The sequence below is a fragment of the Mus musculus genome, chromosome 9, assembly GCF_000001635.26.
Source record: "Mus musculus strain C57BL/6J chromosome 9, GRCm38.p6 C57BL/6J".
Taxonomy (NCBI): Eukaryota; Metazoa; Chordata; class Mammalia; order Rodentia; family Muridae; genus Mus; species Mus musculus.
Genome location: NC_000075.6, coordinates 30,926,471 through 30,997,854, shown reverse-complemented (window position 1 = coordinate 30,997,854; position 71,384 = coordinate 30,926,471). Strand labels below are relative to the sequence as shown.

At 45.8% G+C, this 71,384-nt stretch overlaps 1 protein-coding gene and 1 long non-coding RNA gene across 4 annotated transcripts in view; one reads left to right on the top strand and one right to left on the bottom strand.

Moving 5' to 3' along the window:
* The window catches only part of Gm29724, an 18,298-nt gene extending 5,866 nt beyond the window's left edge, over positions 1 to 12,432 (top strand). Inside the window, exons 1-3 of one of the 2 annotated variants that reach the window (XR_003948115.1) lie at positions 6,756 to 6,864; positions 11,123 to 11,232; positions 11,394 to 12,432. This is a non-coding gene — a long non-coding RNA (predicted gene, 29724). Of the gene's footprint in view, positions 1 to 6,755; positions 6,865 to 11,122; positions 11,233 to 11,393 lie in introns of those variants that run through there. The other variant, XR_003948114.1, reaches the window with a different exon arrangement.
* Positions 12,433 to 34,016: 21,584 nt separating this feature from the next.
* Positions 34,017 to 55,293, bottom strand: Adamts8 (a disintegrin-like and metallopeptidase (reprolysin type) with thrombospondin type 1 motif, 8). 2 transcript variants are annotated; one of them, NM_013906.3, is made up of 9 exons: positions 54,254 to 55,293; positions 46,350 to 46,589; positions 45,125 to 45,260; positions 44,332 to 44,499; positions 43,084 to 43,388; positions 41,176 to 41,359; positions 38,769 to 38,941; positions 38,478 to 38,653; positions 34,017 to 36,207 (listed from the first exon to the last, which is right to left on the bottom strand). In NM_013906.3, exons 1-9 carry the CDS (start codon positions 55,016 to 55,018, stop codon positions 35,637 to 35,639), a joined length of 2,718 nt encoding a protein of 905 aa, NP_038934.2. In that variant the 5' UTR covers positions 55,019 to 55,293; the 3' UTR covers positions 34,017 to 35,636. The 2 variants fall into 2 exon arrangements, with proteins under 2 accessions (NP_038934.2, NP_001313221.1); NM_001326292.1 differs by lacking the exon at positions 45,125 to 45,260.
* Positions 55,294 to 71,384: the final 16,091 nt, after the last annotated feature.

Here is a 71,384-nt window from a genome sequence, read left to right as displayed (position 1 = left end):
TTCATCCCGTACTGCACTCTCCTCTTTGTAATTGTTAAGTAGAGGGTCACTTCTCCAGGGGAAATACTTCCATAACTCCCTTCCTAGCATAGCTGATGACATTTGGAAGGCTCTTAGTATTTATGGAGGGACTAGTAGAGCCTTATGGAGTGAGAAACTGGATAACATAGTTATCGCTTGGGTTTAGGGGATTCGGAGTCAAATAGCATGCATTGTCTTCCAATCTGTAGAGCCAGTGTATCTCTGGGTGGTTTTGGTAACTGTTAAGACCGCTCCCTGCTCAGTTAACCTGTACTCTGTATACGAAGGGCAGCTGGCTCACTATAGTGGGCTGTGACAGCTCTTAGTTCTCTGCCAGACTCTTAGAGTCTTCAGCAAGTCTGACCCACAGTCTCTCTCCCACACAGTCTAGTTTGACAGTAACTTAATCCCCTCCCTTGGATCTCTCTGATCATCTGCCCTATGCTTTCGTCTCCGCCGTGCACTGCTGTCGGAGCTACTCATGCTTCAGCAACCACGTGGGACTAAAGCAAAAGTGAGTTCATCCACAGAGCATGTGCTTGGGCAGCCAAGTTCTCCAGGTTTGAATAAAATGACCCAAGCCATTTGGTATCCACTGGGAAGTCACACAGGGACATGTCCATTCTAGGATGTCCCTCACAAGGGCCAGGTGCTGCTTCAGCGAGATTTGCTTAAGGTCCTTGACTGGTACTCTGAGTGGGAGGCACTAGAGGTCACACTCCACCTTGCATCTCTCACCATCCAGCCCCTCCTCCTCTTAGCCACTGGCTTTGATTTGATGATGGCTTTCAACTAGAGGTCCCATTCCTAACCCCATTTGGCCTCTTCCCAAGTTAGAATTCTCACCTAGACTCGAGCTGCAAATTTGAAAGACTCAAAATAGGCAGTGGACAATTTCATGTCAAAGGGGTAATAGAACACACTGGCTAATGAGTTCTATTCCAATGTACAATGTCCTATGACTGTATATTATGTGTCAGCTCTCTAAAGTTGAAAGAGACAGTTGTGTAATGTCTGCTCTTCAGTGGAGAATAATCCCAGTGACGCAGTACTACATACCAGCCAAGCCTGTCGTTCCTGTATCCAACAGCTTGGGACTGCTGTGCTGCCCTTGCGAGGCAACCTTTCTCACAGCTTGAGGATCAGAAGCAGACACTTAACCTTGATATCAACAGCTTCCCATTCTGAGAGAAAAGGGCCCATTTAGACAGAGCAGATTTGCGTTTCTTTTCTTCTCCACAGAGACTGATGATGTTTCAGCAATTTCCATTGTCCATTGGCCAATATTAGGTCATGGGGCTGTTTCTTCCTGATAATCTTGGGGAATGTATCAGACCAAAAAAAGGAAAGAGAGAGAGAGAGAGAGAGAGAGAGAGAGAGAGAGAGAGAGAGAGAGAGAGAAGAAAAAGAAAGGAAAGAAAAAAGTGCTTTAAAAAATGGACTTATTTATTTACTTTATATTATACGAGTTCTCTATTTGCATGCTAGAAGAGGGCATCAAATCCCATTATAGAGAGCCGTGAGCCACCGTGTGGCTTCTGGAAATTGAACTCAGGACCTCTGGAGCAGCAGTGAGTGCTCTTAATCACTGAGCCATCTCTCCAGCCCTGAATACTTGAAGTATTAATAAAATCCAAGTACAAGTTATTGAAAATCTGACTTAAACTATTTTAGGAAAAATGTTCAATAGCTTATACAGCTGCAAAGTCCTGAAATAGAATGTCTTTAGCACATCTAGATTCCAAGGCTCAAAATCAATCAATCAATCAATCAATCAATCAATCAAGATTTGGGGTTAGGGATTTAGCTCAGTGGTAGAGCGCTTGCCTAGCAAGGGCAAGGCCCTGGGTTTGGTTCTCAGGTCTGGGAAAAAAAAAAAAAAGCTTTGGCCTTCTGCACCCCACACCTCCAGAGGCTCTTTCATGTCCTGTGGCTGAAGATGCTTCAGATTGTGCGAGCTTTATTCCCCTCCATTCCTTCTTGGCAGTAGCTCCAGAGACACAGCCATAATAGAGACTCCAAAGCTGAATCTCACTTGTGCAGTTTGTGTCATGGTCCTTGTTATGAGCTGACGACGATCGCTAGAGAAAATGCAGCTTGCTGATTGGCTAGGCCCAAGCCTTTCTTGTCTTTCTCTGGAGTGGGAAGGCATGATTGAATTTGCCACCAGAATCATGTGAACGAGGCATGGAAGCTGCTGCTGCTTCTCCAAGAAAACCCAGATGCTGTGGTTGTAAAATTAGGGAGCAGATTCTGAGCTCGTAGGAAAGAGCTGAGGTACTGTTCTTCCCTCGGCTTCAGGGATGTCTTGGTAGCCTGGTACTTTTAAGTTCATGATTTCTCCTAGACGCTGTCCATAATAAAGATGACTCTTCATTGGATGTCAGCCTTATGTTATATGCCACACTCTCTCATTGAGTTGGGTTTTGTTATTGTTGTTTTCTGAGACAGGGTTTCTCTGTGTAGTCCTGGCTGTTCTGGAACTCACTTTGTATAGCAGGCTGTCCTTGAACTCACAGAGCATCCCCTGCCTCTACTCCCCAGGTGCTGAGATTAAAGGATGTACCACTATGCCTTTAATCTCCCTCCCTCCCTCCCTCCCTCCCTCCCTCCCTCCCTCCCTCCCTCCCTCCCAGTGAGTCTCCGTGATTGACTATCTTATCTGACAGGAATGGTTAGTCTCTTTTCTTAGTAAGAAAAGGAGGTATAGGAGGGTAAGTGACATGGTCAAAGACATGAGGACTAAAAGTGGGTTATTATACAGCCCCAGCCTGCCTCCACAGCGTGAGTTTATTTTCCTGTGTGTCTAGATCAAATTTGCTCATGGGCAAGATTCTTTTGTGTATTTATTAAAAATATAGATTTTCAGGTACTTCTCCCAGCAGACTTTGATTCAGTAATCTAGGTTAACCTTGAGAATCCTTTTTTTTTTTGGTTTTTTGAGACAGGGTTTCTCTGTGTAGCCCTGGCTGTCCTGGAACTCACTCTGTAGACCAGGCTGGCCTCACACTCAGAAATCCGCCTGCCTCTGCCTCCCAAGTGCTGGGATTAAAGGCGTGTGCCACCACGCCCGGCTCTTTTTTTTTTTTTTTTTAAAGTGTGTGCAGTAGTGATTTTACTAGTGAACAAAGAGGGTATGTATAATCCCAGACTGCCTCTCACAAGTTAAAACTTCCAGAAATGGCACCAAATCTAACCCTTGTTTTCTCTTTTCTTTTCCATGGAGAGGATTGCTGTAGCTTCAAAATATGCTTAGTCTATAAGGACAGCCCTCTAATCCTACTCTTAAAAAAGGAATGAAACTGGCTGAAGGGTTGGGTCTGTGGGTAAAAGAACTTGCAGCAAAATCACAAGATCCAGAGTTTGGATCCCAACACCTGTGCAAAAAGCCACACATCTGAAAGACACCTGGCAACCTGTCTCTGAGAGGAGAGAGTCAGGAGTGTTGCTGGGCTTGCTGGCTTCTCAGCCTGTCTGAAAACCCCAAAGCACCGAGTATAGATGTAGACACTCCTAAGTAAAATACTAGGACTAAACTCTGTGGCTAGGGAGGCCATGGGCCCCAGTGGGGAACAACTTTGATTATTTTGCTAAATAGATATCATTTTTAATTGTGTGCTAAAAATTATACATACCATATTAAAATGAACAGGGTATATGAGATCTGATCGATCATGAGTTACCATACTTTTCTCTTGCTATTGATCTGGGAAACTAAATTGTAGAGCTCTTTGATGCCCTTTAATGAAATCTCTGGCAAATGTCATTGATTTTTCTGGCTACTCTGACCACGAAAAGGCATTCTAGTTTATGAATTAAAATATGTAATTCCAGGGCAGGTGAGATGGCTCAGTGGTTAAGAGCACTGACTGCTCTTCCAGAGGTCCTGAGTTCAATTCCCAGCAACCACATGGTGGCTCACAATCACCTGTAATGAGATCTGATGCCCTCTTCTGATGTGTCTGAAGACAGCTGCGGTGTACTCACATATATAAATATAAAAAAAATGTAATTAAAAAAGATTCTAGTTCCATGTAATAGTCAAAGCTTCCAGCTTCACTGTGCTGGCTAGTCTAATGTCAACCTGACAGAAGCTATAGTTATCTGAAAGGAGGGAACCTCATGTGAGAAATATGTGGTCATCTGTAGGGCATTCTCTTAATTAGTGATTGATGGGGGAGGGCCCAGTCCATTGTAGGTGGTGCCTTCCCCCAGGCTGGTGTTCCTGGGTTCTAGAAGGGAAAGCGGGCTGACCAAGCCATAGAGAGTGCCGTCCTCCATGCCCCTCTCATCAGCTTCTGCCCTCAAGATACTGCTCACTTTGAGTTCCAGTCCTAGCTTCTTTTTCCTTCAGCAATGAACCCTGTTGTACAAGTGTAAGCTGAATAAACTCGTTGATGCCCTGGTTTCTTTGGTCATGGTGTTTCATCACAGCAATAGTGACCCAATTAAGTCACTCACAAGCTTAGAGCTCCTTCTGCCCACACTGAGCCTGTAGCAGGTGGAAGGCAGAATGGGACTTAGGGTGGGTGCAGCATGTGTCTTACCCACTTTCCCTGACTGAGCTCCTGGTGTGACCTCTGACTCCTGCAGAGGAAGCTGAAACAGCGGATGGCAGAGGAGCAATGGGAGGTTCTGAAGGTCCCGCACTGTTACCGCCTGGTATCTAAACGCCCTGTGTTAAGGTGTTTTAAAATGGAATTGTTCTAGCATTGGGCCCTTTTGCAGGCTTCTTATTTTCATTGCTGAGATTCTTCACCTGCTATTTCATTCAAAGCAGGATAGTACATTTCCCCTCTCTGGTTACTTGGGGTCCCCCTTTAAAAATCAGTACTTCATGCATGTTCCTAGTTTTTGTTTTGTTTGTTTATTTTTTAAGTAAGCCCTGTTGGCTAGATTTAAGATAACTCCACAGTGACAATATTCTAGTATGGCCCTCAATTGGCTTTTGAAAAAGCCTCTGCCTACTTCAATACACATGCATTTTGGGTATGTGAGATTTCCCCAGTTCCTTCCTATAGGTAGTCTCTCACTCAGTATACTCCTCAGATGTTCACACGTTCTATACACACTCCAGGAGATGCTATGGAAGAGGGGCTTAAGGAGTGCCTTGGTCACTTTTCTTTTGTTGTGAGAAAATACCCTGGCCAAAGCAACTCAAGGAAGGGTTTGCTTTGGCCCACAACTTGAGGTATCTTCAATCATTGCAGGTAAGTCAGGGCAGGGGGACCTTGAAGCAGCTGCTCACATTGTAGCAAAATAAAGACACAGGGAGAAAGGGCCCACTTACACTGTCCAGGATCTAGCCAGGGTGTATTCCCACAATTAAGATGTGTATTCCCACACCAATTAACTTCATCCCTCATAGGGATGCCCAAAGGCCCACTTCCCAGCTCCTTCTAGCTTCTGTGGAATTTACTAGCATTGCCCATCACAAGGAGATACCAAGACTGACTTTAAAGCTACAGACATTAAGACACAGTGGACTAATAGTACAAGGATAAAAATAAGCAATGGAACAGAATATGAAGCCCACAAGCAAACTCATAATACATATTTGGGCACTCAATATATTACAAAACTAGAACTACACATCACTGGGAAAATAACAAGTTATTAAAACATAGTGCTGGAGCCCGGCATGGTGGTGCATGCCTTTAATCCCAGCACTCAGGAGGCAGAGGAAGGTGGATTTCTGAGTTCCAGGCCAGCCAGGGCTATACAGAGAAACCCTGTCTCGAAAAACCAAAAACCAACCAACCAAACAAACAAACATCCAAAAACAAGCAAAAACCATAGTGCTAGGAAAATTGGTTATGCTTTTAAAAATTCTATTCCTATCTTATATCACAGGTAGACTAAAAGTCCTACAAATGAAAGAGAAGAGCTGAATGTCAGAGGAAGATATATCACCAGCAGTGTTCATAGGACATATGTGACATTAGAGAAATAGAGGCAGACTGAGAGTGGAAGGAAGGGCTCAAGCAGGGAACGGTGGAAGAGAAGGACCAACAGAAACAAATCTGAAACGCCGTAATAAAACACATTGCTTTGTATGCTAATTATACATATTTAATTTGTTTAAAATTCAAATTAGTCACAAAAAAATCTTGGGCTATAAAAATATCTCAGACCATATGCCAAAAACTTGAACATTAAAGAAAAAAAGATTAAGATTGTATTACATTAGGCTAGGCACGGTAGTGGTGAATGCCTTTAATCTCAGCACAGCAAGTCAGGAGGCAGAGGCAGGCAGATCTCTGAATTGGTCTACAGAGCAAATTCTAGGACAGCCAGGGCTACACAGAGAAACCCTGTTGGAGGAGGGGAAGAAGACAACAAAGATTGTATTACATTAAATTAAGCTTCCCCCCCACCCCCCGAGACAGGATTTCTCTGTATAGCCCTGGCTCTCCTGGAACTCACTCTGTAGACCAGGCTAGCCTCAAACTCAGAAATCCACCTGCCTCTGCCTCCCAAGTACTGGAATTAAAGGTGTGCGTCACTAGGCGGAATTTATTTATTTATTTGGTTTTTCAAGACGGAGTTTCCTCTGTGTAACAGCTCTAGCTGTCCTGGAACTCACTTTATAGACCAGGCTGGCCTCAAACTCACAGAGATTCATCACCCCCGACCTCCCAAGTGCTAGGATTAAAGGTGTGTGCCACCACCCAGCTTTTTTTTTTTTCTGTTTAGAAGTAATTTAACGTTTCATAAACAGGGCTGGGAAGCTCCCTTGGTGAAGAAAATGCTTGCCTTGAAAATAGAAGAATCCGAGTTCCAGCTGGAACCCAAGTACAAAACTTGGGAATGGTGGCACATGCTTGTAACGCTGTGACCAAGGTAACTTATAGAAGGAAGGAAGGCTTTATTTTGGTTTATGGTTCCAAAAGGATAAATCCATCATGAAGAAGGCATGGCAGCAGGTAGGCATATTGGTAGAGTAGGAAGCTGATACATCCAGCAAGACTGTACCACCAAAACCCTCCCCAAACTGTGCTAGCAACTGGGGACCAAGTGTTCTAGCATTGGGCCCTTTTGCAGGCTTTTTATTTTTCCATTTCTGAGATTCTTCTGCTATTTCATTCAAAGCAGGATAGTACATTTCCCCTCTCTGGTTACTTGGGGTCCCCCTTTAAAAAATCAGTATTTCATGCATGTTCCTAGTTTTGTTATGTTTTGTTTGTTTATTTTTTAAGTAAGCCCCGTTGGCTAGATTTAAGATAACTCCACAGTGGCAATATTCTTGTATGGCCCTCAATGGTGGGCATTTCTCCTTTAAGCCACTCCAGCAATCTACCATTGTGCTTTTCTAATCTGGTTAGTTAATTAATCGGAGACTTTTGAATACATACATACATACATACATACATACATACATACATATATACATACATACATAAGGACGTGAAAAAAAGAGAGATAATGTATTCACGGTAGGACTACTGCCACCCAACAAAAGGAAGGGCAATGAGATCATGGAGCTGTTTGCACAAGAAGCTTCAATTACATTTGCATTGTTCAATTTTTGAAAATTTTTGAGGAAAATCTTTTCATATCTCTTGTCTTGGTGAAGTGGCTGATTTTGGTTCTGGGGTCATTAGTGCACATGGTGAGAGTCACCGTTACAAAACTATCTGAAATAATCTACTGAGTAAGCAGGTTTATTTGGCTCACAGTTCAGTTCTCAGTCACCCGACCCTGTTGCTCTGTACTTGGGTCAGCATAGTATATCATGGTGGGAAGACGTAGCAGAGAGACCTGTGGTCTCCTAGCTGTCAGGAAACAGAGACAGAAAGAAGGACAGGGTTCCGCTATCCCTTCCAAGCCATGCCAGTGAAGACCTCACTTCTTCGATGAGGTCCCAATTCTTAGAACACCAATAGCAAAATGGGTGGTGGACCAAGCCATTAACACACGGGCTTACGTGTTATTGATTTTGATGTGTATGGGTGTTTGGCTTGTATGTATGTTTGTGCACCACATGCATCCTTGGTGTCCACAGAGACCACAAGACGGCAACAGATCCTCTGGAACTGGAGTTATCAATGATCGTGAACTGCCATATGGGCGGTGGGGTTGGAGTCTGCACAAGTGCTCTTAACTGCAGAGCATTTTTACAGCCCCAACGTAGTCTTTTGAGGGCACATTTCAAATACAGATGAAATCAGTGAGCTTTAAACAACTTCTTTGGCTAGAAGCTCTTTACGATTTCTTAGAGTCACATCAGAGGATACAGGAACCACTTAGAAGGAGCTCCCATGAATCAAAGGGTGACAAAGTGCCTCAAAAGAACAGAGATATGATGCATCCTGCCCTATCACATACATAAAGAGTGAGATCATAATATACAAAAGACCATTGGTCCTAACACTCAGCTCCAAACAACTAATGACTTGCTTCTGGAGGCTAATAGGATAATAAATTCTTCTTTTTTTTTTTTTTATCCTGGAAGTAAATAATGAATGAGAAAACACTTATTTTTATTTTTCTTTGTCATAAATGTTTCAGAATAACTGCAAAGCTGATATATAGATCCTGTCTATATAGAACACTTGTAATTGATAAATGTAAAAGAAATGATGGAATGTTTTAAATTCATAATTTTCAACTTACAACCTACAGCTCAATATCATGGGTGCATTTTCTCAATTGAAGTTTCCTCCTCTTAAATGTCTTTAGCTAGTGTCAAGTTGACATAAAACTATTGAGCACATGTACCAAATGAATAATGTGATAAAAATCTCTGTTGTCTCACCCTGCCCTGCTTGGGACAAGACCCATCTCCTTTGCCTAGGAACTCCACGCTGTATACACCATTCACCTGTTTACACTGTGTAGCCACCTCAGTTACCAGCTCACAGTGCCATCTCCTAATGCTGGGTCACAGAGTTTATAGCGCTCACCCCATTTCACCTCACCCTGCAGCACTATAGCACCTCACAGCATCACAACAAGAAGGGTGAGTGTAAAAAGCTATGCACAGCTGGGCATGATGGCACACACTTGTCATTCCATCATCTAGGTGACTGAGGCTGATTGTGAATAACAGGTTGGGATACACAGCTAAGGACCATTTGAGCAGACATATAGAAACCTACTACAGTAGAAGCTTTGTAAAGCATATACACATATATGAGAAATCCAAATGGAGTCACCAAATAATGGGGGAGACAAAGCTACAATTATATATCTATCACCAAATTTCCTAATACCTCTAGTGCTACTACGAATAGATTACATCTAATTAAGTTGTTGTCCAAAGGGGCCTCATGGAAATCCCCCAAACAACTCAGGTTATTGGAACAACCAAGGATATTGGTGGTTCTCTCCAAACTGATGGTAATGTCCTATTGCTGAAGACAATTCCTATATAACTCACTGAACATGGAAGAGTTGAGCTGGTACTTCCGTAGAACCTTCACCCCTACGGATTAGTGTTCATGGAGCTGGAAGGTACTCTGCATGCTAGCAAGGGAAAAAGGTAAACGCCAACCCAGCTACAAACCACTATATACAATGGTGTCCTGCCTGCAGGATGTGTTGGTACAATAGTGTCATAAAAGCTTTGGGAGTTGCCGATTAATATCTGACCGGTTTAAGGCCCAGTCCATGAGATGGAATCCGTGCCTGACACTGTTCTGGTGACCTGAGACTGGATGGCCCAGGGACCTGGGGAAAGCCACATACTATATTGTTCTGCGAAGGAAATGTAGTAATGAAATGTCTCATAATGGGATTCTGCTATTATGGTTGTTTGAATAGGAATGACCCCCATTGGCTGATAGATTTGAATGCTTGATCATTAGAGAGTGGCACTACTAGGAGATGTGGCCTTATTGGAGTAGGTGTGGCCCTATTGAAAGAAGTGTGTCACCGGAGGTGGGCTCTGAGGTTTCAAACGCTCAAACCAGGCCCAGCCCAGCATCACTCTCATTCCTGCTGCCTGCCAATCCCGATGTGGAACTCTCAGCTACTTCTCTAGAACCATGTCTACCTGTGTGCCTCTAGGCTTCCTGCCAGGACAATTGTGGACTCAATCTCTGAATCTGTAAGCCAGCCTCAATTAAGTGTTTTCCTTTATAATAGTTGCTGTGGTCATGGTGTCTCTTCACAGCAATAGAAACCCTAACTAAAACAGCTATACCTATCGCTCAGTGTCTTGCTCAGTCATCACCAGAGAAGCTTCCTCCTGCAGTAGACAAGAGCACATACAGAAACTAACAACTGGACAAGGCAGAAAGCAAGAGATCTTGGAGCACTCCGTCTTAAATGAGATGTCTCCAAAATACCTCCCCCTCAGTGCTCAAAGAACATTGTGGAACAGGAGCTTGAGAGACTGGGAGAGCCAGTGGGGATGGAAGAAAGCATGAAACTGGACCTCTTAGACACAAAAGGGCTAATGCACATACAAATTCACAGAGACTGTGGTGGCATGCACAGGGTACGCACAGGTCTAAGCCAGATGGCAGCTCAGGACTGGGAGGGAAAGTGGACACAAGCCCCCATTCCTAACTTAGAAGCTATCTCCAATTGGTAACTGCTCAAAAAGGAAAAACTAGTTCTTCCCAACAGAATCTCCCTGGGTGTCTTAGCATTTTATTGCTGTGAACAGACACCATGACCAAGGCAAGTCTTATAAATAACAACATTTATTGGGGCTGACTTTCAGGTTCAGAGGTTCAGTCCACAATCAAGGCAGGAAGTTTGACAGCATCCAGGCAAGCATGGTGCTTGCAGCTGAGAGTTCTACATCTTCATCTGAAGGCTGCTAGCAGAATACTGGCTTCCAGGCAGCTAGGAGTAGGGTCATAGAGCACACACCCACTGTGACACACCCTTGCCAACAAGGCCACACTCCATATACAAACCATCACACTGGGTATACAAACTACACTCATGGGCAGGCCCCATGCCTAGCTATATGACCAGCACAAAACAAACTCAATAATATTTTTGGAGGGTATTTTTTAAAACTTACTTATATATTCCTATGGGCATTTTAAAAAACTTACTTATATATTGTAGTTTAAAATTTTTGTGTTGTGTGGGATTGCCATGTGTAAGTGTCTCTGCTCTGTATTTTTTTATGCTCTTGCAGAGGACTAGAGTTTGGTTCCCGGGACCCACAAGATGGCCCATAACCTCCTGTATCTCCAGTTTCAGGGCATCTGAGACCTCTTCTGGATTCCTTGGGCACTGTACATACAGGTAAAGCATTTATGCACATAAAAATAAAAGCTAAATACAATTAAATATGCACATACTCATGGCAGGGCATAGCAGCAACAAGAGGGAGGCTGTGGTGGGGAATGAAGAGGTCTAGGAATCAGAACATTTTGCTGGTGAAAGCAGTTGTCTCTGTTGTACAGGTTCTCAAGTTCTGCCTAGGTCCTCATACAACCTGCCATGTTGCCTTCGGCAGACTGCCTTCCATTGGGTTGGGACTACATCACACTCGGGAAGGACTACTGTAAGATGTGCCTGGTGAGCTGGTAATGAAGTTGGTGCTGCCCGATGGCTTCCCAAGGATGGGATTTTGACAAGTTTGACAATGAACTCCATGCCAAGGCAGGCAGGTGGATCCCAGAGCCTTTCATGTTGCAGTCCCATCTCTCAAGACTGAAGTGGCTTGTTCCAAATCCCACCCACTGCTTTACCAAGCCCATCTCTCCACACTCTCAAGATAGATTTCTCTCTGTGGTCAGTTAGGCCGCTGTGTGGTTTCCCCTACTGGATTCCCTTTTGTGGTTGGAGGGCAAACATTTTCTTGCCTGCTGCTTCCAGGAATGTGTGTGCTGCACAGGAGGGTTTTATTTTACTCCCCTTGAATGGGATGGCAGTCATCCAGCAGGCCTGGGAGCATGTATAAATAGAGGGACACGTAAGCCTGCATTTAATATCCAGAACATAAACCAGCCACCTTGTGTAGCTACACCGTCATGTTTTGATTAAAGGCTGATGACAGCTCCACAGACCATACTGTGAGGCCCGGCAAACCAACTAATCCCACTGCTGTGGTCCAGGCACAGACGGGCACGCTCACTGCCAGGAACAGCTTTTCTCCAGCCACCAGCAACTCTGAGCTACCTTTGCCTTTTTGCTGGGATTAAAGGCGTGTGCCACCACCGCCCGGCTCTCCTTCTGCTTCTTGTTACCTCTGACCATGGTTGAAGAGGCCAGGTGAATGTGGAAGACTGAACTGTACATTGAATCCCAAGTCATTGTCTTCTTTTATTCTTGACCTTCTAGCTCCAGTTAGTCACTCCTCAGTGTCTCTTGGACTATGGAGCTATTTCAAAGGGACCCATTGAAAAGTTCACATTTTTATTTGATTTTTTTTTCTTCTTTTCTAGTTTCCACACAAGAATATCACTTTATGGCATATACAGTATAAAGCAGGAATCTTTATTTCTTCTAGTCAGAGTCTTTATCAATTATTGCAAACTTCTTTTCTTCTGCTTATAACCATTATAACTCTAGTGTCTGTGTAAAGATGGGTCTGTTTCCCCAGATCATATGTCATTACTGTACTGGTCACTTCCTCTAGTTTAACACTCTCCTCCTCTGCTAGTGAAAGCATTTCTGTCTACCTAGGCCTTCATGACTGTCCCCGTTCCTGTGAGTCTGTCTCACGATAGCATGTATTGTTTCCTAGTATTTGCTCAGTGACTAATTTATTACGTACGATATTTTCTTTATCACCTTGTCTGCTGATTGCAGCAGATAGATTTTTAGATTGGAATATAGAGAGGCAGGCAGATTTCTGAGTTCGAGGCCAGCCTGGTCTACAGAGTGAGTTCCAGGATAGCCAGGGATACACAGAGAAACTCTGGTCTCAAAAAACTCAAAAAAAAAAAAAGAGTTTAGATTGGAATATAGATTTCCTGTAGATTAGAATCTCCACAAGGAAAGGGGAGGTGGGGTGTCTATGTATCTTTGTAACACACACAGTGTTGAGCAGTATGTTGGTTGTTTGGGAACAATCCACTCTTGAAAAACCAGATTTCTGAGTACTTGCTAGTGAAGTCCAGGGAAATTCTCTGTCTAAATCCTTGGGATACACAGTAGTAATTCAAAGTCACTCTCAGGCATCCAAGGGGGCCCAGGACATCAAATCCCTGCAGCCTCGGAGCCGTCCAGAATGTCAGCGTGGAACCAAGGTTCCAGGTTGGATTGCTTTCAGTGCTTTTGGTTTCTCAGGATTTCATTTTATGAACTCAGAGGGCTTAATTATTATGATTGTTATGCTTTAATAGCCTCAATATTTACTACAAATAGATCAGAATTAAAAGGCCACAGGCTAACACTTTATTAGATATTACAGAAAATGTTTGTATAAGAGGTAAATTCTTTTTTATAGCAAATGTAAGGGTTTTGTGTGTATGATACTAATGTTTGAAATTAAGGCCTTGTACATGGCAGATAAATGCTCTATCACTGAGCCAGGCCCCTAGAGCCCCAAATTTAGCCTTTGAGTAGTGCCTTACATATCTAAACATATCATCCCTAACTGTAAACTGTTGTTTTAATTTATATATATATATATATTAAAGATTTACTATTTATTATATGTAAGTACACTGTAGCTGTCTTCAGATACACCAGAAAGGGCATCCGATCTTATTACAGATGCTTGTAGGCCACCATGTGGTTGCTGGAATTTGAACTAAGGACCTCCGAAAAAGCAGTCAGTGCTCTTAACTGCTAAGCCATCTCTCCAGCCCTATTTATATTATTTTTAAGCATGTGTGTATGTGTGTATGTCTGTTTACATGAATGAAGACACCCACAGAGGCCAGAAGCATTGGATCCCCTGGAATCTGGAGTTATAAGCAATTGAACGCTGCTTGACATGGGTGCTAAAAACCAAACTTGAGTCTCCTTTGAGAGAAATAAATGTACTTAACTACTAAGCCATTTCTCCAGTCCCTGGACTTGACTTTGGAAACATTTTAATGTAATTTTTAGCTATTTTTGACTAATAAGATGGAGATTCCCATATGGTGTTTCCATTTAGTGTGTGCATATACGTGTGACACACGCACACACACACACACACACACACACACACACTGATACAAAAAAGGATTTATGTATGCAAACAATGGCAGCCTAGCATGAATCTTGTCTAGACATATACAATGACTGCAAAGATGAACCCAAAAGAGAATTGTCAGAAATGTATTACATTTGAAAATCATTTATTGAGTGGGTGCTGGAAACCAAACTTGAGTCTCCTTTGAGAGAAATAAAGCAGATTTAATTGCTGAGCCATGTCTCCAGTCCCTGGACTCAACTTTTTGTGGGTCATTAAATACTCCAGCTTAAAAGAAATCTCACTTGAAGATAAAAACATTCCTTTGAGAGGAACTTAAAAATATAATTTTTTTTCTGAGTTCTGTTTTAGAGGCAAAAAAGCTGAAGGCTATAACAGGTTATAACCAGGACAGGAATTTGGACTTCTCAGGACTTCATGAGTCCCATCACGAAGGACAGACACCAGCTAGCTATGGAGCTGGGTACAAGTGAAAGGTAGCCCAGGGCTGATCACGCTACAGCTCCAGGGTGCCACCTGACTGCTTGTAACATCTGGTGAGTTTTATGACAGATTTCCAGAGCCAGCAGAAGCAGTTTTTAGGAAGGAGAGGGGTTCTAATTCACAGTTGCTCAAACGTTGGTCTTGGCATTCCTTTGTCACATGCATAGGGAATATCCTTAAACTGGAGGCATTAAATGTTAAGAAGCCGCCAGATGAACTATATCGGTACAGACCAATGAGAGTTCCTATTACTTAGGATGGGATGAGATTTTTTTTTTCATTTTTTGAGACAGGACTTCATTGTATATCCCTGGCTAGCCTGCAACTCACAGACATTCATCACTCTGCCTCCCGAGTGATGGAGTTAAAGGTATGTGCCAGCATGCTCAGTGGATGCCATGACTTACTTGTGCTTATGATAACCGAAGTCCTGACTCTCTGGAGTGACTATATTTACCCCTAATTTTTAGTGCAAATTTAGTTCAGCGGCATGAACAATGGATCTTATGTACAGGAGATGTGATGAGGGACCCCCAACAGGAAGAATGATCCTGAAAACAGAGGATGAAAGACGGAGGGCCACACAGACATGGATTTCAAGGAAGGATGCAAAGATGATTTCAGTTAGCAAGCCAGAGGAGATTGAATTAAAATGGCTATTTGCATTAGAGTTGTGGCATCTGGAAGATAGACTTAAAAAGCTTTGGGTACATGGGAATAGGAAGACTTCATTTTGATAGAGCTAGAGAAAACTTCAGGGAGGAGATGGCGTGAATGCTTGAAGCGTGGGCAAGACACTGACAGACGAGAAAGAAGAAGAGTAGTGGGGAAAACACGAAGTAAAAGTGGTCTAATGGTCAAGATGGAAGTGCGGCTCTTCCAGAGAATCCTGATTCAATTCTCAGCACCCACACTGTGGCTCACAACCATCTGTAACCATCCAGTTTCAGGTGATCCAAGAATATCTGAGGATTCTGGCCTCCAGTGGTGACAGTTGTCCATGCACTGCATAGACATACATATAAAACAACTAAAGAGAAGATGTTATTGTTGTTGTTGTTGTTGATGGTGGTTGTAATTATGATATATGTGTGTTTGTGTGTGTTTGTGTGTATGCTCTGTGTGAAGGCAAGAGAATCAATCGTCTTTGAGGTCATTTCTCAGATATAATCAACATTCTTCTTGAGACAGGGTCTCTCACTGGTCTTGAGTTCACCAAATAGGTTAGGCTGGCTGCTGGACCAGTGAGCCTGAGAGATCTGTGCATCTCTGCCTCCCAAGCTCTGGCTTCTGGGATTTCAAGCATACCACACCCAGCTTTAAAAAATGTGGGGTCTAGCGATCAAATTCAAGCCCCCATGCTTGAAGACAAACATTTTAGTGACTGAGCCAGCTCACTAGCCTAAGAGTTTAGATTTAGTAGGCGATGGTATTGCTGAAGGCTTTTGAGCAGGAGGTCTTTTTTTCTGGAGATGCCTCCCTTTGCATACGCAACGATAGCTGTATGACGTGGTAGGACATTGCATGTTTATTCTTTCCTGTCCAGAGTGGCTCTCACAAGGAAAATGAACTTTTGCTGTTATTCCTTTTGGTCCCGACTTCTGTTTGATACTCTGCCGTGTCTCATGCCCTTCCTTGGACATCTTTGGCAAGAGAAAAAGCGTATTGTATCATTTGTATTTTCTGCTAAGGTTTAAGTCAAGTATTTGCTTTAACAGCCACTATTAGATGTTCTTCCTGGAGAATCAGAAGGCTCACCATTGTTTATCAGATGAAAACCCAGGTGAGTTTATGAAGAGAGTTGGGAAAAGAAGCATACAGACAGAGGTGAGATAAGGGTCAAAGCATACATCTGCACACAATGGCTTGAGAGATATATCTCAAAATAGAAGGTGCTTCTCTTGGGATTGACACTCTAGGTTTTGGCGGGCAGCCCCTCCTTATCATTATTCATTTCCAGAGTTCTTATCAGGCACCACACCCTGGTGTTAAGCTGTTAACCTGCAGAGTCAAGGCCACAGACACTGGAGAGAATTCCTCTGTCTTAAACTTCGGCTTTATCAATCTTCCCTCCAGACATAACACAAAGGGTAAATGTTCCATCTAATCCCATGATTCTGGGATTCTATAAATACTTTAGTGCCTCCCACTCATTTATACCAGGACACACACACACACAACCACACACACACAACCACACACACACACAACCACACACACACACACACACACACACACACATACACACACACACACACATGAGAAAGAGAGACAGAGAGAGAGAGAGAGAGAGAGAGAGAGAGCATGAGCAGATACTTTCTTTAGTAGTGAGTAATGATGCCATTACTGTTCTCTCTCTCTCTCTCTCTCTCTCTCTCTCTCTCTCTCTCCTGTGTGCTTAGAACCTTAGGCGTCTCTTTGTAGACCTGTTTTCTTCTACTACTTGAAGGAATAAAACCTAAAATAACGTGGACATATCAAGGCATTTCTAGAGCTGGCTTTTCATAATAAAAGTCTGCTCTAGGTTTGGAGACAGATTTCAATTCTCAGAGTCAGGAGATCTTTAGAGTTCATCCAGTTTCCCCTGCTATGTGCTATGAAATTACAGTCAAGCCATCAGCAGAGGGCTCCCTCAACCATAGAAGCTGGTAGGAATGCTTAGAAGGCTAACCGATATGAGTGGGTGAAGCTCTGAATGTGAATTTTAAACTTAATGTCTCATACAAATCTTAGGAGTGTTCTTTTTATTTCTGTTAAGTACAACATTCATATTTTGATAGATGTTGCATTAAATATGGAGATCACTGTGGGTTAATATGGATATCAGCAATATTAATTCTTCTAACCCATGGGTAGAAAATACTTTTCCATTTGTTGGTATCATCTTTAATTTCTTTTGTCAATGTTTAATGGTTTTCACAGTAGAGACCTTTCACCTCCTTGCTTAAATAGAATAGGAATAATTAAATTTTACTATGTTTATTTATGATGTGTATGCATGAATATGCTGCATGTATGTGAAGGCATTTTGGGTACTGGGAATTGAACTTGAGTCCTCCTGAAGAGCAGCAAGTGCTCTTAACTATGGAACCATCTTTCTAGTCCCCTTAGTTTCTTTTCCTCCCTCCCTCCCTCCCTCCCTCCCTCCCTCCCTCCCTCCCTCCCTCCTTCCTTCCCTCTCTCCCTCCTCCTTTTCCTTCCTTCCTTCCTTCCTTCCTTCCTTCCTTCCTTCCTTCCTTCCTTCCTTCCTTCCTGTGGGGAGCGGATGTGGCAGCAGTCCCAAAGGCGCCAGGGACTGCAGCTAAGTCATATGACTTGCACCTGACTTCCTCATATAAGACACAAACATCTTGAGTGCTGCGCAGGTGTACCAGGATACAGGTGAATCCAATTTGGTGGAGATTTGCCCCTGCTGCCCTGATTAGCTGAAGCCTCGTGACTGGCGAGGGGGCGTGGCCTGCAGTGCGTGGATGAGAGAGTATAAAAGGAGTGAGAGGCCCAGGGTCCAGGGGAGATATAAACAAGAAGAATCAGGACTGAATAAACTGCTGTTAGAAGGACTGGTGGTCGCATCGTTCTTGCTGGTCGAGAGCGGGCGCGACACCTACCTTCCTTCCTTCCTTCCTTCCTTCCTTCCTTCCTTCCTTCCTTCCTTCCTTCTTCCCATTCCTTCTTTCTTAAGGCAATTTGAAATGTGAGCACATTTCTTGATTTTTGTATATTTGCTTTGTATCCTGTAACTTTATGTTTATTAGTTCTAACAGTTCTTTTACAAGAGTTGTTAGGGTGTTCTCTCTGTATGATCAAGTTATCCATAAACAAGAACTATTTGATCTCCTTCATTCCAATGTGAATACTCTCTGATTATTTTTCTTGTTTAGTTACTCTGGCTGGGGCTTTCAGTCCTATGCCAAATAGATGTGGCGAAAGCGGATATCCTTGTCTTGTTCCTGATCTTGGGATATCATAATTAGGTGAAATAAGCCTGGTACACGAAGACAAATACCACACGATCTCACTCATATGTGGAATCTAAAGAAGCCAAGCTCATAGGACTATAGACAAGTATAGTGGTTATCAGATGCTGAAGATGGGGGAAATGAGAGATGTTGCTTAAAGGTACCTGTTACAGACAGATACAAAGAATAAGTTTTGGTGTTGGATTACACAGAAGAGTAACTGTAGTCAACAATACTATGTTATGTAGCCCAAAATAGTTAAAAGGGGCTGGAAAGATGGCTTAGTGGTAAAGAGCATATACTGATCAATTCCCAGGACCAGGTTCAATTCCCAGCAACTGTATTAGGTGGCTCACATCCTCCTGTAACTCTAGCTCCAGGCCAGAGCTTCTGTGGATACCTGTATTCATGTGCATATATTTATGCTTAATTTAAAATATAATAATAAAAATATATAACAAACAAACAAACAAACACAATACCACGATATAGCTATAAGAGAGGATTTTAAATGTTCTCATTTGTCAGAGAAAAGTGACAAATGGTTGAAATGATGGGTGAATTAAATAACCTAAGCTGTCCTTACACAGTGTATAAAGTACCAAACACAACATCGCATTCTCTAAGGATGGTTGTCTTTTTTTTTTCCCCAGCCCCACTCACTCTGGCCATATTTATTTCATATATGTGGGTACACTGTCACTGTCTTCAGACACAGCAGAAGAGGACATCGAATGCCCATTACAGATGGTTGTGAGCCACCTTGTGGTTTCTGGGAATTGAACTCATGACCTCTGGAAGAGCAGTCAGTGCTCTTAACCGCTGAGCCATATCTCTAGCCACCAAGATGGCTGTCTTAATGAGGGTTTTACTGCTGGGAACAGACACTATGACCAAGGCAAGTCTTATTAAATAACAACATTTAGTTGGGGCTGGCTTACAGGTTCAGAGGTTCAGTCCCTTATCATCAAGGTGGGAGCATGGCAGCATCGAGGCAGGTATGGAGCAGGAGGAGTTGAGAGTTCTACATCTTGTTCTAAAGTAATAAAGAAGACTGGCTTCCAGATAGCTAGGAGAAGGGTCTTAAAGTCCATACTCACAGTGACACACTCAATCCAACAAAGCTACACCTACTCCATGGCCACAACTCCTAATAGTGCCACTCCCTGGGTCAAGCATATTCAAACCACCACAATAACTATTAGTTCAATTAAAAAAAAAAATCAAAGTACTTTTATAGAGAACCCATCCAGAAAACAGAGCACTTCAGCAAGAAGATATTTGTCAGCGTTTACATTAAATGACTCTGTTTAAATTCCTGGATCAAGGTCAGCACAATGTTTATGCTCAGTGTAACACACAGCCAAGTTTTCCTTCAAAGAAACCAAGAAGCAGGGCAAGGCCTTGACCAACCGTTTAAATGTTTCTGGATGGGCCATTTGGCAGCTCCTAATTATCAAATCTCAGAGCCATCAGTCACTGCCCTGGGTCTGGACCAGAGCTCTGTGGATGCCACAACTGTCACTGGCATTTGCTCATGACACCCAGCTGACTGTAGAGCTCCTGGAGGATAAGGCTCCTGTCGGTGGTTCTAATGCCCATTCTCTTCTGGGTACAGAAGGCCAACTGCCCTGAGAATGAAAACAGAGAGCCTATGTAGTAAAAATATAGGCAGGGAGAAGAAATTGGATACAGATGAAACAATATTTCTCTGAAGGTAGAGTCTCTTGGGGGAGATTCTGAATTTCCTCTCTGAAGTCCATACCAATCCAACATCCAATCTGGCTCTAAGTCCTTGGAATTTGCTAGACTGTAGGTGTCCAAATTTTCCTATCTAATTCTCCTCTACCCCATCTCTCTCCATCAACTGGAGGCTCATAATCAGTGTCCTTTGCTATGACATTATCTGTTTGCCATCAGGTATGCTTCTATGAGAAAATAGTGAGAAAAGTGTCCCAAGTTTTATGACCACGTTGAAGAGGGATCTTGGTCTTTCATTGTGGGCAGTGAGGACATGTCTGGTTAGAAGTCTCTTGACCTTTTCAAATTCTAGGGGAAAGAAGGGACCACATTATGACCAAATGCTTACTTCCATCAAACAGTATTAAACACAGCAATAAGGCCCAATAGCAGTGGGAAGACTGGCACAGGCATGTGGGAGGAAGTGGAGGGAAAGCAGGGTTTGTGAGCTCAGGGCTCATCACCATGATCTGGACAGGCTTCCAGCAAGGAACCTGTCTTCCTCGGGGTGGAAAGGTCGATGCATAGAAGCAGAAACCGGGGAAGCCAGAGCGGCCCCCAGGGCGGTGGGAAACTCCACGATTCCTGTTTGTCCTGGCTGCTTTCGTTCAGATGGTTTTCATCAAGCACGTTCAGACTGATTCCATTTGCAAAGCTCTCCTGGCAGCCTCCGTGGATGAGGCTTGGTGGCAACATTTCTGGCACTTTCTGATCCTGTCCAGGCCTTGTCTTCTTGTGTAGTTTCTTGGCACTTGGGCTGTGCAGCATAAATTGGCTAAGTGGAGGCTGCTGCTGAACAAAGCCAGATGTAAACCAGAGCCCTGGCCAGCCAAAGCAAGGGAGTTTTCTCAGTGTGGGGGAGGGAGTGCCGTGGACAGGAAAGCAAGGGCTTTCCACAGAACCCCATGGAATCAGGCTCTGGGGAAGGGTTGTCATTGTAGTACCTTATCCACATCCTTGCGAGTTATGGAAGGCCAAAGGTTCTATCGCCTGTGTGATCTGGACCACTAGTGGGCGCTGTATAAAATGTCTGGGTCCTGCTCAGTGCTACCTTCTTGTTTTCTGGCCCTCATGAAGCTCTGACCACTCTTACCCTCTTTGTGAGTCTTCAGCTCTATCCTGCTGCTTCTCCTGGCTGCTTCCCCCGCCCCCCTCCGCCACCGCCACCTTCCAGTCCACCATTTCCCATGTGTGCTCCAGGTCTATTCTTCCCCTGGAGTCTGTCTCCTGGTTCTTCACCTTGCTACTGGCAGGGAGAAATGGCAGTTCCTTCTCTTCCTGACAGACTGGGAAGGGGCCGCTGCTGCCAGGCACCGTCACCATTCTCCTGTTTCTGCAAGACAGTCAGCATGTGTTTTGTTGCTCAGATCCTGTACCTTGCTGTCTGGCGCTTATTTTATTGCCTCACATTATAGTCCCATAAACTAACTAACTAACTAACTAACTAACTCTCTCTCTCTCTCTCACTCACTCAGTTGCAAGCACACATAATTACATGCATTCAATGCAGGTTTACAGTAACATAGTTTATTATCCAAAAGGTGCAAAATGACAGGTGTGAGACATTTTCCCTGCTTTTATCTTCTGTCTTAGTTAGGGTTTCATTGATGTGAAGAGACACCGTGACTACAGCAACTCTTATAAAGGAAAGCATTTCACTGGAGTTGGCTTACAGTTCAGAGGTTTAGTCCATTGCTGTCATGGTGGGAAGCATGGCCACACACAGGCAGACACAGTTCTGGAGAAGGAGTTGGGCGTTCTATATCTGCATTGGCAGGAAGTGAACATAACACTGGCCAGGCTTGAGTTCTGAGACATCAAAGCCCACCTCCTCCAACAAAGCCATACCTAGTCCAACAAGGCTACACCTTCTAAGAGTGCCACTCCCTATGGGCCTATGGGGGCCATTTTTATTCAAACCACATCTCCCATCTTTCTAGTTTTTCTCTTCAGAGGCTGCCCATATTTAAATAAGTCTGTTTTCCTTCCCAACATACATGTACAAAGGATATATGTATATATATATATATGTATATATATATATATATATATATGTATATATATATATACACATATATACATACACACATATATATTTATTTACTACTACTAGCACACTGCTTTATTGTATTTTTAAAAACTCTCTTACTTTTGAAATTAAAATATAATAAAAAATTTCCCCCTTCATTTCCACTCCTGACCCTTCCCATGTACCCACTTGTTCTTTCTCGAATTCATAGACTCTATTTCTTTTATTGTTGTTACATATACATATGTGTATTTGTTCTTAAATGCATGAATACAATGTTCTCAGTCTATATAATTATTTGAATGTGTATGATTTCGAGGCTGACCACTTGGAATTTACCACTTGGTATTAGATAACTGTGCTGGCTAGCTAGTTTTATGTCACCTTGACATTTATCTGAGAGGAGGGTTGAAAATGCCTCTGTAAGATCAGGATAGGCAAGTCTGTAGAGCATTTTATCAATAAGTGACTGAGGAGGGAAAGTGCAGACCATTGTGGGTGGTCCTGGGTTCGATAAAAAAGCAGGCTGAGGGTTGGAGAGGTGATTCCATGGTTAAGGAGAAAGATCTTTTAAAAAAGATTTATTTTATTTATATGAGTACACTTTAGCTATCTTCAGACACACCAGAAGAGGGCATCAGAACCTATTACAGATGCCACCATGTGGTTGCTGGGAATTGAACTTAGGACCTCTGGAAGAGCAGTCAGTGCTCTTAACCACTGAGCTATCTCTCCAGCCCTCGTGTATTCTTTTTAAAGCTCACTGAGTCTACTCAGCACAGCCAGTGGATGTGTGAGCCATCTACTAGAAGTGTGGGTATCCTCTAGGGGTCAAAACCTCAAAGGCAATAGAAACCCTGTTCCACAATAGCTGTCTTAGTTACTATTCTATTGCTGTGAAGAGACACCATGATCAAGGCAGCTTATAGAGAAAAACATTTAACTGGGGGCTTGCTTATAGTTTCAGAGGTTAATCCATTTCCATCATGGAGGGAAGGATGGTGGCAGGCAGGCATGGCACTAGAGCAGTAGTGGAGAACTCATATCTGATCTGAAAAGATTGGGCCTGGTGAGGGCTTTTGAAACCCCAAACTCCCCCTCCCCCCAGTGATATACCTCCTCCTACAAGGACACACCTCCCAATCCTTCTCAAAGAGTTTCACTAACTGGGGACCAAGCACTCAAACATATGATCCTATGAGGGCCATTCTCACTCAAACCACTGCAACAGCCATGGATTGTAAATAGCTCTTGGGCTGCTGGTGTTACTTCATAAGCTCTTACTTAAGCATGGTGGGACTTGATCGACTTGATACTGTGCAGGTCTTGTGCAGTCAGTCACAGCCACTGAGAATTCACGACAAGCTGTTTATTTTGTTCAGGACCTTACTGGTTCCACCTTTTGAAATGGGTGTATAGTATTTCACTGAATGAACATCTATAAATTTATAATGTAATTAGTCATACTCATAAGGGCACCAGGTTGTTTCTAACTGATATTATTATAAAAAGTAACATCTAATGATCCCCATAACTTATGTTTATTTTCCAATCTTCCACTCTCCTAGAGGGGAGAACAGTGGTAGAATTCTATATTTCTGTTAAGCCCAACACTAAGAATTAAGGAGCCACACACATAGTCAAATGTTGTGTGTAGTTCCTACCACCCTGCTTTAAGCTCCGGGCAGACCCCACTACCAGCCTCCACCCAGAGAATATTAGATTCATTAATGAAACACACACACACACACACACACACACACACACACACCACACCATACAGCTTAATTTCAACCCACCAATTGTTGGGTGCTTCTAATTTCTCAAGTCTAGCATGCCCTTCCCAATACTCTTAGCTTAGCATCTCTTAATCTGCCCTTAACTTAGTGTTCCAGTTGCCTTCTCCTTGTTCAAGGACCCCAAACTCCCCTCAGCTTAGTTGCATTTCTAATCTCCTGCCTGGGGAAGCAACCTACGGAAGTTCCACCTGAGATCTCATATGGCTGGTCACCTTTTCTCTGAAGCATGGAGAAATCCCCCTTCCTCTTTCTGAGTCTCTTAGTCTGGCTGAGGGGACCTGGAAGTCCTGCCTCTTTCCTTCCACCCAGCAACTGGCCCCTGGCATCTTTATTTTCTTTTTTCTTTTTTTCTTTTTTTTTCAAGACAGGGTTTCTCTGTATAGCCCTGGCTGCCCTGGAACTCACTCTGTAGACTAGACTGGCCTTGAACTCAGAAATCTGCCTGCCTCTGCCTCCCAAGTGCCGGGATTAAAGGAGTGTGCCACCACTCCCGGTGGTCCTGGCATCTTTATTGATCAATTAAGAACCACCTGGGAAACAGGAACTTAGCATCAGAACCACCCCTACAGTCAGACATATGAAGCTTCTTTTGTTTGTTTTGTCCTGCCTTTTCCCCCTTTTACTAAAAACCTTATTAACACATATTAATTGTGGGCACCATTAATAATGAACCTCATTATAACATTTCCATTTATGTATATAGTAAGCATTATTAATAATTACCGTCTTCTTCCCCCTGTCTTTTATCCAACAGGCTGCGATACACAGCATTTTGCTACAGATCCAGCTGTTCACTGGGTTAAGTAATTCTACACATTGTTTCTCCTCCACATCTTACATGCAGGGATTTTGTTGTAGCTGAAATGCTGTTCCAACAAGTTACCTAACTGAATTTTACATATTAATTCTATAGTTTGCCACACATGTTCATATCCCATCCCTTTACTCATTTATTAAACTTTTTAATAAAGAATGTCAATGGAGTTTTAACTGAGTGAAGAAACCAGGGTTCACAGAAGCTGAGTTTGTCGGCTGTCCAAAGTCGCCCACTTGATAATGGCAGAGATAAAACTTGAAACCAACCAACTTGTCTTGTCTTCTTCCTCTCCTCTTTCTCTGTCTCTCTGTTTCTCTCTGTGAGCATGTCACATATCTGTGAAATATGATAGGAGACTGAAACTTTAGCAAATTCTCCCCAAGATTTGTTTCAATAAACAATTACAGTGAAGTATTTACACAAGAGGAAATATGGATCAATTTATTAATTGATTACATCCATCTGCTAGGACAGTGCACAGTGCCATTTGTCTGGAGTGGAGGACCAGGCTGAAAACCTCTGACTGGAAGCTTGGGTCTAGTGTCTAATGAGGAAGTCAGGATGTGGGCCTGCAGTTAGGGAACAAGGACAGAAGGAAAGAACATACACACGTGGAGGATACACATTATGCATGCTTACCCATCCATCACTTGCAGATCTTGGAAAGGACCTTTGCACTAGTTCATGCCAGGTCATGAGATGCTCTACCCAGCAGATGGGGCAATTCCCAAAGGCAGGCAAAGGGCTCACAACTGATGGTGTCAAGGCAGCGTGTTAGGCTCTGTGCTCATCTCAGAATGACCTTGTCTCTCAAGGGCTCAAGCCCAGCTCAGTGCATGTGTGACTCTTCACTCCCTAAGGATCGGGCATCTCTCCAGCAGTGTCAAACCTCTTGGAGTACAGGCTCCTGGCTGGGTTACCACTCGGGTTTACTGCACATGCTCAGAACACTGCTCCTGCTGCTTATGCTGCTAAAGAGAACAGAGGGGCATGCCTGCAGAAGAAAGCTGCACATCTTAGGAGGTACAGCTGAGAGGCCATGAAGTGCAGAGGTAGTGGCTGGGGTGACTGTGGGATCGATCCCTGAACTGGAGACTTTAGGAGGAGCAGGAGCTGCTGAGGAACTCTGAGGAAAGATGACAAACCTTGCTCCGTTTTGCTTGGTTGCTTGCTTATTTATTTATTTATTTATTTATCGGATTTGTTTGGGTTTAAAGTTATTTTTATCTTGTGAGTATGAGTGTTTTGCCTGCATGTGTATCTGTATACCACTTTCAAGCCTGGTTTCTAAGGAGGCCAGAAGAAGGTATCTGATCGCCCTGGGACTGGAGTTACAGACAACTGTGAGTCACCACATGGGTAACTGAGCCTGGGTTTTCTACAAGGGCATCCAGTGCTCTTGACTGCTGAGCCATCTTTCCAGCCTCCTTGTTCCTTATCTGTAGTTCATGTACTTGTTTTCTGAAAGTTGCTAACATATATGAAGAACAGAATAGTATTCATTGATTTACTTGTTGGAAAAATCTTACTTGAAGGGGAAGAAACTGGAACTTTGTTCACACCTAAAAAAAAAAAAAAAAACAAAACAAACCTCTCATAGGGATTGGAGAGGTGGCTCAGCAGTTAAGAGCACTAAGCTGTTATTCCAGCAGTCCTGGGTTCATTTCCCAGCAACCACATGGTGGCTCACAAGCATCTGTAATGGGATCTGATTCTATCTTCTGATGTGCATGCAGACAGAACTCTCATATACATGAAATACATGAATAAACATTTTTTTTTTTTGGTTTTTCGAGATAGGGTTTCTCTATATAGCCCTGGCTGTCCTGGAACTCACTCTGTAGACCAGGCTGGCCTTGAACTCAGAAATCTGCCTGCCACTGCTTCCCAAGTGCTGGGATTAAAGGCATGGACCACCACTGTCTGGCAACAAATCTTTTTTTAAAAAGTCACCATGAATAAAGTGAGGGTAGGGTTAGAGGGTGGCCACCTGGACTAGGAGAAGGTTAGATAACCATGCTAAGGCAAAGGATCCATAGCTTCAAAGAATGGGGCAGTGGTGAGAGATACAGAAGTATTGGTACTTGCGGGTCAGTGGCCTGGGTGGCTGAGAAATGAGGGGGAAAAAGAGAGGGTCTTTAGGTGTAAGAGCTGAGAGGAAGAGTGTTGAGTCTGAGGGAAAAGATGGAGACATGCCTAGTCATTGCAGACTGGTAGCGAATGCAGCAGGCCTGACTGCTGTTCTCCAGGTCACTGGCTTGTGCAAGGGTGTCCTTAGGCCAACGTCTAGGAACTTGCCTCTCAGAATGGCTCCCAAATAGTTAACTGATATGGTGGTTAGTCTATGCAAGCAATATGAAGGTCTACTAGATTTTGATAGTATTAAGCAGAAAGAGCCAATATGAATGTTCAACCTTAATTAAGTCCCATATAGTCAAGTGTCTAATGGATTTCCTAACATAGAAATATCACCCCTGTGCTGCTGGGTTTTTGAGGCCAGGGGAGAGTGGATGAATCCTGCCCTTCACAGAGGGAGCTGGCATAGACAGGCCACATGTGGATTTCCCCAGATTCTGCTTGTGTGTGAACTGCCTGTATCATCCAGCAGGGTATCGTTACTGCACCTCTATCACAAACCTTAGTCAGAGTGCACCTGCAGACTGAGTCTCAGGTCCTGGAGAATCTCCAAGAGCTGGTGTGTCTTAGGACATCCTCCAGTCAAAACTTAAGGATTTACATTTACAAATGAATCAGAACACAGAAGAAACCAAAATCCAGAGGAACAGATGACATCAGCCAGGAAGGGCTGCGGTAGAACCCCTAGGATTCCACAGCTGAGGGCTAAACAAAAGGAGACAACATACACAAGAGGGCCAGAACCTAGGCATCGACTGAGGAATGTCTGCTGGATTCAGCACAAGGTCATTAACAACCTTGGCAGACAGTTCCTGTGGGCAGTTGTAGGGAGAACTAGCTCGTTAGGGGTTGCGAGTGGGAAGCTGTCCCCTCAAGGGTGTGAGGGGCAGAGACATGTGAGGGAGGTGTACACATATTTTGAAAGATGGAAGAAAAAGTGACAGTCTTAGTAATGCAGATGAATGTGAGATGTACCATGTGGCTCACAGAGCATGAGGTTCAGCATCCATAGCAGGAAGGAATCCAATGTCCTGGGGTATCTGGAAAACAATGTGCTCACCGAGTGTTTAGCCCACCCCGAGGAAGACAGTGACCTTTAATTTGAGACTTGACTAATGAGCATAGGAGTGTAGGAAAGCAACATTCTGGAAGAGGGAAGGCCATATGTGAATGTCTGGAAGGAGAGACAGTCTGTGCTTCTGAGGGCTTTGGAGAGCGCAGGGGAGTGGGAAGAGATGGCTTCAAAATGACAGGCGTGAGTGGACTCGGCCCCACAGACACTCTAGAACGTGGGATGGCCAGTGGAGGGAGAGATGGGTAGGATGGGCTGAGGATCTTGAGGCAGTGGTTTGACAGGAGAATCATATCCTTCCATGTAACAAGAACAGATCTCCCGCCCCAAAAGAGTTTTAGGCCGACAAGGTTGTGCACACCTTTAATTCTAGCACTTCAGAGATAGAGGCAGATAGATCTCTGTGAGATCAAGGGACAGCCAGGGCCATGTTGTGAGACAAATATCCCTTTATGTTTTTTTCTCCTCACAGTGAATTTCTAAACAAGAAGATCATAGCTGGAGGGCTGGTGTGGGGCTCAGCGGGTAAGAGCACTGACTGCTCTTCTGAAGGTCCTGACTTGAAATTCCAGCAACTACATGGTGGCTCACAACCAATTGTAAAAAGGTCTAACACCCTCTTCTGGTGTGTCTGAAGTCAGCCACAGTGTACTTATGTATAATAATAATAAATAAATCTTTGGGGCCAGAGCGAGCAGGGTCGACCGGAGTGAGCAGAGATCCTAAAAAATTTAATTCCCAACAACCTCATGAAGGCTCACAACCATCTTCAGCTACAGTGTACTCACATACATAAAATAAAACAACAACAAAAAGATCATATCCTTTCAGTTTTCCACTGTAACCCTTCAATGGCTTCCCAATACACTAAGGATACAGACCCAACTTCTTGGCAGTTCCCACGGGAAGTGTTGTCTGTTTGCTACCTCACTCTTCCTCTAGTGAGTTTCTCTTGCCAGTTTCTTCCCCAAACTTTTCTCCCCTAAGAGCTCCCTGCCCATGCGTGGTGTTTGAAGCCTAGGAGCCTCTCTTAACCTGCTTATGATTAGTCTCCCCTCAAATGATCACTGTGAGGGGCAGGGTGGGGAAGGGGTTTTGTTTCTGTATTTTAAAGGATGGTTTCAGCTATAGGTGTAATTTCAGGACTAGTGGGAGAGATAGAGGGAGTTCTATAACTTCTGTTTTCTGCAGTTGAGGGGATCTGTATTTTTTTCTACCATGATTTCATCCCCTCAATCTGGCATAACTGTGTGCTAGGGAAACAGAAGGGGACTCTTGCAAATAAGACTCAAAAGGGAGAAGGAGATGTCCTTTCAGCATTACAAAACACGGGAGATAGGCCAGCAGGAAGCCAAGACTGACATTGGGGGCAATCAGTTGTCTTTCTTGGTGCTGTGTTGGCTTTGTTCCATTGTTGACCTTCCCATCCCTTCCTTCATTGCTGGGATCTGAAGAGTCATCTCCGTTCAACAGTGAGATGCTTTCGTGGCTTGCAGACCAAGGACAGCCAAGATACAGAGCAAGAGGTGGGAAGCAGAGAGATTGGTCGATGACGGGGTACAAAGGCTGGGTCATGAGGAAGCGTGTTAGAACTGACTTGTGTCCCTCACAAGAGCTGGATAATTAACTGATAAAGTACTAGAGTTAACTATTATATCTTCATTATTTACAAAGATTGACAGACATTGTAATATGCTTCTATATTACAGAATAATGTAGAATTGCAATGTTCTTACTCTCTGCCAAGATCTGTTGACAGTGGCTGTTTCTTCTCTATCTACTGTGATAAGAGATACACCATCGGGTTCTGCTGAGTTCGAGAGTCTAATGCTTCTTATCACAGTGAAATGTGGCAGCATCCTGAACTTGAGGATAGTGGAGAAATTACAAAATCATTTCCCTGGAGACCTAGAGCTAGAGCTGTCTGCTGGGGTCACTGCAGCAGTTTCCAGCGGACACCTTAGTTTTATAGTGGCACACAGTGCTCTGTAGTATCATTTCACCAGTTGTGTGGATTCCACTGAACTCTATAATGAATATGAGTATTGAGTTGAATGGGTCCAGAGCGGGTCTCTGCAGTGGAGGACAAGTCAACAAAGCAGTGTCCTGAGAGAAGAACCTGTGCCTTGGACAGCATTAGCGTTCCAGTCAGATCTTTATGCTCCTGTTGGCCCTGATGATCTGGAACAGGTAGGAATCTCATCTTGGCTGTGCATGTATCTGTGGCAGGCCTCTTGCATATTAGAAGAATGTATGTGAGAGAAGTTAGCAACCTCAGGAAGGGCTGGACCCACCGACCTGAGGCTGGGGTATTGGGAAGAAAGTCAGTGGGGCAAGGATGTTGAGATGCTGTTCAGTGTCCTTACGGGGCTCGAACATGGAGTTTAAATGACCCAGGAAAAGTCCAAGCAACATGGGAGTAAAGGCAGACGAAGAAAGTACACACAAGGGGGTGGTCCAGGACCTGGGAGGCACGAGGATGAAGGATGTGTGGTGGGGCTAGTGAAAGATCTGGAAAGATGGCAAGTTGTGGTCAGGGAGCAGGATATTTGGATGTATGACTTCAGAGGTGGAGAAGCTCTGAGTAATCCACAAGTCAGGAAGTAGTCTCGGGAGGGGCCCTGTTGACCCTTGTCATCACTGGGACCCAGTCTTTGATCTGACATTGACAAGGCTCTTCTCTCTCCTCTTAGCATCTGATGTCCCTCCTCCCTTCCAGGTCCCCTTTCTCCTCTTTCTGGTCCGGCGAGAGGAACTCAGCAGCGTCGTTTCTTATTTCCGGGGAAATTCATTCCACATGTGTCTGATTCACTTGGGTTTACAGAAACTCCAAATCTCTAGTGTCCAAATATCCTTTCAACTCTTTTTTTCCCCTTCCCTTTCTTAGAAACAGGAAGTTGTGTTTGGCTGAGGACAACTCTTTCAGTGCTCCTGAGACTTACAAGATGTTTGGAATGAGGAATGCTGAAGTCTGGGGAAGGCTTCTTTACTTTCCCCTTTGCTGGGGCAATTGTGCATCACCTGCCAGGGGAGGGGACACTAGAATGCTCTGGCCTCTTCTCTGAGCGAAGGCTAGAAGGAAAGTGTGTTCTAAGCCAGGCAGGTGCCTTTCTCCTTTGCCTTAGCTTGGAGTTTCAGTGTTTGCATATTGGCATTTTCTCTCTCTCTTCCCAGCAATTTCCAAGAGGAACCCCTTTCTCTCTTCTGTGATGTTTCTGGGCTAGTCTGTAATGTTAAGAAAGGATGGCTACAGCCGGGCATGGTGGCACACGCCTTTAATCCCAGCACTTGGGAGGCAGAGAGGCAGAGAGGCAGAGAGGCAGAGAGGCAGAGAGAGGCAGAGAGAGGCAGAGAGAGGCAGAGAGAGGCAGAGAGAGGCAGAGAGAGGCAGAGAGAGGCAGAGAGAGGCAGAGAGGCAGAGAGGCAGAGAGGCAGAGAGGCAGAGAGGCAGAGAGGCAGAGAGACAGAGAGACAGAGAGGCAGAGAGGCAGAGAGAGGCAGAGAGGCAGAGAGGCAGAGGCAGGTGGATTTCTGAGTTCGAGGCCAGCCTGGTCTTCAGAGTGAGTTCCAGGACAGCCAGGGCTACACAGAGAAACCCTGTATGGAACCCCCCCCCCCCAAAAAAAAAGAACAAAGAAAGGATGGCTACTTCTTTAGTAGAATGTCAGAGAATTTTCCCATTTAAAGAGCAAACCAGGGAAACATGTGGACTGAAAACACAGATAGGTGCCTGAGAAGGGTCCCAATCTTTCTGAGGTAAAATGGGAGTGTCAGCTCACTCACAGTTTCCTGTTAGATCCTTTGGTGTGTTAGATAATATTGTTTAGAATATTATTTCTCTCTCTCTTCTCCAGCCTACATTTCTCTCCTTCCCCACTTTTTCCCGTGCCAGGGAATAAAAACCCAGGATTTCACTCATGCCAGCCATGCATTCAACCACAGAGCTACACTCCCAGACCTTCTACAGTGGTTTCCCATGCAAAGTACATACATAGTGCTTGCTCCTTTAATGAGCCAGCAGAAATGCCAGCTTCCATGGGTGACCTCTCTTTTATGTTTCATGCACAGAGATTTCCTCGTAAAGTCATGTCCCCCTGCCGTAGGCCACCAAAGCACAGAGAACTGCAGTTTATCTTCCACAGTCGCACGAGGGAGGGTTGTTTCCCACTTTCTCTGCCTTTTGCCTGCTCATTCTGAATGATCTTGAGGTGCTAAGGATCTGAGTGATGATGAAACTAGGGGTGTGCGTTGCTGGCAGCGATGCACCCCTTTTCACTTGGGGAGTTCCCTTCTCAAACTCTCAGTATCTGGTCAGGTACTTGGGAATAACAGAAACAGAAGAGCCTCTAGGCAAGAATTCACTTAATCTTTTATTTTTATGACAGGGTCTCATTATATAGCCTAGTCTAGCATTGTGTTTAAGATTTCCTAGTCTTAGCTTCCTGAGTGCTGGGGCTGCATGGTTGTGCCACTAGGACTGATTTTGGTTTTACTTAAGGATGAAAAATTGAGAACGAAAGAACAAAACAAATAAACTAAAAACCCTTGACACTAACGCACTACCTTTGGAATATTTTGGTCAGGTTTGTGGAGTATCCAGATTAATGGCTGAGTTACCTGCTGAGTCAGGGCCTTAGGGCCTCCAGTGAGAAAGCACGGGTACCACTTTCCAGGAGCAACCGCTCTGCAGAGGAAATACAGTCTTTCCTTCTATGAGCTAAAGGGGTAGCTGTGGTTGGCTAGGGCCTACGACGGTGTGGTCTCCCTCGGCAGCTCTGTTTGCTGAGTGCTGAGCTGCAGCTGTTGAATTTCCAGACACAAACAAGTATGTATTCTGTGAGCCTTGCTGAGCCCACACAGCAAGGGAGAGCCAAGCCGGATTCCAATCTGCTTCGCACATAAGCAGCTCTGCTGCCAGCTGAACTCCAGGGCAAAAGCTGTGTCTGGTAATGATACAGGCAGGCGGATGGCACAGCTGGCCTGACATGGGCAGTCACTGAGGACACACTTGTCTTTGGTTATTTGGGAGAAAATGAGAATCGGAAGGGCACGAAGACTTGCAGAAGCACACATCGACTGACATTAGCAATTGATGCTTGAGCAAAGTGGAACACACCAAAGGGGGAAAGTCCTCGAGTTTATCTATCAGCGACAACGTGCCTGTGTGTACATGCTTGTTTATACTTGGGCAAGCCCTGCCTCTTACTCACTAAAAAACTAGACAGACATGAAAAAGGCACCAAGTAGACAAGTAGATGTCAACTGTCTAGAGACCAGTTGAGAAGGACAGTAGTAGCTGCGATGTTACTGGCTTTACCTTGTGTCCTGAGGGTCTAAGTTCATGGTTATACCAGGGCTCCATTTAGCACTGTGTCTGTCCCTGTGTCTTGAGAGAAACTTGGAAGCAAGGAAAAAGGGTAATGAAAACCAAGAAAATGTAAATTGAGGTATTTCCCTTCTATTGCTAGATTGCCACTTCTTTCTTGTTTTTTCTCCTTTTCTCTTTGGTATATATACGTCTTTGTGGTGTGTGTGTGTGTGTGAGTGTGTGTGTGTGAGTGTGTGTGTGTGTGTGTGTGTGTGTGTGTGTGTTGTGTTTATGCATGTGAGGTCAGAGGTTGATGTCAGCTATCTTTCTTGATTGCCCTCCACTTTCTTTACTGAGGCAAGGCGTCTTGCTAAACCCTGAGACGGGATGACATTGCTCCAGCTAGTCAGTCTGCCTGTAGCTCCCCATCACCGCCTCTTGAGCTTTGGAGTTCCAGGCAGGCTGCCCAGCCCACTTGGCTTTTTCCATGGGTACAGGAGCTTTGGACTCCTGGCTGTACACTTGTACACCAAGCACTTTACTCACAGAACCATCTCCTCAGCTCCTACGATTCTTTCTTTCTTTCTTTTTTTAAATATCCATTTCATCTCATCCATTTGTGACCAAGGACTGAATTCCTTATATGGAAGACTGAGCCAGGGAGCTCTTCTGAACTTTGAGAGAGAAGAGGTAGGAAGACAGGATTTTAGAGGCTCTCGGGGAGAGTTCCAGTGGGTAATAGGTAGGGACTGTTCCAGGTTAATAGCACCCACTGGGAAGCTGGAGTATGAGGGTTTCAAGAGAGGGATGAAATGTGATGGGGGTCAGGTGTTGAGCAGGAATGGATGTCTCTAGAGTGGTGGTCCCTAGGCAAAAGGAGGGGGATTCTGGGATCCTAAAAGGCTTTATTTTTTGACTTAAATGAGCAGGTCAGCACATAAGAGGGCTGATAGTGCAGCTTGCTGAGTAGAGCAATACTATTTCTCCCGAATAACAAGTCCCTGCCTCCAAAACAAACAAACAGGTTTGGTGGTCCATAGCTGCAATGTCAGCGCTTGGGAGGTGGAGATAGGAGGGTCAGAAGTTCAAGACCGCCCTTGACTACATCGAGAGTTTGAGGTTAGCCTGGACTCCATGAGATCCCCTCTCAAAATCAGAAAACATAACGAACATCAGTGAAAACTGAGGGATCCCAGAGTAATGAAGAGCGTAACCTACAGATTGGAATTTTCTCAAATGTGGGGATCTTGGGATGCAGTCTCTAGAACCTCAACCTTCATAGCACCTGGCGGCTGTTGGGAATGTAGATCCACGGCCTGCTCAGCCATTGCGCTGGACTGAGCCCTTTACAAGGCTCTGGGGTTTGAGAACCACATTGATGTACATCACACGGATGAACAGCTACTTGCATGAGCTGGATTTAGCAGGCCTTTTAGAACTTTCTTACTGAAAGTTGAAGATACCCAGAGAAAATAGCAGCTGCCCTGTGAGTACTCCAGGTAAGCTATGTTTAACCCTTGTCTTTGGAGGCTGGGTCTCTTCCAAGGAAGTAATGAACCAGACTAGACAATTTCATTGGTGTAAGATCACACTTTAGTTCGGAGACATATTTGCATAAATACTTGAAATGGGTCCGCCCCAGCAGGTGGCAGCCTGAGAAAAGTGGCTTTCTATAACCCTGTGATGGACACTGCTGCCCTTTTAGACAACAGATTTTAATACTGAAAACAGCCACGGACATTTCTGAAGATAGCTTGGAGATACCTATGGAGCTTGCTTTGGCGTTCACTGCCAACACCTGGCCTTATACCTCTTGTATACTGATTTTTCCCCGCTGTGAGGTAGATTGATTATTGGGGAAACCAAATAGAAAAAAAAAATTCTTCTTTTTCATTTAGCTTTGCTAGTCCTTTGCAAAGAGACTGGCTCTGAAATCTCCCATTTGGATCAATAAGTGCACTTCTACCTTTTAACCTATCCCGACTTCTTGGTCATAAGCAAGGTCCAGTCCACCAGACAGTCAACTTTACAATCTGTTACCCTTATACCCTCTTCTCTCTTCCTTATGAATTAGGTAGTACCCAAGGGGTTGTAGTAATAGAAGGCCTGAAAGGGCCGTGCCATCTTGATATGTAGTATCACCTTGGAGGGGACCTTTGTCTGTTACACCAGTAGCCCAAATCCATAAGCCTAAGAGATTTCCACCAAGGGGATCAGAGGGGACACGGCTGGCTTCCACAGGGCTTGGCATCCTCAGGTTTCAGAGCCTCATCACAGGTGTCAGAGGCCTGACCTGAGGGGTCCCTGCATTCCACAGTCCGCCGCTGCCAGCTACCTCTGCACGTGCTCGGACATTCAGACCAGTCTCCCAGAACCCACTCCGCAGAGGGCAGTGACTGAATGATGTTGGTGGTTGCTCTTTCCTTGCTATTCTGCACGCTGAAGTCCATGTCATTGGGGACAAAGAAGGTATATCTGACTTTTGGAGGGAAGACCTCACCAGACACAGTCAGGAGCTGTACTGTAAGAGGCTCAGGCAGGGCCTGGAAGCTCTGCAGCCGCTCCAGGGTAGCCATGGAGCCACTGTACTTCAGGATGGTCCCCTTCACCAAGATGTCTTGCTCTATGGCAGAGATGGCCAGGTTACCATTGAGCAGGTACTGCCCATTGGCTGTCTTCAGCGCCAGGTAGCTGCCGTCGTTCCTGACCCCTGGGTGACTCCGCTGTTTCACATCAATGTTTGTGGCACCAGCTGGGATGGTGACAATGTCATTGTAGCCATAACTATGATAGAGACAGAAAAACTCTGTTAGGGTTGGTGGCTTCCCAGCCTTGGGAACTGAAATGGGTCCCCCAGGTGGTCAGGGGTGAACAGACAAAAACCAACTAGCGAATAATGAAGCGATTGCCTCAAAGTTCAAAATAAATTAGATGCCAAGGCAGACAGAGCTGTCTGGGACATTGGGCTTTCTGCTTCATCTGTGGAGATTGAGGCAGTTAGCTGTATTGATCTTGACAGCAACACAGGAGAGCCTAGGGGAAGAGTGCAAGCCACACAGCCCCTCCTCGGCTCAAATGAGAACTCAAATACATTTACTAATTTGCAGTGGCAAAAGTGGGTGCGGCTACCTTCAGACCCAGAGCTCAAGCTTTTGGGGAAAAATATGAGCCCTTTCCTCATGCCAGAGCCCAAGAGGAGAGAGGACTGACACTGTCTCTTTGAGTCAACCTGCATCTAGTATTGATTATTACAGACTTGGGAAGGACGGAAGATAAAGCTTGCTTCTTTGGAGCCACTTCTTGAGTGTGCCCAGATACCAGGAGCACCATGTTTTTAGTGCTATATAGTAGTGGGGGCCGTGTTTCCAGTGCATTGTTAGCATAGGGATTTATGTTGAAACCTGATTCCTTGTCCTCCTATGGGAATTTGGGCTATAGAGAGTAGGGATAAACTATCAAGAAAGGCCATCAGGTGGCTTCTTTGCTATTCTTTTTGTGTGTCCAGTCTAAGTTTAGGGGAATTATCCAAGGCCATATGTCTAGGACCTAAGAGGAAATAACTAAGATACCCATGACCTGAGTAGCTCATGGTTTTTCCCCTACTTATTTGAGCTTAAATTTGAAAAGCACTCCCATTTTTTTCTGGTTCTATTTTTTGAGATATATACTACCATAATATATGTAAAGAAGAAGATGGAAGGGGGGAGGGAGTGAAGGAGAAAGGAAGAAAAGGAGAGAGAGGAGGGATATAGAGAAGGATGGAGCAAGCAAGCTTCACTAGGTACAAAACTAGTCAGTAAAGGGACAAAAACTCTGAGATACTGGAGCTGGCTAGAAGGCTTGAATGCTAGAAAGTCATATGACTACACCTGATACCAGAGAGACGGAAGTACTTGGACTTGACCTTACTCTCCAGAACTCTCCAGGAAGCGCAAGGGACAGCTGAGAACAATTACCTGGTACATAAAGAACCTGGCCTGCCATCCAGATATGCTCTAGGTTTAATCTCTAGCATGGCAGGAAGAAGGAAAGGAGGAGCAGGAGGGGGAGGAGGAGGAGGAAGGAGAAGAAGAAGAAGAAGAAGAAGAAGAAGAAGAAGAAGAAGAAGAAGAAGAAGAAGAAGAAGAAGAAGAAGAAGAAGAAGAAGAAGATGATGATGAAGAAGAAGAAGAAGAAGAAGAAGAAGAAGAAGAAGAAGAAGAAGAAGAAGAAGAAGAAGAAGAAAGAAGAAAGAAGAAGGAGGAGGAGGAGGAGGAGGAAGAGGAGGAGGAAGATGAAGAAGAAGAAGAAAGGAGGAGGAGGAGGAGGAAGAGGAGGAGGAAGATGAAGAAGAAGAAGAAAGGAGGAGGAGGAGGAGGAAGATGAAGAAGAAGAAGAAGAAGAAGAAGAAGAAGAAGAAGAAGAAGAAGATATCCAAGTTCTCTATCACTAACTCTCAGTGGGACCTTAGAAGAGTCAATCTTTTCCCGTTTCAGTCCCTCAATCCCAAGGTAGGGAATAGCAGTTTTTGCCAGGTAGAAAGAAAGCACTTTGGGGTACCCCAGGAGCTCTAACGCATGCGGGGTGCTTGGCTGTGAGACTCTCTCCAAGCCCTTAGATTCACAAGGCTGCTGAGCTGCTGGTTTGCGTCCTCTTCTCTGATGAAGATCTAGGCATGGAGAGCCAGGGCTCACTTAGGGTTAGATGTCCTCTCTATAACATGCCTAAGGGAAATGTATTGTGGCTGAATCCAGTGTTACTCAGTGACTCAGAGCTGACACATTCCCATCCATGTGGCCTCCAGCCCTAGTGAAATAACAGCTGCCCCATCCCATTCTCTTCAAAGCCAGATTCTATTCCAAGCGCCCCACACCTCCCACCTCAGTAGATCCTGACAATGACTGTGAGAAGAGGCAACCATTGACATTCAGTACAGAAATGGAGTCTTGAAGTCTTTATAAGACCCCCACCCATCTACACAACTATTAACTAGCAGCTGTTATTTAAGCTCGAGGCCATCAGTGTTCAGAACCCTTTATGTTCCTCTGCCTAGGTACAACCTCTAGTAGACTCACCTGAAGGGGGTGAAAGAACCGGAGATCTTCCTACAGGCAGTGCCTTTGCCCCCACACACCCCACATTTGTCCAGCTTCTTAGGTGAGTTCACCACATGGTCACAGCCAGCCTTAACACATTGCCCCCGGACGCAGATGGACAGAGTATCCGGTCCACACAGAGTGCCATCGATCACCTGGGAAAGGAAAGGTAAGAGGGGGCAGGCAGCACACAGAAGCCATCTGCAGGTGGAGAAGGCAACACGTGTCTGTCCTCGAATCCCTGTCACAGTTGGGGGGGGGGATTCTTACCTTAGCTTCAAACACTTTGAACTCACTCCTCCCACGGGCTCTGCAAAACAGCTTGCATCGGTCTCGGGGGGACACTCCTGAATACTTGGGGACCCACTGCAGGAAATTCCCATCCAGGTCAGTGTGGTTGTAGGCATTATATTTCTCACACTGCTGCTCCCGGAAGCTTTTTCCTGAGAAGAGTAAGGGACGGCTCAGAGTAACTTACCTGCTGAAGTACTATGGTAGAGAAAGATCCCAATCCAGGCCTCCTTTCTCTCTAGGCTTCGGACTCAACCCAGGGACCCAGGCACAAGCCCACTGTTTCTAGACATACCTGGGTGGGGGAAGTGTGTGTGTGTGTGTGTGTGTGTGTGTGTGTGTGTGTGTGTGTGACCTTTTCTCAAAGGACCAAGAAAAGGAGCCATGCGGCCTCACATTGGGATTTCTGGTACAAATATCCTTTCCATCTGAGTGCCTGATACCGAGCTCTACTTTCAGGACTCTGTTGTTTATACTTTATGCTGATTTCCCTAGTAACAACGGACATGTGGCAAAGGCTTACTGGCACTTCTAGCCCCGGTCTTGCCTCTACAGCTCACTTTATTGATTCTGACTATCTATGGGAGAGCTCCATCTGCAGGTACTATAATTACTCCCTACAAGAATTATTTTATTCTTTCGATAATTGGTTTGGTTTGGTATTCATTATAATGAGACTGGCACCCCAGCATCCTGGACATTCAAGCATCTCTCTGTGCTATTTCTAATCTACCATGTTGACATCTTCTGCTAAATTCAGGAAAATTTATCATTTTGGATGATTGCGTATAACTCTCGTAAGCCCAAGCCCAGGCCTCATGCCATGCCTTAGGGACCCAGCACTGAGCTTCCTGTGAGCTTCTCCAGTGCTCATACATGAAGACATATGTGTACAGCTTTCAGACCAATCTTCCCTTCAGATGTGTTTTCCCTGTACCAATCTTGAGTGAAGCCTGCTCCTCCCACCATGCATCTCTACCCTTGCTATACATCTGAATGGCTCATGGAGACTTTTAAACCCAGATGTACAGTGTTAAGCTTGTGAGTGCATACTGCCAAAGGGGTCCTGGCTGTACCCGGAAAAGCATCAGGGTGACCCGATGGGACAGTTGTCATGGACAATCCACACATGCTGTTTCAGTCTTTAAGGACCTTTCTGGTCTGGCTTTGACATGCTGCAACTTCTATTTGGCTCCTCCTGAGCAATTGATGGGGTTTATCATACCTACCTCATCCTGGCACATAACTTCCTGTCTCACCAGCATATCATCATCTGGACCTTCCTTGGCCTTCCCTCTCTGAGCTTCCTTCCCTGATTCCCCATACACTCAGGGTTGCTGCTTTACACAGGAAGCCACGATTACTTTGCAAAAGAGTTCATCATTAGTCATACTGCAGAGTCCTTGAGGACAGAGACCATGCGTGTGCATTTATACCTTCTGTGTCGACTATAGTTACAGACACAGAGGCACTGACTTGATAGAAATGGCTGACCTCAGTGCATGTAAAGTTATGTCACCTATCATTCATACCTACCTTGAAAACTCTCATTAGTACCCGAGAACAATTTCTAGAGTGTCTACTGCTGATCCTCCCTGTCTAACAAAACGGCAGAGCCTACAGACTTCCCTATTAGATCCTCAGCCCAACACCAGGGCATCTATCTTGGCAGCTGGGAGAATTTCTCCTAAAGCTTCCATAGCCTTTTCATGCTGCCAGCGCTTCCTGGAGCTGCCCAAACTGGCACTTGGATGGGGTGGAGGCCAAAAAAAAAAAAAAAAAAAGAAAATTCTGATTCCCTTTTCTAAATTGGCTATTGCTCCCCCTTCTCCACTTTGAATTCATGTGTGTGCTTTCTAGCATGACCTAGGGGGGTAGGAATGAGCAAGGGGAGGCAGAGGTGGTGCTCCTTCTGGGGAAGGCTCTGTCAGGCAGTTGCTATGGCTCCAAGGGAAGACGGGCAGCTCTTCTCAGAAGGAATGTACCCAGGAATCAATCACATCCAGAAACCCTCCCTCCTGCCTGGGCTGAATGCTGGCTGGAGAGACCTTGGAGGTTTGGCTCTGACACTTGCTTTGGAAAAGGCTGCCATCAGCATAGAGAAGGTTTCAGATGCCTCTTAGAGGGTTATTACCCTCCTCACAATCCCTCTTCAAAGGTCCCTCTCAGATTTGCTCGGGGGTGACATGCTTTGTCTCTCAACAGCTCAGAAGACCAGGACAAGAGGAATCTCTTCCTTTGATATCACCGTCCTCTCCCTAAAGTAAGAACAGTCTTGGGTGCCTGAGGACTGTTCCCAAGCTTGACATCTTGCAGAGCCCATGTAAATCTGGATGAGGGCTCTCCCCCTCTTGGGTCCCTTGTACCTATCCTGGCAGGTAATTACCGTTTGGTGGACATTCCTCTGTGTTGCATGATTGGTACTTGACTCTTTCACCCAGGCAAAATCTTCCTCCATTCTGAGGCATTGGATTATCACATTCACGGTTCGAGAATTGTATCCCTCCACCACAGGTGCGAGAACATTGTCCCCAGGGTCTCCAGGGACCCCAGTCTCCATCTACCACAGCCTGTAACACACAATGCCACCAAATCAGGACCAAAGGGAAGCAGGTTTCAGTCCTCTATGCCACCTGGCTGCTTGGGCCTGACTTCCTCATCTGAATGTATGGAGTCCTGCAAATTATTTCGATTGCTTGCTTAATGATGGCGTGCCTCGCTTGGATGTGACTTCATGAGCACAGAGGTAGCTTTGTTTGTTGTGAGTGCACAGAATATATAAAGAGTACCTTACCCTACCCAAGTGCCCAACACAATAGCTGCTGAATGAGTATGGGAGAGTCTTTTATGGGTAAGTTTGCATCTGGTGCAGTAGGTTTCCATTGGTGCCCATGGTGTCCACAATGGGAGGAGTCTGGAGTCACTGTAGCTGCCTCACCCGGGGAAGACATATGCCCCTAGCAGTGGGTCAAGACAATGATTCTTCGAAATAACCAACAGTGCATAATCCTCACAAAGCCTTTCCGTTGACAGCTCCAGCAAGGGTTCTAAATGACTTTTCCCCCTATTATTAAAGAACATTTTGCTCATATAAAAATAAAAACCGAAGACTGTAAAAATAAATATGGGAAGAAAGGAAAAGAAAGAAAGCAAGCTTTAAAAATGTGCCACTGCACAGAAAGAAACCACTCCCATAATTGTCATAGAATCCTCCCATTCTGCTCCAAATATCATGTCCTACAGCAGTGATGCATTCATTTGACAGAGGCATGATGCTGCAGACAAAGGGTAGTTTCTAGTCCTGCCCTTTTCACCTTAAGGATAGACGGATCCTATGACTGTTTTCTGTCACCCTCAGAGTTCTGCCTCTGAGATAGGTGGCTGGAACCTTCTTCTCTTTCAACACCATGAGAAGAATGAATGGGGAGACCAGGAGATGGCTGAGCTGGAATCCATGACACTGTACCAGCCCAGGCTCTGGGTGAGAATGTGTGGCTTCCACAGCCCAGGGAGGCTCCCAAATCAGCACCGAGAGCATGCCACCGAGGACAGCCCTTGGAACGTGCTCGGGCCACCGTGGCGATTCAGCACTGGGCAGGACCCAGGCTGTGAAACTCATCGGATGGTATTTCATCACGAAAGCCCCATGACTTGCAGAAGGAGAAATGTGATCAGCCTTGCTGTTTGGATGCATTAAGAGCAGGGAGAAGAAGTGAACCACTTAAAACCCTCACTGGCATTGCCTTGGGGTTTCTGCAAGTTTCCTCAGTACTGGGCCAAGGTTTCTCTTTCTGGACACAGGCCACTCGGATCCCTTCTCCCCTCCTCTTGGAGTAGACATTCTTACCATTACACTTACTCTCTGATTTCTACTAAGGAACTCAGCTCAAACATGGCAGGCTGTGGATACTCAGCCCTTATGCAATGTTGCTACTTCATGTCTCTCTCTATTTATAGTGGGTTCCTCTGGGCTCTCACTTACTGAGTGCCCACCTTCTGGTCTTCACACCTTCACCAATCAGCATGAGATCTCAAAACAGCTACAAAACAGAACCAAGGAGAGATGCTGAACTTCGAGGAGCCAGGCAACATCCCATTGGCCATGAGCAAGCCTCAAAGCTCCCCACTCATGGGGGTAATTACCATTTGTTCTGTTGAAAGAGACTGACTTTTCTGTAAGTAACACTTCTGGCTTAGCCTGAAACATCTTAGGTCCTGACTCTCATGTGTAGAGCCTTTGTCTCCCCATCCTGCTTCCCCCCACCTCCCTTTATCTCCTCTCCATTTTCCTCACCTTGGGATTCTCCACATCCTCCTTGAGTACACAGCTACCATCCAGGCACAGGTGCCCAGGGCCACAGGGTGTACCATCAGCCCAGAGCAGGCTACCATTCTTTGTGTGGCAAATGGGCTCATCACTATCCCGATGACGGCACCAGAGCTGGACACAGATGTCCTCCACAGAGGTGTTGGGGCAGTGTCGGAAATCAGGCCCAAAGATCTGCTTGCACTGCTGGTCCAGCTCGTAGAGGGTGCTGTGGCCCGGGAGGCCTGTGGGGAGGGGCAGAACCGAGGTGGGGGCATCCAGAAGACAATCTCCTGAGAATAGAAGAAACAGATGAGTTAGGACAAGGGCAAGGCTTTGCTCTCAGCTCAGTTTGGCCTCCTGCACTGAGCTCCTCCACTAAACTCCAATTCTGAATGATACACTTTGGTGTTTAGGCATCCCAGTTTTTTCATCCCTGATCTAAATATCACCAACATCCAACCAGGAACACAGAGCTTGTTCAATTCTGGGCAACTGTAGCAAATGTTTCTGTAGGATGAGTTTTCCTTTGCTGTCCAGCATGTGTTGGATATATTTCCTGTGACATTCAGCATGAGTCTCGTGACTGCCAGCCTCTTGCACTATAAAACCACATTCCACGTAAAGTTTAAGAACCCTGACATGCAAAGTAAACCTGAGTATTGACATCTGTACGATCTGCCCCTTTTGCATTGGCTATATCTCTGCCTCCTTCAGAAGAATCTAGAATACTTTGCTTCCCTGCTTTGTTTGATGATTTAAACGTCTTTAACTGGGCACCTCTGTCCTAGATCCTGGCTCTCATATGACTAGCCCACAGCCTTTTTTTTCATTTCTGAGCTGCCATTCAGTCTACCACTCCAGCCTGGAACATTCTCTTCTCTGCTCTTCCAAACTACAAACAGTCTTCCATTCCTCTATGTTCTGCTTAAACTCACCACCTCTGGACAACCTTCTCAGACTAATTCCTTTTGCGTTGGAAGGAATAAATCTAAGTTAGCCCAGAGCTCAGGCTATGGGAAGATGGGGGTGGGGTGGGGGTGGGGTGGGAGGGGGCAAGGAGGAGCATTCTGGGAGGATGCTTAGCATGCCTTTCTAAAATGACATGCCTCTGAAGTCTTTCCCTGCCCTATGGGCTTTGTGAGAACGCACAGCTGCAGGGAGTCCCCAGGCCGCAGCAGGTGCCAACAGCCAAGGAAGAGGCTCTGCAGCCAAGGGGAGCTGAGTGGGACATACCGTGACCATCATCCAGGAGCTCTGTGAGGTAGACAGCACTGCAGGGAGACCAGGGCAGCGTCTTGTTCACGTGGATGAAGAATGGCGCCATCATGTGGTACTTGCCCATGGGCCCAAACAATCTCACACAGGGCTTAGAATCATCATGGGGCATGCTGAGAACGTGCCCTGGTTGGGGGTGAGGAGAGCAGAGAGCTGTGGTCCATTCAAGCTGTCCATACCCGCAGGGCCCCTGTCCAGCCCATATGTTCCCAATGTGGCCAGCAGTGTTGATGGTCTCATCAACTTGTTCCTGTTACCATCTCTCCTCAGCATGGCCGTGGGGGCTCCCTGGGCACATTTATTTTGGGACTTATTTTCAGTGTCTTACTTCCAAGAAGTCTTTTCAGATTTCAGAGGACCATTGAGACCCCTTTAGTTTTTGACCAAAGAGGATCTCACATTCCCTTTTACTGTTGGTTGTCTAACATGGCTCTCTCTTCATAATCCATCTCTCCGTGAAGCCTGACTAGTTAGCTTCTTTAGTTCATCATGGTAACCGAACACGTCTCCCCTGTTTTGGCATTCTCTGGGTGATGCTTCTGATGTCCCAGGACACCAATTTAGCACTTTGGTTTTATGCTTGGAATAGGAATGGAGTCGGTAACATCAAGTATAGCATGTATATACATAGAACTACTTCGTCAATGGCTACATGTGAGATCGCCTGCTTCTCAGAAGCCAGGCAGCTGTGGACTTGACAGAGGTAGCTTCTGCTGACATCTGAAGCAAGCTCTGGTGTGACAAGTCTTACCTAGCTCATGGGCCAGGGTGTAGGCTGCCTGCAGTCCCTCATCCTTGATCACTGAGCAGCTCTTGTCGGGGTCACAGATGGTGCCAACGTCTGCCATCCCCAGGGTGTCACACTGCTCTCCCTTCCCACAGAAGTTCTGTTTGGTGAAGAGAGAACGTGCTGGGTTATAGGGATAGGCACGGAGACCAGAGGTAAGTGCCCAGTGTCCCACTCAGTCGTCTGAGAGATAAGCCTGATGGTATAAATGTTACTGAGTCTTCTAACGTGTGTGTGTGTGTGTGTGTGTGTGTGTGTGTGTGTGTGTGTGTGTGTATGTTTAATGGCATAACCAGTAGAGCTCAGCACCTAGGCATTCCACCTAGCTATTCTGTCGCCTTGGTTTTTCTGTCTTGGTTGTGACAGTTGGTTTACCTGTTCCTGTTTTTCTAACCTGGAGATGGGCCCAAGAAACATATCATTGTTAAGACAACACCAACGTTAACACTAGCACCACATGTGCATGTGTGTGCACACACACGAGTACACACACACACACACACACACACACACACACGGCAGTGGTGGTGGGGCAGTGGGTGACACTTGGCCTGACTGGGACATCAAAGGCCTGCTTTGGGAGGAGGTGGATCTTCACAGTGGCTCGGAGGCTAGCCCTGCACTAAGACTGCTTGGGCTTAGCTTCCAGCACTACTGCCGTACAGCCTCTTGGGGCCTCTTTTACCTCAGTCACAGAATGGATATACTACCACTTCATTTCCACCTGTGGCTCCTGTGGGGACTGGTGGCCTGAGCCTGACACACTCAGCTGTGCCCACTGGCCTTCAGGAAAGCTGTTTAAGTCACCACAGCCACCCTCCTATGTAAAAACTCCAGGAATCCCTAGGTGACCATTCCTATGCCTAACCAGACTGAAGACAGAACCCTTTCCGATTTCCATTTCCAGACCTCTCCCAGGGCTGCTCGAGCCTGCTGCCTCTTGGTATGACCTCAGCAGACAGCTGGTCACAAACATTTGGAAAAGTGCCCTTATTAGATTCTTCTCCCTTTGCAGAGGCCCCTCACTTGCCTCATGACCCTCTTCTATTCATTCCAGCAAGAGGCCTCCAAAGTCCAGCTTGGGCCAGCAGGGAGACAGCTCCCATGTTTGGGCAGGCTCCAAAGCCCTCCCTTTGATCTGCCCATCCTATCTTCCGCCTCCCCAGGGTTTTAGAACCAGCCCACACACCTGTCTGGTGAACAAGATGGCAGTGTCATAGTGCTCCGGGTGGCGGTCACTGGGCTTGTTGAAACGCCGTTGCCAGCTGCAGAAGTTGCGCAGTGTGAGCCCCCCGTTGTCCGACACCTCCGGGCCCCATCCTTCCTCTTCCACTATTAGCACTTTCACCACCACAAGGTTGACGGAGTTCCTGATGCTCGGGTGCTTGTAGATTCGGGCTGCCATTGACATCACCGTGAGGATGTGGTTCTACCAGAAGGGGCAACAGTTCGAGAATGCCAATCACTTTCATGGCCTTGGCTGCCCACTCCTACCACCTCATTAGGAGACGCTTATCTTACACATGTCGGGCTCCAGGCTGAGCTTTATAGACATTCAGCATCCCATGAGGATTAGCAAAACATTTGAGGACTTGGTGTTGTTTCCCCAGAGAAAAAGACCAAGCATCAGTGGCTGGCCCAAGATCACAAAGCTAATGTACTGTCATCTGAACCCAGTCCTGTTTGATCACAAAACTTACACATTGAACATCTAGACCAGCTCATGGGTGTCCGACTTCCTAGTAATTAGTTAAAATTCAATACACATGGTTCTTCTATTGCACCAGCAGCATTTGTACATGGAACATGGCTGCTGCATTGGAACGGCAAATAAAAAGTTCTCTTGGGTTGGATGGCTTATTCTGACTGCCCAGGACACCAACTGGCTCCTTGCCAAACATCCCCATCTTCCCTGGCTTCACTCCAGAAGCAACAGCCTGAGGACTTACAGTCAGTGGAATTTCCCTCTTAGAATCTGTCTGAGCATTTTCCTGATGTTCATTGGGATAACTTCGACTTTTTTTTTAGCCTGAGAACTGTTAACTCTGAGAACGTTGCTCTCATAATTACCCTTAGCTACAGCTACTCTGCAGTAGTCATTGGCCGTAGTTGACACATCACCTCATTGACTTCTCATAGCAACTGTAGATCAGGCATTGCTGTTCTGCTTATAAACGAAAGAGTCATGCAAGCTCAATAAGTTCTTGAAGATCACACTACTCGTAGAGCCAAAATGCCAGCCCAGGTGTGTGTCTGTCTGAGGTTCACTCTCCTTTCTAGACTTCAGCCTTCTGCTTTCTTCATGAACAGTTCCCACCCCCACTCCCAGCATTTATTCACTTCTACTTGGAGCTCGAGAGAAGCCAGAGGGCCTAATGAGACTCAAATGCAGAGGATCCCACCTGCTTGCAGTTCCCCCAGGCCAACTGAAAGGCCTATGGTCCTACGTCATTAGTTGGCCTCTGGCCTATCCTTGAGCTGCCAACTGCTTTTTTTTTTTTTTTTTTTTTTTGCTGGATTCCAAGGCTTTGAGGAGAGGCCAGATGAGAGCTCATTGTCCTGCTTTGGGGACCTTGTGGATTATTTTTCAGAGGCAGAGACAGCGGGTGACAAGCTGGCATGCCTCGAGCCCATGGTGTAGCCAGCTGAACAGTTGTTTGTATGCCTTGCCTTTTTTGCTTCCTGGAGCTTCACTGACCTCAGCTTCTCTCTCTCTCTCTCTCTCTCTCTCTCTCTCTCTCTCTCTCTCTCTTCTCCTGTGGTCTAAAAGGTGGGAGTAGAAGGGGAGGGAAGGCTATGGAGGGGACATTCCATTGAGGAAGGCCATACGTGGGAGTTCCAGATGCATTCCATTATTTGTGCATGGGACCTGTCTGCTCATCCTGCAGGAGGTAGACCAGATGTTTCGTTACTCCTACAAATGGCTTGGCAGGTTTCTGAGCTCAGGTGGCTCAGCATGCCATGCACGCCAGCTTGTTTAGGTTGATGTAAACATCTTATCAGCAAAGCTGCAACTTGGCATTTGTTCCCTGAGTCGGATGGCTGAGGGGAAATATGCAACCACATCATTATGCAACCAAGGGTGAGTCCTGAGGAATGGTAGCTTGGGAGACAAGTCCCTGGCCAAATCATCCCTGCTTCTTGAGGGAGGACAGACAGTCTTCTGCTCTGTCTAGTGAGGCTAGGATCTGACTGGACCAACCCCTGGGGATCTCTCCTGAAGAAATCTGCAACTGTCCTTCCAGGATTTTTTCCTCTTGAGGCCCAGTTCTGTGGTATGAAAACTAGGGAGGGTAAGATCTTTTTAAAACAGTCTGGGACCAAGATGCTGACTTCTGGGTGTTCAAGAAGGTGGTTTACAATGAGGAGTTGAGGATTTGGGGGACTGAGAATGGCCTGTATATTCAAGCTCACCGGGCCAGACCTGTCTTAGAGTGACAGATGATGTCCTAGTCCCTCAGGGAGAAGGCAGCGGGCTACTTGGAGGGAGGACAGCACAGGGAACGCAGGAGAACCTTTTCTTCAGATACTGAGCTGTGGTCAGCTGAGGAGGCCAGGGAGTCATTGCCTCCAGGTGACAGCTGATTATGAATACAGCTTAAGTTCTTTCCTATCGATGACTATCTCAGAAGACAATCTGCATAGCGGAGGACCACAAAGATTCTGTGGTCCAGTGCTCCTTTCAGAAGCTCCACTGAGCGCTCACCGAGAAGCAGCTCATCCCTGCTAGCTCCCTTGGCCAGCTCCATCATCTAGATACAGTGGCAGGAGCCTTGCATCACGGTTCATCTCATAGCTCTCCAGGAATAAGAATTGCTAAGCTTGGGATAAGTATGTCACTCGGAGTCTGTGTGCTTCTGATTCTCCATCTGTTCTCTGGGTCCTGAAGGATGGCCCTGACTTACTGATACAGGGAGCAGGCCCAGGTGCCAGTCAAGGAAAAGGTCAGATGGCTTGCTCGACCCACCACCTGGTGTCTATTTATACCTCTCTGCTTACCACACAAGTACACACTGTGAGCTCAAGAGTGGGAATGGGATTCTTCCCCTATTGAGTGAGGTTCCTGGTGTTTGGCAGAAACCTCCAGAACTATGTCAGAGTGATAGGAGCCCAAGGTTGTCACAGTCAAGGTGAGTCAAGCAACTTAAGTTTCCTAAGGTAAAGGTGGCATTTTTCTGGGGACCTTCTCAGTACACCCAAAATTCTGTGAGATAAAAGTGAAAACTTCCGGGGGCTGGCGAGATGGCTTAGTGGTTAAGAGCACTGACTGCTCTTCTGAAGGTCTCGAGTTCAAATCCCAGCAACCACATGGTGGCTCACAACCATCTGTAACGAAATCTGATGCCCTCTTCTGGAGTATCTGAGGATAGCTACAGTGTACTTACATATAATAAATAAATAAATCTTTAAAAAAAAAGTGAAAACTTCCTTCTTCAGGATCCTGGGTGCCCCTATGGCAGTCACAGCCTACTGCTGGGACTCTGTGGAAGTTGAGCTTTGGCAAAATGCACTAGCAGGGGTTTCTCATCCTGGCTACCGTGTCACCTGTACATTGTAGTATTTTGCTCATTTGCGTTCACACAGTGGGTATTAAGTCCTGTGTGGTGTGCCTGGGGACATCAGAAGAGTGGCAATGTATGTCCCACCTGTGGTGTCCTTAGTCCTCCTTCCTGATCTGACTCTAGGGCTAGGATAGCTCTGTGAGGAGGAAAGGGAGAAGCCAAGGGAGAGGGAAGAGTGAGACTCACACCACACCTTGTTCTCCCAAAGGCAAAAGGTGTGGTTGCAAAAACTACCCTTCTTCAGAACTGCCCAAAGCCAGCCACACAACACTCAGAACTGAGGCAGTCTGAAAAGATGGTCTCTGCCGTGTGGGCCAGCAAAGCCGAAAAGCAGTTGCTAGCATCCCAGTGATCAGTCGCCACAACATCATGCCGGCTCTGTCAAATGTTTTCAATCATCAAAGGCAACTCTAGGAATAGCTATGCCTTGCGGAACACCAACTATCACAGGCCCTGGCTCAGGTGTGTTTCATGTTTTGTTACGCTCTCAGGACAGTCTTAGGATGTGGGTATGACTGTTCCCAGTTTCCTGGTGAAGAAACTGAGGTACAGAGAGCTCGATACTCGCCTTGGAACTCTCAGTTACATCTGTTTTCCTCCTAAGGCTATGGTCCTGGCCACTACACTACCATCACTCTTGGTTGCCACAAGGAAAACCAAACCCAAAGTTTGCAAGCAAATCAGCCAGCCCTGTCATGAGCTGCATATACCCAACATTTGGATATTTGGACATTTTCTTTGGGAAATAGTATCTTTGGTCATTCCACTGCAGCAAGGGATGGAAAGGACCCAATTGTTTGGTAGTGGGCTGAACATAATTTATGTAACATACCTTGGCATAAATACAGGGCTGATCAAGCCTAGATCTGTGCATCACTCAAACCAGCACACTATTGACACCAAGAGATGACACTATTTGTTTTTATCCTACCAGGCAGAGACTCCTCTGGGCAAACCAGGGTATAGGATAACTATAGAACTAGGGCCTGTGGAGGTAGAGGGAGAGGAGATGACTGTGACGGACTCTCCCTAGAATCAGCTCCCAGGACCTTGCATCTGGGGATGCTCAGGTCTGTTTTGAGGAGGAAGAACCACTCCTCGACCCTCCCAGCTGAGAAATAGGGTTAAAAGGTCTGCTTACTGCTGGAACCCTGCTCTGCTCCAAGTCCACCCAGGGGGCACTCAGTAGCGTCTGAGATGTAGACAAAGTTAGTGGACTCTCCTGAGGTGGTCCCTCTTTTCAGAAAGTGCCCCCTTTCCCAAGTCTGACAGAAAACACAGCTGCCAAGAGCTACTGAAGCAGGACCCAGGTTCAGAGCCAGGTTAGGCTGACTTCTGCTTGAGGTCCAGGTGTGCTGCTCACACAAGGTGACTCTGTGAAACCACCAAGGCCTGGTACTTTAAGACCTGGCTTATTCAAAGCCACCTCCTCCATTCAGAAGCCAGTCCTTAGCATGTAACCTGGAAGGAGGCTCTGGGAATCCATCAGACAGATAGAAGTCGCTTTGGGGTGTCTTTGGGTAATGGTGGTGGTGGTGGGGTTGATGGTGATAAAAGCCCCTCACTCTCTAAGAAACCACAAGGCAGTTGGACTTGGTCTGAGCATCTGTGAGACTGTTTCAGGAAGAGCCCAGTTTCTGGAAGGTTCAGCTGCTCACTGAGCACACTCCACTTACAGGATGGTTTTATATGCATGACCTCAGCAAAACAATGCTTGTGAGGGAGGCAGAGGAAGAAGAACATACAGCTTAAAAGGGACTTTGGAGTTTCCTAAGGTCACACTGGTAAGTGTAGCAAGCTAGATTTGCCACACACCCCAGGTTTCCTGAGCCTAAGTCCAGCATTCTCTGTTGCTGTACTGTAATACAATATCTTCTCATGAGAAAAAGCTGTGGTTCTTTTCACCCTCTCCTAACTGTCCACATTGTGGTGTGGCTCCTTAAATCTGCAGACTCAAGATACCCCCTCAAAGTGCCAAGCCCCATTCTGAAAAGAAACCACCATTGCCTTCAAAGCTTCAAGAAAGAATTGGCTATGATCCAGGCTGGTGTCATTGCAAAATGACAATGACATTTACCAGAATTCTAGAAGTGAGTTCACTTAATCCCTTCATAAGAGGGGCCCCTGCCTCCCACTTTCTTATCTGGGTTCAGAGTTAGGGGCTCATCATAAGATAGTCGTACAGATGCTTAGACTAGAGCAGATTACCTTGTGTCCAAGTTCCTTTTTTTTCTAAAGATTTATTTATTTATTTTACGTGTATGAGTACACCATTGCTCCCTTCAGACACACCAGAAGAGGACATCAGACCCCATTACAGATGGTTGAGAGCCACCATGTGGTTGCTGGGAATTGAACTCAGGACCTCCAGAAGAGCAGTTAGTGCTCTTAACGGCTGAGCCATCTCTCCAGCCCGCTTGTCCAAGTTCCTTAAAGAGCCAAGGGCTCTTATTGTCATCATCAACCCCCTCCCATTACCCAAAAACACCCTAAAGCGACTTCTATCTGTCTGATGGATTCCCAGAGCCTCCTTCCAGGTTACATGTTAAGGACTGGCTTCTGAATGGAGGAGGTGGCTTTGAATAAGCCAGGTCTTAAAGCACCAGGCCTTGGTGGTTTTCCAGAGAGAGTCACCTTGTGTGAGCAGCACACCTGGACCTCAAGCAGAGGTCAGCATAACCTGGCTCTGAACCAGATGTTCTGCTTCAGTAGCTCTGGGATACTGGAACCAGGGCAGCTGTGGATTTTGGAGATGCCAACTACTTCTTTAAAGGAAATGTTTAACAACTCACTGTTTAAATGTGAAGTTGAGAGCTTCTGGGGAGGACATTTTGGCTCTGCATTCTGAAAAACTGACTCGTCTCGAAATTTCTCCGTGTTCTTGTTGGTCTTTCTACATTGTGGATTTCAAGCAGAAGCCAGGGACCCATCTAATTTGGGGTTGGATATAATTTTTAGCTTTGGGTTTGTTCCTGGAGAAGCCTAGAGTCAGATGTAGTGGTCTTGGTGAATTGGGAAGCCCTCTCTTCACTCTTCTCTACTTCTCTAATACACACTGGGGGAAAGAGTCAGAAGAAGTGGTTGGTACCTCCTCTTAAGGCAGGCAGAGAATCAGACATGGCATCAGCACAGACAAACCTCAAGGAGCTGATGGCTCAGAGCTGTCGTGCAGTGTTTTGAGCAGAGCCAATAGCACAAGACCGTGCAGAGAGCCTGTCCCAGGCTTAATTGGTCTGTGCAGTAGATAGAACAGCGATCATGTGGACCGCTCACCCACCGTCCTTCCTGTCCTCCCCACATGGCTTTCACCGGAACTTTCTCCTCAAACACCTCTTCATCACAGGAGGTGGGAAAGACCAGATGACAAGCAGAAGGTGAGCTGTCTTTTTGCCTGGCCACTCTACAAAGGGAACGCCCGTGCCCTTCACACCCAAGACAGATTCAGGCACAGGCTGAATCTAGCTAGGATAGGGACCTGATCAAGGACATTCTCACTGCCCAAAGGGTTGACTGGGCTGCTGCAGTGCTGGGATCCTCTGCCTGAGAAACTATGATCTCTGGACAGGTCAGTTTCCTCTAGCTGAGCTAATGTTTATGGTTCTGTCTATTCTAGAAAATGGGACCCTTATCCTTTCTGCTTCTGGTAAGATCTTTGCCCTATCTTGAGGGAGGGATTGGGAGCACTTCTTGCTGAGTCAGCACCAACTGCATGTAGTAAAGAATGCTCAGCTACTAGCAATAATGTCTTGAACTCAATTTTTCTGCCTAGGTCAGTTGGAAGCTGATTCTGGGCTGAGGGTGGCCACCGGGTGGACCAACCTCAGCCCTGGTTCCTTTGAATACAGTAAATGACAAAGTTCACCCTTCAGCCCTGCTCCCTCCCCTTTCTCACTGAAACTTCAGTTTTCTGGGCTGAGCCCCCAGGCAGAAATTCTGTTCTCCTTCCTTCTTGAGCTGGATGTTGGCACTGCCAAGTTCTGCCGGGGTTGAGCGCCAGGTTGGCAAGGTAGCCCATGCCCCTTGATCAGAACCAGCTGGGCATACAGAAGTTGGACAGTCTCTTTCCAGGTCCGGTTCCCTCTAACGACTTTTACTTACAGGAACCTCAGTTCTGTACCCAAAGACAGTCCCAGCTACCTTGTCCCAGCCCAGCTTCCTCTCCTAGGAAGTCTCAGAGAGTCTCAGATAGTAGAGAATTGCGGGAAGCAGGACCAGGAAGGACAGGGCTCTTTAGCAGTTTTTAATCTCCCTTTGGGAGAAGCAGGTGCCTGGGAACTGTGGAAGACTCAGGATGCTGGGAAGAGACAGAGCCAGCGCCTCTACTGTAAATTGGAAGGGATTTAGGGATTGGGAAGTAGGAAGCCGGGAAGGCAGAAGCTAATGGAGTTACTGCTGTTTCTCAGAAAGAAGAAAGTCCCCTTTGGGGTTGGGCTTGGGAGCGCGAGGGATCCCCCCCCCCCCGTGGGAAGGGAAGAATTGAAAACCATCGAGAGGCAATAGACTGTTAGTCAGGGTCTGCGGAAGGTCCTACCTGCAGGTCGGTCCCATAGAAGGCAGCCATGGACGCATCAGCCACCAGAAGTGTTTCCACGAAGCGAGCCTCGGACACAAACCTCTTGCTTCTAGTTTTGGATCCGAAGGGTGGTGGCACTTTGCGGGAGTCTTCTGTCTCTTTGAGCAACCCCTCCTTGTCCTGCTTCCTGTCCTCTTCGTTGTCACTTCTCTCCTGTCCCTGCCCATTACCCATCTCCACCTCCCACTCCAGTCCTTGAGGGAGGGGGAAAACTTCGGCGGCAGCGAGCCCGGGGTCTTCGCGGCGCTGTCCCGGCCCCCAGCGCTGCAGGCGATGAGGCTGGTCCAGGGAGTCCCCAGCGCCCTGTGGCTGGATGGTGAACTCCTCGCCTGCCAGCAAGAACGAGCCGCTCAGCCCGCGACACAGGCTCATCGCCGCCAGCGACTCCCGTTCTCCATTCACTGTGCCAGAGAAGAAGCAGCCACGCAGTCCCGGCTCGCCCCCGGCCGCCGCGCTCGAGCCCCCGAGGCGCTCGATCTTGAATTCCGGCGCCAGGAAGCTGGCGTCAGGCGCCAGGCGCAGCACGAAGCCCTGGCCGAAGGCGGACAGGTGGAAGGCGAGCTCGCTCGCGCTGCCGGGCAACCGCGTGGGCACCACTAGCTCCGAGGCCTGCGCCCCGGTTCCCGGCCCCGCCGGGGCGCCGCAGACGAGTGGCGGCGGCGGCAGCTGCAATAGCAGCAGCAGGAGGGGCGGCCACCCGGTGGTGGTGGGGTCGCGGAGCATGGGGGCAGAGTGCTGCGGAGCGCGGGAGAGGGAAGAAGATCGCCGCGCGCGGGCAGGTGCTGGTGGCCCGAGGCGGCCGGGCCGCTCTGTCCAGGAAAAATGATCAATCGGATGGGGAGGCCGACTCGGCTAGCGGCAGCAGGCGCGGCGGTCCCCTGGCGGCCCCTCTGGATCGCGCAGCCCGCTCCTCCTGCGCCAGCCAACCTAGCAGAACTCGAGCAGCTGGCGCCCCGGGCCGCGAGCGCGCGTCCTCCGCGGCGTCCCGTGCAGTCGCCTCCTTCCTCGGGAAACACCGAGTGGGCTGCCGAGCCCTTCGTATTTATACTTCCTTCCCGGCTTTGACATAAGAGGTTTATTTTTGATCGCTCACTATTCCCGTTTCCCCTCCCCTGGGGTCAGAGACAGAAACAGAAAAGGAGAGGAGGGGAAAAAAAAGGGATGAAATGTAAAACCAATCAGGAGTCAGTGAGCCCCTCCCGATAGTTAAGTAGTTAAGTGTCAACTACAGCTTTTTTTTTTTTTTTCCTTTTTACGTGACTACGTGAAGACCCATGCCAATTCCTGTAATGCTGGACAGTCCCCCTGAAGGCGAGTCCTAGATGGGAGAGACACTGGCTTCTTCTTGTGCAAGAGCCAGGTGCTGGGGACAGACACACCCTGCTCTGGCCTCAGAGACAGTATGCAGATTTTTGTACAAACCTGGCAGTGTTAAAAGAGGTTTGTGGGAAGGTTCCAAAGCCTTTAATGGTCAAATACAAAGTGAGAGGTAGGAAAGTCATACTGGAATCACGCTGTCCATTAGGAGCACTTCAGAACTTTAAAAATGCCACCTGGTCAAGGTTGTTTTGTTGCTTGCTTCTGAGCATAGTGGGGGTAGTGAGAGGCTACTACCAGGAAAGTAAAATGGATTCAATACCACTACATTTCTCGTTTCCTATGGGAGGAAGTACTTCACCAGTCTGTCTTCTGATGCACAGCTCTGCCAGTTGCCTTGCTGACACGGGGAAAGGTGGCCAGGTCCCTTATACTGTATTGCCCACAGCTCCAAATACATCTAAATATGTGGGGAGATAATTCACTCTGCCACCTTCCTACAGAAGAGAGTGGGATCCAGCAAGAGTGATGACCGTCTTAAGACCACAAACCACAATCTTTGTATCCACTCTAGTATTACCGGTGCAGGTCTAGATTGGATTCAGAATCAACGTTCTCTCAGTACCAGAACAAGTCCTAGCCCCTCGCCCTGTGTCTTTTCTGAGACAATCATGGAGGATACAGCATTTGGCAGCTCACCTACCCCCAACTACGCAGCTCTTTGCTTATGTGAGGGTGCCTACAGTTGAGTCATTCTTACTTCGTTTGGCCGATCCAATCCATTTCTGTAGCTGTGAAGGATTGGCCTATGCAAAAGACTCCTTGGGACTTGTTACCTACAAAGAGGAGTCTCTTAAATTAACTTGTGTCACTACAGAACCTAAGGAAAGGCCCCAGCACCGCAAGCTCTCTCCACTTTTATAGGACTGCAAAGGAGTGGTTGAATCTCCTTCCTTTGCTGTATAGAGAATTGGAAGTTTGGGTAAAACACTCCTAGAGGCAGGGGAATGGAAAGCATCTCTGTTTTCTACCAAAAATGAACAAGATGCTCATCCCTCAACAGTTTAATATCCCTGGGACAGTGTGACCTGTACGGTTAAATGAGCAATCCCTTTTGCCTCAGGGCTGTGGTGACATTTCAATTACTGGTCTTAGCCATTAAGTTCCTTGTTCAGTATTTTCCAGTGTATCCTTTTCCTTTTTCTTTTTTCCTGGTTGTTGTTCTTTTCTTTCTTGAAACAGGGACTCACTGCATAGCCCAGGCTGGCCTCAAACAGGTATGTGCTGTGACCTCATGCCTGGCTTTCAACTTCTGGTTTTCCATAGTAGTTAGGTCCTTCACGTGTGCGAGTGCCTTCTTTCTTCTTTGTGACTACTATTTTATTGGAGTGCCCAGCTTCTTCTTTCTCTTTAGATGTTAGAGGCTATAACCAGGCTCGGGGAAACTAAGTGTTGCTTGTGTTTTCATTTGGGAAATCTCTGGAAATTGCAGCTGCTACTGTTGTAAAACAGAAAGAACTACTTTGAAGGCAGACACTGAACTGGGCTTCATCTTTGCCCAATTTCATCAACAACTACAACTACAACCACACAAAAATTGCTGTCTGGCAAACGATCTTGGGAGCCAGCCTGGCTGCTAGGTAGAGACCTGCTGGATTCCTCCTGATGCCCCTGTGGTAACTTCCAGGGAAATGCCTGCCATTCGCAATGCAACCACAAGGTGTCATCCGTACCTTAGTTATGCTTAATCCAAGCCTTGCAGGGATGGCGGATGACTTGCAGAGAGGACTCTGAGAAGCTTGGTTGGTGAAGTCCATACAGCAAAACAAACACTATCCCAGCCCACCATGGAAAATCTCAAATGGGCCGATTTTGGAGTTCCTACATTAACGTCTTGAGCTTCAAAGAATATAAAGGCTTGACAAACTGCGGTGCATGGACTAAGACTGCTTCTGTATATTCCATGTGCTAAAGAAAAATGTTTTACATATTTTAAGTGGTAAATGTAAAAAAAAAATAAACGATTACTATTTCACGATCTTGAAAATGCCATGAAATTCAAACTCCAGTGTTCGTAATAGAGTTTACTGGCAAGAGACATTCACAGACCCTTTGGCTGCATTTGAGCTATACAGGATAGGGCCGAACGAGCTTAGAATATTCACCATCTGGATTTTTCTATAGAAACGTTGTTGGCTGAATGTAAAACAGTGTTAGTTTAAATTTCTTAAATTTGGAGTGGCATGAGATGCCACATACAGGATTCTCAGCAAGTAAGATGCTCAAAATAAGTTTTTTTTTTTTTTTTTTTTTGCTATGAATATGAATGTGGAATTATTTGAAAAGTTAAGATATATTTGTTTGGTCTATAAGTCTATATTTAACATCTATTAATTATTTAATTAGTGTTTAAATAATTAATTGCTTTTGTATTGGTTTGTACTATAGGCTTATTGTACATTTTAAGTTGTTTTTTAGTTTTTTTTAAAGTATGTTTAGGTTTGTTTATTTTATAGGTATAAGTGTTGTGTCCACATGTGTGTATATGGACCATATGTGTGCCCATGGAGGTCAGAAGCAGGCATCTGATCCCCTGGAACTGGAGTTACAGGTAGTTGTGAGCTGCCATGTGGGTGCTGGGAATCAACCCAAGGACCTCGGAAAGAGCAACCAATGCTTTTAACTGCTGGTCGTTCTCCTCACCCTCTTCATTTTTCTGAAAATATTCATTTATTTATGTGTGTGTGTGTGTGAGTGTACGTGCATCTGTGCATATTCTACACATGTGTGGAGGCCAGAAGAAAGCACTGGCTATCCCACCTTACCATGCTCTGCACTGGGTATCCCACCTTACCTTGCTCTGCCAATTCTTTTGAGGCAGGGTCTCTCCCTGAGCCTGGGATTTATTTTTTCTTGGCTAGGCTGGAAGCCAACAAACCCCAGAGATTTTCCTGTCCCCATCTCCCTTGAAACTGGTTAGGAGGGACATGGGGCTTGCATGGGTGCTCACTAGTATGCAGAAAGCTCTCTCAACTGGTGAACAGTCTTCAAAGCTCTGAACCTTGTTTTGAATTAATTCATGCTGTTTCTGTTTATCACTAGTAAGGTGCTTACCCCATGTATTTATAGTATACACTAAATTCTGATAGTCTCTAGGCTTCCAGATTCTATCAAAACTGGGCAGAACATTAGTGGTCAACTAACCCACTTCCGCTTGCATTTTGAAGAAGAGGGCAAATGCAGGTTTCAGTGATTTACCCAAAGTTGTGTAGAGGATGGTGGCTCTCCAGCTATAAATGCTATGGTACCTTCTACAGGAAGATAGAGACTGCATTGCCCTAGAGGTTCCTTCGTAATTTGTGCTTTTTCCTTAACACCAAGTATCAACTGTGGCTGAGGCTTTTTTTTGTCTTCTATGCTCATTTTCATTGACTTGGTCTCATTTGCTCCTTACTAGAGATAGCTGCCATCTTTTGAGTGCTTGCTGTTGCTAAGCACTGATCTGAGGAGTGAATTACACAGGTAATGTGCAGGCTTGGGGTGCTGATGTAAATGAAGTGCTTAGGGTTCCTTAGATAACAGTTGTTGGACAGGATTCTTCACCAAAGTCATGTGCAAACTGCAAATTAAATAGAACATATTTTTGGGGGGGGGGAAAGAACATCTCACACAGAGTTAGCCCATCGTATTAGAGAGTTAGAAAGGAATGTTGGGATACAATGGATCAATGTCCTTCCTTGGGAAGATACTTAGAAGTCGTCTTCTTCTTCTTCTTCTTCTTCTTCTTCTTCTTCTTCTTCTTCTTCTTCTTCTTCTTCTTCTTCTTCTTCTTCTTCTTCTCCTCCTCCTCCTCCTCCTCCTCCTCCTCCTCCTCCTCTTCCTCCTCCTCCTCCTCCTTTTCTTCTTCTTCTTCTTCTTCTTCTTCTTCTTCTTCTTCTTCTTCTTCTTCTTCTTCTTCTTCTTCTTCTTCTTCTCCTCCTCCTCCTCCTCCTCCTCCTCCTCCTCCTCCTCCTCCTCTTCTTCTTCTTCTTCTTCTTCTTCTTCTCCTTCTCCTTCTCCTTCTCCTTCTCCTTCTCCTCCTCCCCCTCCTCCTCCTCCTCCTCCTCCTTCTCCTTCCCCTCCTCCTCCTCCTCCTCCTCCTCTTCCTCCTCCTCCTCCTCCTCCTTCTTTTTTCTGGAGCCTGGCCCTTCTGTCAAGGTTTCAAAAAAGAAAGAAAATGGCTTCTTTCAAAGTCCAGCCATAGCCCTTATACATAAGTCAGCAAAGTTCATTCTTTCTAAACCTTTGTGTGCCACAAGTATGTTCATTTTCTGTCATTTAAACTATCATGTGGTGGCCACAACTCTACCTGTCAGTCACTGGAGAAAGGACTTCACAGGCTGTCTCTATCCTGCCACTGAACACTCATCTCAGGCATGCTACAATCCATCTCCAGCATCAATTTTGCATTGACCCACACCTTCTGTTTTCGTCTGCACACGGTCCTTGGTGTCCATTAGTCATGTGTAGAAGAGGTTCAATGTGTACCTTTTTCTTTCCAGTCCTTTCTTAGTCCCAAGTGAAACCTCTGGAATAGAATTCCATATTTCCAAAACCATTTGTTCCTGTTCTCAAGGCCACCCTAGCAAAGAACCAGTTATTCTGGATAATCCCTGCTCTCATCTGGCTTCTGTGTTATGTTCAGACGGTGTCCACAAACGACCTTATGGTGATACTGACTTTTCCTTCCTAACAAGAGTTTAACTGATGTAGAGAAGCAAAGGTACCACTAGCTCTGCTTGTGTCTTCAGTGTATGCTAGCGGTGCACAAAGTTGCTTAAGGGATAATCCCTTGCTTCCAAGTCACACACACACAAGGCTGTCCAGGGTTCCAGATAGAATGCATCCACGATTACAATCTGTGATTACTATGTAATTGACTTTTGTAAGAGTTACCTGGATAGTGGAGCAGTATAGGCAGTAACTACGGCCACAATGAGAACAGTCACGTGGCTGCATGTGACCAGAAGGTGGCGCTGCTCTGGAACTTGGTGTTTCTAGAAGTAGCTATGGTGTCATGAGAGATTATAAAAAACATTCCTTCCTAATTTTACAGATCAGAAAGCTGAATGCTCACCAGATTCCTGGCAGCCATTCATTGAAGGAGGTAAACTGCCCATCTAATTTAATGGAACCCGTGTGCTTTTTTTTTTTTTTTTCCTGCTAACCTTTCTTCACCTCTATCTGTGGTCTTCATTAAGACCAGTGCCTCTCAACTCAAGGGAAGCAGCAAAAGCTAAGATGTTTTCAGTGCCTGAGACCACCTCGGTCTCAAGAATGCCTTGGCTCCCGTGCAGTGCGCCCAGTTAGTTATTAATGTAAGCAATACAGTTACATTAAAGTGCCACTATCTACTGCAACCACCAGATGGGAGTCTTGTTACATTTACCCTTTTGTAGCTGCTACAAGAGGGTCTGAAACCTCCTTAAACAATGGTCTCATTTCCATATAACCATTTAAGCACACAGACACACACACTCCCGACTTTGTACTCATTTAGCCTTGTTTTGAAAGAACAGGGAGGATGACTGGAAGGAGCTCAATGCTTCGGGCTGGAGAATGAGCTTTTCAGACAGGGTAAGGTGCTTACTCAAAACGATCAAGGAAACTGAGGTAAAAGCTATTATATTTATGAATATATTTACTGTAATTTAGAATGTGAAGTGCCATGGCACAAGTAATGGTGTATAAATCTCCACCACCATCATCACCACCACCGCTATCAACACCATCCCTACCACCACCACCACCATCAGCATCATCACCATCACCACTACCACCACCATCACGGTCATCATCTGTTTACCTACCTGGCCTGGGAGAACAGTTGTAAAACATCTGGAATAAATCTCACCACATTTCCACCCAACTCTCAAGCCCAGTTGACTGGAATTCTCACCTGACCTTCTGCTTTGAGGACCATCAGAGAACCAGTCAGTCAGGAACACTTAGGCTTGAGAGCAACAACTGCTAGGGATGTTCAAGTTGTAAGAGAGCGGAGGAGAGAGACCCAAGAGAAATAGACAACGAAAGGCTTTCAGTTCCTGTCAGTGGAGCATGGGAGAATCCAGGGCCACATTTGGTGTCCTCAGCAACTGGGCTGCCTATTGCTTCTGGGCAGAACTTTGTAATTTTAATAAGCCAGTGGAAGTATTCAAACAATAAGAAGAGATACATGTGAGAATGTTCAAAAAGAGGATTTCTGAAGTGGATAGAAGATGATATTGTAAGACTCACCGTTGGACTTATCAAATACTGTTGAATAGTGGGACATTCCTTTGATTCTGGGTAGGAAAATCTAGTTTTTATTATTTGTTGTATCTTGAGACATCATAATTATTGAAAATCTTTCACCTGTCCACCAGTCTTCCTTATGTTGCAGGGTTTATATTTTCCCTAAGTGTTTTTCCAGACAGCCTAGTCTGTTGGGTCTCACCCTGCTTGTTGTCATTAAAGAATTTTGAAGAGAGGTGTAGACAGTATAGGGAGCCAGGACCTAAGAGATACCCTTTCTCACAGATATGGAACGATACTTTTGACAAAGTCATCTAGCCAGAGTCCCATGGTTGATGGGAGATTAGGGCTAGACCTTGGGTTCTCAATGCAGGTTGCTTCCATGTCACATCTGTGCAAAGAGTGTGACAAAGAACCCATATCTGTCCATTGACAGGGCTGCCAGCAGAACGTGGCTCATCAGAGTGCAGGAGCGGTACAGATTTATTTCAGCTTTCTTCTTAGCATAGCAGATTGTGCGCCTTCATTCCGACCACTTCCTTTTATGATTGTCTTCTCTTCAAAACGAGACAGTTTTCATTTTCTAATTTTATGTGTATGTGTGTGCATGCCTGTGTGCATTTATGTGCGCCATATGCATACTGGTTCTTGAAGAGGCCATGGGATGTTGGCTACTCTGGAGAGTTACAGGTAGCTGTGAGTCTTTTAATATGGTGCTGACAAATGAACCCGGATCTTGTACCAGAACAGTAAGTGTTGTTAACTTCGGCCCTTTATACTTGCGTCCATTAAAAGCCTCTTCCAGCACAGAAGAATTTGAAGTCTTCTGATTTAGTCATAATTACTGACTACAAAGGACTGCCGACGTTTACGTGAACTCACTGAGATCATGAAGCTGCCCTTTGTTTGTCTTAGAGGTGATTGGGAAAGGAGCCAGGCCTGAGGACACAGAAAGAGAACGGGGTTTCCAGCCTCAAGAAGTAGAGGAGGAAGGAGGGAGAGCCAGATGTGGCTTCTTGAGTAATCAGTACAAAGACTTAAATAATATTGAAGCTTCAAACATTGAAGACTTTTCTTGGATTATTGCATTATGTGTGTGTATAGTTCTCACTTACACTCAACCTACCTACTATCCACTTGCACACACACACACACACACACACACACACACACACACACACACACACAGAGGAGTGGTGAGAGGAGACAAGGCTCACTTTCCTGGCTTCTACTTCCTTCTCCTCTCTTCTCCTTGACTTTATTCAGGTTCTTCTTCTTTCTGCATTTTGTTCCTTTCTGCCTTTCCTCTCCCAGCTGCTCCCCACCTGTATCTTCACTTTTAATCATTTCATAAATCTGTTGTGCGCTGGAACTGGCTCTAGACATCAGGACAAAGAAATGCAAAAAGGTATTCCTGCTGTTCTGATTGTTTCATCAAGACAGCCCCTGGTCTTTCTTGAAACAGTCAAGTAACTGTCAGATGACATGACAGGTGCAGGAGTGACGCTGTATGGAAAAGCCCGGTGCAGAGAATGATAGCTGAGTGAACACTGCCAGTGGATGAAATCACTAAGTTATCACTAAGCCCGGAAATAGCCATGTTTTGATGGGAAGAGAGCAGGTTGTGAAAGACTCCATCTGTGTGTTTTTGCCTTTCTTCTTAACTTTAATGAATGGATAGTTTCTTAGGCACTAGAAGGAGAAGATTCTTTTAGAAATGCACAACTGCACACATGTAGATGCTCTCTCAAACACAGACCTTAAAGTACCAGGTGAGCCTGCTAAAAGGAAGCAATTAGCTGGATATATTGTAGCAAGCCTCCAATCCCAGCATTAGGGAGGCAGAGGCAGGAGGGTTGCAAGTTTGAGGTTAGGCGGTACTATGTAGGAAGAGCCTGATTAAAAAACCAAGGGCTGGAAATGCAGCTCTGTGGTAGAACACTTGTCTGTCATGTCCAAGGCCCTAAGTTAGTTCCTCAGCACTAGAAGCAGAAAGCAGCTTCACAGACCCACAGTGCGAGAGACTCCTGAGGAACATTGCTGGAGAAGTTGGGGGGTGGGGGGTGTGACAGCGTGTGAAAAGTTGCATTCCTGGCTCTGCACACTGTGAACTCTCTTCAGGATGGCAATCTAGATGCACCGAGGGCTTTAAAGCAAGGGAACGACATGGCTACATTGCACTAGTTGGTGATCATCGCAAAGACCCTCAACTGGCTGAGGTGCAAAGAATGGGAGACTGTGGAATTCTCAGCCCTAAATGACGCATCTGCCTCGTGTCCCCACTTTCCAAATCCCAGTGTTTTTTTGTGAAAGGATGGGTGGGAAGACTGTAGGAGCCAGAGGTGGGGGGTGACTAAAAGAAAAGTGTCCTCCAGACAGTACAAGTAGCTGCACATGTGAACCTGCCACAATTATGACAATTTTGCCCCGTGCAAAGTCAAGCCAGAATGAATCCCAGCAAGGAGAGGGAGAGCAGCATGGATGTTTTGCACACATGTATGTCTGTACACAGTATGTGTGCCTGGTGCCTGTGGTAACCAGACTGTCCCCAGAAACTGGAGTTACAGGTGGTTGTGAGCTGTCATATGGGTGCTGGAAATCAGACCTGGGACCTCTGGAAGAGCAGCCTGTGCTTTTCAAGGCTGACCCATTTCCCCAGTCCTGGTTTTCAGCCCCTTGATTTCCAGTGTCTTTGAAGGTGGGAGAATCCGCCCCTGCAGGACTCATTCATCTGGGGTTGTGGGGTACTCAGTAGTAAACTCCATCTCCGCGCTGGGCTTGTGCTTTCACCTTGGCCCTCCGTGAGGCTTGCACCCATGTTCACTCTCCCTCCCCCCAACCCCGGAGTGAAATGGAGAGACATGAAGCTGGGAGGAAGACAACGTGTATCCATTAGGTTAGTGCCAAAGAGAGAATGTCCAAGAGATGAGCATCCTACCATACAGTTCATAATGGACTGCCCGACAAAGGATGTGAGGGCAGAGACTGACTTACTGCAAGCCTCCCATCACAACCCTACTGGTGTCAGGAAAAGGCTGGAGGGATGGAGTGTGGTTAGCAAGTGGGCTCAGCGGCGGCTCTGCTTGTCTCACTTCTGCTGGTCTTCATTGGTGAGAATCATGTGTCTCAGTGTTGTGTACAGCCTGTGTGCTGACAGCGACTCTTCCCGGGAGGGCTTTTCTTTCTTCTTCCCTCTTAAAGACTGTCCTTTCTGAGTACTATCTGAGGTTCTACCATCAGAACTTGGCTTTGAGAAATGATTTGATTGGTATTGTAAATAAATACATACCAAGGGGAGCCATTTTCGAGCTGTTATGACTTTCACATCGGTGTGAATGAAATGCTGGCAACACGGTTTTGAGAAAAGGGAGTGAAGCCGCAGGGGAAGAGTGAGAGAGCCACAGAAAGCATAGTGCTGTGGGGAAGAGGGGCAGCTGGTGAATGTGTGCACAGAGGGAGGCAGGCAGGCTCTGAGGAGTCAGGAGTGGGGGGATTGACAAGGAAGTATTGGCTGTCTCTGGGTTTGCACAGGCTATGTATGCCTCACTCTCTAATTTTACCTAAATGGAGTGAGCAAGGATCCACAACTCATCCCAGTTCTTCTTGGCAGAACAAATAAACCTCCAACTCCTGAAGTGAGAGCTGTTTCATACTTTCTAATTATGAGTCCCAAATGGTGCTACTCACTCTGCCGATCCGATGTGTCAATAAGAATATTGTCTCTGAGGACCAGAATAAAGAACTCAAGACTCCAGGAGACTGGAGCATGTAGCCAGTGCCTCCAAACGAACCAACGTCAGACCGAGCTGCCTGGGCCCTGGCTTGTGGACCTCTGTTGAACTGTGATAGGCCTGCTCTCTGCTCTTTCTCCACCGTGGAAGGACCAGCCCGTTTGCTTGTGCTGTGCACAAATCTTTATCATTTCCAAACATCTAATCAATTAGTCTTCCATTGGAGAAGAGATTTTTTTTCTACTTTCTTGGGCATGGACAGGGCTGGCTATCCTTCTAAGTCAAAGAATGGGCTTCTGAGGGGCTACAGGGTCCCAAAGCTATGGGCAACATCTATGTGTGTGTGTGCTGGGTGTCCTTTCAGGGGGAGGCTCCTCACTGTTTGTGATGATTTCTGAGTTTCCCGAATCATTAAGAATCTTTGTGCTGGATTTCTGTAAGTTGAGTCCTCTCAGTGGTGTGATACGGAGAGGGAAATTAGATTAAATGCCGTGGAAAATACTCTCTTGGATTCCAAGTTGAACAGTGCCATTCTATTCTAAGGGTTCACTATAGATTTCTGTAAAAGCTCCAAAGAAGGCAGACTAAGCCACTTTAGACTTTGGTGTTAATTGTTGACCCAGGCAATTCATTGGATTCAGAGGAATTCCATGTAAGCCAACTTGTATGTGTCTAAGGGCTGTGTGACTGGAAGGAAGATGCAGAGCTGCCCATGGATGGATACTGAAGGGAGCGAACATGGAAACATGAGGGCTGAGGAGTCCCTGTGCAGATCTTAATGCAAAATACGTGCCTTGGCTCTAATTCTGCTACTCCTTAACGAGAGATTTGTGTCCTATGACTCTGATTTAATTTTTTGCTTAAATTCTTTGCTATTTAAAACGCTTACTATTATTATTTATTATTAATGAATGTGTTCATATGTGATGTGTGCATGTGCTTTGATATGTGTATATGAGAGAGAGAGAGAGAGGGAGAGAAAGGGAGAGAGAGAGAAAGGGAGGGAGAGAGGGAGGGAGGGAGGGAGGGAGAGGGGGAGAGAGAGAGAGAAAGAGAGAGAGAGAGAGAGAGAGAGAGAGAGAGAGAGAGAGAGAGAGAGAGAACACACATGTGTGTGTGCTGTGGTATGCCTGTGGAGGTCAGGGAACAACTTTCAGGAGTGATTTTCTCCTTCTACTATGGTTCTGGGATGGAACTTAGGTCATTAGACTTGCTTAGAAATTTCCTTATCTCAGAATGGCTAAGATCAAAAATTCAGGTGACAGCAGATGCTGGCGAGGATATGGAGAAAGAGGAACACTCCTCCACTGTTGGTGGGATTGCAAGCTTGTACAACCACTCTGGAAATCAGTCTGGCGGTTCCTTAGAAAATTGGACATAGTACTACCGGAGGATCCAGCAATACCTCTTCTGGGCATATATCCAGAAGATGTCCCAACCAGTATGAAGGACACATGCTCCACTATGTTCATAGCAGCCTTATTTATAATAGCCAGAAGCTGGAAAGAACCCAGATGCCCCTCAACAGAGGAATGGATACAGAAAATGTGGTACATTTACACAATGGAGTACTACTCAGCTATTAAAAAGAATGAATTTATGAAGTTCCTAGGCAAATGGATGGACCTGGAGGGCATCATCCTGAGCGAGGTAACCCAATCACAAAGGAACTCACACAATATGTACTCACTGATAAGTGGATACTAGCCCAAAACTTAGTATACCCAAGATATAAGATACATTTTGCCAAATGCATGAAACTCTAGAAGAATGAAGACCAAAGTGTGGACACTGTGCCCCTTCTTAGAATTGGGAACAAAACACCCATGGAAGGAGTTACAGAGACAAAGTTTGGAGCTGCGGCAAAAGGATGGACCATCTAGAGACTGCCTTATCTAGGGATCCACCCCATAATCAGCTTCTAAACGCTGACACCACTGCATACACTAGCAAGATTTTGCTGAAAGGACCCAGATATAGCTGTCTCTTGTGAGACTAGGCAGGGGCCTAGCAAACACATAAATGGATGCTCACAGTCAGCTATTGGATGGATCACAGGGCCCCCAATGGAGGAGCTAGAGAAAGTATCCAAGGAGCTAAAGAGATCTGCAACCCTGTAGGTGCAACAACATTATGAACTAACCAGTACCCAGGAGCTCTTGACTCTAGCTACATATGTATCAAAAGATGGCCTAGTTGGCCATCACTGGAAAGAGAGGCCCATCGGACACACAAACTTTATATGCCCCAGTACAGGGGAACGCCAGGGCCAAAAAAAAAAATGAGAATGGGTGGGTAGGGAAGTGGGGGGGGGAGGGTATGGGGGACTTTTGGGATAGCATTAGAAATGTCATTGAGGAAAATACGTAATAAATAAATAAAAAAAAAGAAATTTCCTTATCTACTGGGTCCTCTTGCTATCCCAAGACTCAGTTTATCTTACCCAAAGGAGAGGTATTAATGAATCCTGCCAGTCCTCTCCACAAAGTATTTAAAGGGTAAAGTGAGAAAATATGTATGAATTCTAAATTGTATAGAATTTTGCATGTTCCTAGTGTTTTGCTAGGAAGAAAGATTGGTTGGTGGAGGAAACTAATTTGCTTCTGGAGAATGAAAATTTAAGGATTTTCTTTTAATTTTTAAAACAATTTCATATATGTATCCAATATAGCTTGGTTGTATCCATTCTGATTTCCCCTTTCCCACTCCCCAGTATGTTGCTCTCCTACCACCTTGTCCTCTGGAATGGTGGACTTTCTCCTGGAGCTTCATCTAATGTCTAGAGTTTGTCCTTCATTACTATCCAGATGGAGCCTGATGAGGTCAATCTCAAAGATTCTGTTGTGGATAGAGGTTGGGAGAAAAGCGTATCGTGGATGAGCAGAGGAGACAGGAGCTCGTAGGGCAGGGCAATTGGATTGCGTTTGAAGTCTTTAGGTAAGAGTTGAGACCTTATATTTCAGTCCATCTCCACTGAAGGCATCCAGCCAGCTGAAAGTTAAAGGTGTGTCTGTGTATCAAACAGACAAGAAGTCCAAAGTAATTGACACTGGGGTGTGTACACGTAACGCTATAAAATAAATGGCTGAGTTGGGGAGCCTGAGCTACAGGGGTGGTGGCTGGTATTTAAGACTATATGAGCAGAATTTAGGACAGAAGGAGGACATAGTCAGGAATTACTTGCTGAGTTTGCGTAAGCCAAAGCAGAAACCTTTGTCCTCATCTAGCATTCAAAAGAACTAGTACTGAAAGTGCCAGAGGACCTTCTACTTAAGCTCTTAAACCCAGAGAAAAGAACAGGAGTGGGTGGCTCGGAGGGAAAATAGAGTTAAACATTTTCTTGAGCAATGAAGAATGGACCCAGGCCCAGAGCTATAATTCATAGAACTTAGATGAACCTCCACATCTGGAAGGAGAGTAGTGGAGGGCCCAAGCAGTTGTAGAAGCCAGTGGGAGGTCTCAGCTCCATGGTTTAACATTCCCTCGGTCCTCCAAGGTACTTTTCAACAAGGCTGGGTCAATCTACATCCTGTTTATTTTGCTTTTTTCCTCTTTGGTGTAGATTCCATGATGAACAGATGACTGCCTGCTGACTTTTAGGGGTCTTTGACAAAGAGTGATAAAGACATAAAGATACAAGGAGTGAACTGATAAGTTCATAAATCCACTTATATGTGGTGGTGTAAAGGATGGTCTAAATCCCAACTTGGTGAGCCAATGATTTATAGTCTCCAATCTGAGAAATCAAAATGCTTCCAATCATTTTCCAAAAATCTCATCGAACCAGCACAGTGCTTGCTGCCCTAGTCTCCATGGTACACTCCTTGGTTCATCTTGGTAATTTGGGAAGGACTCCCAGGATGCCCCAGGCCAACACAGTCATCGTTGGTATTCATGTTAGAAAATCACCAGCCTAGCCTCTGACGGGAGTAAAATATAACCCGATTGTGGCTGCATCTGGTCTCAGTGCTTCTCATATGAACTGATCTCCCTGGAGCCTCCCTGAACAAACTGGGCCCAGCCACGCAGTCAACTTCTGTGCTGGAGACCATCATGGAGACTGACATAGAAGGAAAAGGAGCCATGATTTTGATGACTTTCCAGGCCATAATGCCTGTAGCCCTGTCTCAGGACATGGCTCAACGTAATTAGAAAAGGCCAAGCGAATAGAACCTTTCTGCGTGAGTTCCATATGGGAGGGGCTTCAGTCATCTATAGATGGACATAAGAGAGATGAAGAAGATATCCTCTGCAGAAGAAATGGCTTCCATAGAGATACTCACGTGGTAAGAGCTACATGAAGCAGCCAAGCTGCTAGTTGGTTAGGTTAGAACAGGTGTTAAGGTAGTGTGAAGAGAGGTGAGTTCATGAGCTGGTTAAGGTAGCCGGTTTTATATAATCCAACTTACTCATTTGAACTTGCGATGTCTCAACCCTGAAATGAAAGTTCTGGGTAAGGTAATGAGGTAGCAGGCTCCAGATTGTGTTGGAGAGATGGGGGGAGGGGCACGGAGATTTGCAAGAGCAGTGTATTGGGGACTCTACATCATGGGGCAGGTTTACTCCATCTTGTAGGTAAAATAGCTTGTCAATTATATAGATGTGGCTCACTAAGCTGAGCATAGAGTAGGTTAGTTTAATCATTCAGTCAGTATTTCTGGAGAGCCTGGTGGGCTCAGGAGTATGCCAGGTCCTGAGGAATAGACTAGCGAGCAAGACACATGAGATTGCTCTCTCATTCCATCAGAGGTACGTGTGTGCGTGTGCGTGTGTGTGTGTGCGTGTAAATAATAGAGTGAAGATCCAGGGCCAAAGTGGATAGAGGTGTCTGTACCGGCCTGATGCCCGAGAGACAGCCTCAGACCCCACAAAGTGGCAGGAGAGAACACATTCTTGCTGAGTGTTTTGTGGCCTCCAACATGTCTGCCCTGTAGTCACACATGTCTACAAAACACATATGTACACTCATAAATAAGTGTAATAGGAAAATTCATTTCTAAAAATAGAGCTAAATGCTCTAAACAAAGTGTGCCATCTAGCTGCATGGTGACACTTAGCTTGGGTGGTTTGGAGATATCCCTGGGAGGAGCTGAGACTTCAAGGGTACTAAAGACCAGATGTTTGTTTACAAGTGACAACACTGTTAGGCTCCTGATCTCTCTCTTGGTGTGTGTATATGTGTGTGTTACCTTTTACCTCCCAAGGATAATTACATTATAGAGGACAGAGAGAAGCAAGAGGTACCTGTGAGGACCTAGCATGGGAACAGGGTAACTGAAGACACAAGGGAGTCCATTGCAGAGTGGGGGGGGGGGGGGGGAGGATGTTTCTGTAAGCTTTCTTCCCTTGCGTATTGGGAATATGAAAAAGTTCAGAAGGCTGTGATGCCAACTGAAGGGCTTAGTAAGGCTTGGAAGCAGTGATGATGGTGATGGTAATGATGATGATGGCGATTGCAGGAAACATCTCTAGTACTAGTAGATAATATTTTAGGAGTCAGTCTTTACATATTTTAAACACTGTTGTAGCCTTTGGAAGTACTAGTTATTCAATTTTTTTACAACTATTGGAGCTAAGGTATTATCCTTGACTCCTCCCGCATTTTAACAATGGAATAACGGAAGCATAGGAAAATATTGCAATGTATCCAAGAATGTGCAGCTGGTATCTGGTGAAAGCTTTGTGAATCTGCTCTCTCTCTCTCTCTCTCTCTCTCTCTCTCACTCTCTCTCTCACTCTCTCATCATACATGGAAAGAGTTCCATTGA

Excerpts from the sequence above, each read along its gene's own strand:
- Adamts8 (NM_013906.3), bottom strand. The coding sequence starts at position 55,018 with ATGCTCCGCGACCCCACCACCACCGGGTGGCCGCCCCTCCTGCTGCTG. Across the intron at positions 44,500-45,124 it reads CACCCTGGCCCATGAGCTAG|GGCACGTTCTCAGCATGCCC; the intron begins GTAAGACTTGTC and ends ACCCCCAACCAG. Across the intron at positions 36,208-38,477 it reads GGTTCTTTCACCCCCTTCAG|TTATGGCTACAATGACATTG; the intron begins GTGAGTCTACTA and ends TCTCTATCATAG.